This window comes from Dipteris shenzhenensis, chromosome 24 (genome assembly GCF_047967505.1).
Source record: "Dipteris shenzhenensis isolate YYH24624 ecotype China chromosome 24, Dip_SZ_1.0, whole genome shotgun sequence".
NCBI lineage: Eukaryota > Viridiplantae > Streptophyta > Polypodiopsida > Gleicheniales > Dipteridaceae > Dipteris > Dipteris shenzhenensis.
Window position 1 is genome coordinate 38,124,955 of NC_141619.1, and position 69,493 is coordinate 38,194,447.

Below are 69,493 nucleotides of genomic sequence, written 5' to 3' on the forward strand. Positions count from 1 at the left end.
TGGGATGTCCGGATTTAGTCTTGGTGTGATGACATCTTGGATCCTTCAATTTGATGGAGCTTACAAACCTTTGACCAAGGCTGCTAGCATGGGTGTGAAGCTCACTTCACTGCATGGTGAGGAGTATTGTTATAGCAAGTCTGCACCTGCATGTACTTGCAACCAAGCTGAGTACTCGGCACTCATTTTTGGGCTACAAAAGGCACAAGAGCATCACATCAAGCAACTTGAGGTGCAAGGAGATTCTCAACTAGTGTGTGAACAAGTTAGTGGAAGGAAGAAGGTGCAGAGCAAAGGCTTGGTTCCACGACATCAACAACCATTGGAACTACGCCAACAATTTGAAGAGGTAAAAATTCAGCATATCCCTCGAGCTCAAAATTTAGTTGCTGATTTCTTGGCACGCGAAGCTTGTACTTCAATCACACATGATGTGAGTGAAAGCACCACCCCAACAAAGCTGCAAGCCACGAAGGAGGGTATTGACATTTGTCATGGCATTCTTATTTGCCTTGATGAACAACCTTATGCAGTGCCGTGTCTCTAACCCTTGCTTGTAAAGATGAATGTGATATCATGAGGGTTGGTCCTTTTAAGATTATCTATGAGCTATTCTATGCTGAAGATTCTTCCCGTGGATCGAGTGGTCGTGCTCCTGGACCGTTTAATTGCCACACAGGAGGACAATGCCGGATTTCGAGCTGGAATGACTTAGCATGTGCTAGGCTACCTTGTAGCAGGAGCAAGTTATGAATTCCACCTCAAGCTTAAATGGGAGAATCCAGAAACTATGGTGCTAGCACATGAGATTGCTCAAAGGTTTGATAAAGTTCAGTCTGACCCCACTTCAAAGAAGACGATTGTCCCTCTGCAACCCCCTCAATTCTTGCAACAACAACCTGGGGGGTCTAACTTAGGGGCATACCCCCACCCCTCATCAGGGATGTATCCACCGCCTCCACCTCAAATGTATGGTCCTCCCTTAGATGCTTACCCTCAACAAGGAGTATATCCTCAACCTCCGCCTCGAAGAGTTTCCCAGCCTCGCCCACGAGCCCCCCTCCTTTCTAATCCCTCGGCCTTTCCAGCTAAATAGGCCCCTCCTGCTAAGGAACCCAGAGTCAATGACCTAGCCAAGGCCCTGAATGATCTTCGGCTTGAGATGGTGGGCATCAGAAATCAAGCCAACCACCCTCCAAGAGACCGTGCTAATGTTGTATGCTACGAGTGCCACCAGAAGGGTCATTATCGCACGGAACACCCCAATATTCCAAGGGTGAATCTCCTAACTGAATATGGCACTGAGGATTCTGATGTAGAGATCCTTGACCTCGGGAAAAGAAGTCATACCACCTCGGACCCCTCTCCAAACCATGGACCGGGCCGCCCCAGGAAGAAGGTGTCCTTCTCAGAGCCCTCAGATGCTGAGATGGCAAGCCCACCAGCAGAGAAGACTAAAAGATCTCACCGGAGTAAGTGGTCGACCTCGGATTTTCCCATCGGCTCAGGGCAAGAGGACTATTTGGTCGTTCAGGACCTTGCTCATCGGCCTTTGAGCATCACGCTTCCTCAACTAATAGCATTAAGGCCTAAGGTGAGACGTGAGCTACAACAAGGGATCTCAATAAGGAAGAGCAAGAAAAAGGGAAAGGTACAAGAGGTCTCTTCTATCTCTGAAGAAATTGATCGGCACCCACATATAGTAGATGTCATCATAGATAATTGTCGTGTCAAAAATGTGTGTGTTGATGGGGGAGCTGCATGTAATATCATGGTGCCCCGAATCATGAAGAAATTGAATTTGAAATGTACAAGGCGTTCCTCCACTCGAATCAAGGTAGCAGATGGTCGATGACTCGCCACCCTGGGAGTCATTAAGGATTTGCCCATCACTGTCAATGGGTTGACCACCACTGTCAATTTCTATGTAGTGGACATTGAAGATACAGGTAGGAGTTACCCAGCCATACTCGGGAGACCATGGTTGAGAAAGAGTGATGCAATCAGCTATTGGAAGACATGACACATGTCTTTTGGTGCTTCTAAGGAGAAGATCTCGGTGCAACCCGGTGCCACGGAACCAAAAGAAGAAGAGGAGCAAGACAGTGATACTCTCTCATCCTCGGTGTCTGAATCAATGGAAGAATCAAATGGGGGGGAGGAATTCTCAGAGGAGGAAGTTTACATGATGGGGGTGTCTCCAACCCCGCCACCTGCAGAAAAGGTAACAGCTAGTCCTCAACAGCTTGAATCTATGCTTTCCCCAGACCTCACTCCAAGTGAGAAAGACGAATTCCTAGAAATGTTCAAAGATTTTCGTGACCTTTTCGCAACTAGCTACTGCCACCTTCACCATGTGACTGCCATAGAACACAAGATAGAGCTGAAGCCTAATGCAAAGCTTGTGGCTCAGAAGTATCAGAGATTAGGGCCCCTACAAGCCAGTGCTTTGCGCTCAGAGTTGCAAAAACTTGTAGAAGCTGGGTTTATTGTTTCGGTTCACAATACTGAATGGGTTTCACCAGTGGTAGTCACCCCAAAGAAAAACAACAAGTGGCGGGTTTGCATTGACTATAAGAAACTCAATGCAGCCACCAAGAGGGACCATCATCCTCTTCCCTTTCAAGACCTCATTCTTGAGAAGGTAAGTGGTCATGAGATGTATACTTTCTATGATGGTTACTTCGGGTTTTATCAAATCAGAATTGCTGAAGAAGATGTGCTTAAAACCACATTTGCCACACCTTGGGGGACATTTGCATTCAAAGTAATGCCATTTGGCCTCACCAATGCTCCTGCTACCTTTCAAAGATTTATGCAGATGGTGTTTTCTCCTTATTTGGGGGATTTCTTAGAGGTGTTTTTAGATGATTTTTGTATATTCTCGTCATGTAAGGAGCACATCATGAAGGTTAGATTGGCCTTCCAAAGGGTCAATGATGCGAATGGCAGTCTCAACCCTAAGAAATGCACCATTGGAGCCACTCAAGGGAGGTTACTGGGACATATTGTCTCATCTGAGGGTGTCAAGCCTGACCCCGAGAAGGTAGAAGCCATCCTCAAGCTCTCCCCACCAACAACCAAATGTCAGGTACGCTCATTTGTCAATCTAGCAAGATACTATCACCGCTTCATTGATCAATATGCTACTTTGACATGACCCATGACTATGCTATTAAAAGATGGGGTTGATTTCTCTTGGGATGAGGATTGTAATCATGGGTTTGCACAAATCAAGAATGCTCTGGCTTCAGAACCCATTCTATGCAATCCAGATTGGTCAAAGACTTTCTATATCAATCTTGGGTTTGGTGAGCACACTCTAGTAGGTATTCTTCTCCAGCAAGGGGAGGATTGGTTCATGTATCCCATTCGATTTGCTTCTCAACAATTGCTCAACACTGAGCGATGCTATTCAGAGGCTGACAAGCATGCCTTGTCTTTGGTGTTCTGCATTGAGAAATTTAACCATTATGTGGCTAGAAAGTCCTTCTTTATACTCACTAGCACTGGTCTTGCAAAGCAGGTTCTTCAATCACCAAATCCCATGGGCCAGTTAGCCAAATGGTTGGCAGTTCTACAAGAATATGATTTTTCTTTCAAAATTGTAAAAGGGGGTTGTTCCAACTTGAAGAATGCTTTGATTGATTTAGAGGAGTGCCTCGATGTAACCCTTGTAGTGGCCATAGAAGTTGGGGATCCATGGTATGGTGGTATCTATAGGTTTCTGACTGCTTTCTCCTTTCCTCCAGAAAGTACTAGCTATGAGAGAAAGAAGATCCGCACAGATAGTAGGCCATACACCCTTTTTGATGGGGTGTTGTACCGTCAAGGCATGGATGGGGTACTAAGATGGGCCATTGATGCAGATGAAGTGCCTATGAAGCATTATCATGATGGATTTTGTGGAGGCCACTATGCCAGTGACTATACAGCTAAGAAGATTTTACATGTTGGGTACTATTGGCTGACTTTGTTCAAGGATGTCACTTGTGAACCATGCCAATTCTTTGGTAGGAAGGATTTGCATCCTGGGCAACATCACCCAATGATGTCCATGCATCCGTTTCAGAAGTGGGTAATAGATTTTGTCAGCCCCTTGCCCATGATTGCCTGCAAAAAGAAGTATCTTTTGGTAGCCACTCAGTATGTCACTAAGTGGGCTGAAGCTATCGCCCTCCCTATTGCAAATGGTAAGTCAGTTTCAAATTTCATATTTGAACGTATCTGCACAAGGTTTGGGACACCCATGGAAATAGTATCTAACCATGGGAGTCCATTCTTAAATGAAACAGTGGAATTGCTCATGGATCACATGGGTATTGATCATCGCACTTCTAGCATCTATTATCCAGCATCCATGGGTCAAACGGAGCAGACCAATGGCCTCCTTTGTAAAACCATGGGAAAAATGGCCACAGGGAACAGGAACCAGTGGGATCAGAAGGTCACTGAAGCCGTGTGGGCTTACAACATCACTCATAAAACATCTACAGGTCACACTCCATTTGAGTTGGTATATGGTACTGAGGCAGTGTTACCACTAGAGATAGAGATTCCGGCCTTGAGATTGGCACAAGAACAGAGGATGACAGCAGAACATGTAGAGGCCAGATTGGTATAACTTGAGAAGTTAGATGAAACCCGAAGCCTTGCACTACACCAAACAGAGATCCAAAAGAATCGACAAAAGGCTCACTTGGATGCTAAGATTCGCAAGGGATGGGAAAGACACTTTGCTAAGGGGGATGTTGTGCTATGCTTTGATAACAGATTGGACCACCAAATGGATAAGAAGTTTCTGCCACTGTGGACTGGTCCATACAAAGTCATCAAGGAACGTAGCAATGGGTCTGTACAAGTTCAGGAGCTGCATGAGCCATATGGCAAGAAGGTGATCAACAAGCGTTATCTCAAGCTCTTCTTTGTGCGTGATGGTCCCATGCATGGAAATGTTGCGCATTCCCTGCCTGGGGGGGGAATTGTTATAAATAAATTTGACCAAAGTAAAAAGGCATAAATATGAGTGTGTGCTTGTATGTGTGGCAATAGTGCATAGGGCCCAGGGTTGAGGTGGCAGGGTATGACCATGTGCCACCCTTCCACGTAAGAGGACCCATAAGGTGTGTTGTACATAATCCATGGTAGTAATATTATAAAATGTAAGGTGGCATGGTTCCTCCATGTGCCACCCCTCCACCTAGGTGGCCCCATGCTTGCATTTAGTGAGATATGGCCCAAAGTCCATGGGAGAAGTAATATAAAATAGGTGGAGATGGATATTATATTGGGTTATTCCCTCCATATAGGATAGGCCCATGTGGGGGAGGTATAGAAGGTCCAAGAGTGCAAGTTAAATAATGGGGAAAGTAGGATGAGGTGGCAAGATTCCCTATGCCAACCCTCCACTTGTCCTCCTAGAGGTTTGAACGTATTATAAAATTGGGAAGAGACCAAGGGAGTATCATAGACTTGAGATATGGGGCTTGATTTATGTGGAAAAATGAGGCAAAGGGTTGTCACACACAATTGAGAGTGCGTAACCGCCTAGCCCACGTGGGAGACCTTTTCACACACACCATGCATGTGGGAGGATGCATTTATTGGGAGAGACCCCCTCTCTTGGCTATAAAAGGAGGGGGCTATTCCTTGATGAGACACACTCATTCTTGTAAAGCCACCTAGCTAGTACTTTGATATTTCCCTCTCATTCTTTCTTTCAAATAAAGCATGGTCCTCTTCCCTTGATGTCTCCATCTTTACATTCCTCCTCCCATCATGTACATGCTTCTCTTCCCCCTCTCCCTATCCCCTTGTGCCATAGTCTACCTCTTCATTCCCTCCCCTTCTAATCCCTTTTCCCCTCCCATGAGAACGTTTCACCCTCTTGTTCTCCTTTCCTCTATGGCCCTTGAGCATCGCCATGCTTAGTGTCTAGCCTCTTGTCCTGATTTCTTTTCTAGGTAATAGTGCAAAACACCCTAATCTTCTATGCATCCATATATATATGTGTTTGAGTATTGCACATAACTGAAGTTAAGGTACAGTGGCCTTTGACCCCCACACCTCTAAGCAACCGGATGTACCTAAAAGACATCCAAGCGATAGGATGTAGTTGAAAGACTTCAATGTATGAGATGTATTTGCTAAATTATTAATGAAACCACTCTTTAATTACTACCAGAGTTGTCAAATGCTTGCTACCATTCAAACACGAGTTTCCTTTATACAAACAAGCTGTTTTAGGATCTTGCTTTATACAAAAAAACTATTTTAGCGAGTACAGTATAAGTGGTATCACAATTGAGGACCGCAACCAGTAAGTTAGTACAAGATAAGTGGTCACTAGCGTGGTGGTTGGTTGCATATGATATATGGGCCCTTAATGGGTCCCCTTTAGGGGAAAGGGCCATAACGACATGCCATTGGACATATAGGGCATGTCAATATGGCCCTTGCCCTTAAAGGGGATCCCTCAAGGCCCATATCAACAATTACATTTATACAAGATGTTTTAGGTTTGCGGTGGTTTCCTTCAAAATTATCACAATATGAATGTGGTCACGAGCCTAGTTTTACAAGTTAGGTGGCATAAATTTTATATATATATATATACCTTTGTAAGATTAGAATGCATCCAATCATTTAGGATTACACAAATTGTGAATGATGCCACCAAACATATATGGCATGTCGATATGGAACTTGCCCTAAACGAGACCCCTCAAGGGCCACATTGACTTTGACCCTATGCAAAACATAGAAGTTATAACACATGATGCAAAATATATGTGATGTTTAAAACAAGTTTGTACATATTAACAAGCTTGTATAAATTATTGTAGGCATTGTGACCCACATAAACCACCATGATGGTCGAGCCCACCAACCAGATCCATGCAAAATATTTTATTTTATTTTGATGAAAAAAGGGAATATATTATTTATTTATTTATTTATTTTTTTTAAAAAGGGATTATATTATAAGCAGTTCAGAAGATATACAATCATGATCAAAAGAGAATAGTTTTAACAGACATTCTGCTCATCCCAATATATGGACAGCTGCTGGGTAATAAATCACATGATCAGTCTGAGTCAGTCTCATAGTAGATGGATCCCTTGAAATGGCATTCTTGGTTAAAGGACTTGAGGTGCTCTTGTTCATGGTCCTTAATCTCCACGAAAAAATGCTCGAGGTCACTGTTGTAGATCTGGGATGCCTGCTAACCATTCAGAAAACATATATTCTGTGTTAGTAATATTCGAGTTGAGCTAAAACTCATTTTTGGAAACCCAAACAATCCACAAGGCATGAGCCCGCACGAGTGCCCAGTGTGTGTGCTTGACTTTTATGCATCCCCAAGAAGTATTGCTTTCCAATTGACTAGATCTCCTAGCTGTAACTACACTCTTTTCCACACTTTTCTAGCCAAAGGACATGCCACAAATAAGTGAAAAACATCCTCTTAAGATCCCGGGCAGCATCGACATTTGCCATCACTTTTTCCAATCTTCAGCCCCATTACATTGGTCCATAATGCCTTATGCATGACGAGCTAGAGCAGGGTTGACATCTTCTCTAGGATGTCTTTTGACCAAATATACAAGAATCTCAGCTTCCGACAATGAGCAGAGTCGGAGGTGTTCCAACAGGCATTTAGAATGGGAATCATGTCTGCAATATCATCAAAGGGGGTAGGCACAGGAAGAAGGTGGGGGGAGACGATTCAGCTAAACTCTAAGGTGTAATTAAGAACAATGCCCATGGACCAGAGCAGAAGGGAGCATAGAAGATGCCAAATGAGTTCCCATGTTTAAAAAATGGAGGGAGAATGGAGCTCGACCAGAGAAGAGAGGGGGCAAGCCTGTAACAAGCTGAGAGGGAAGAAAAATTCTCCCAGAAGGGGCCACCGCCTCTTGAATGACTTGTAGGTTCATTTGGGGGAGGTGCATATGGGAGAAGGGTCAAGCATGGGTTGAGGGGGGGGGGGGGGGGATGGTTTGAGTGGTCCCCGGTGTAAGAGGAGTAGCCAATAGGGGCTGCTTGCAGGTGTGCCCACCCTCCACCTCAACATGGCATTGCCCCACAAGAAGGAGCACTCCCATTGGTACACTTCAAATACCTCACATGGAGCTCACATCCTCTTAATGTGGTGCCTTTACCTAGCCATCTGTTCGTGCTTCTTTCCACCATGTTAAAATCTCCTATCAAAACAACCTGATCACATAGATCTAATAAGGACTGCCAAGTGGTGCTTCTCATGACAACTTGTTGGGGCAAACTTACACTAGCAAGAACTTGATTCCTTTGAGAAGGCATTTGAACAAGATCCATCTGTTGTCTGTGTCAACCACCACAACATCAAGGATGCTCTAGGAATAGTTTGACAAAATTCCAATAGCACACCCTCCTCTACCTTCTTCATGGGAGGTGGCATACCAAGTCCTCCTCTTATCAATACATCTGAGTCGTGCATCTAGAGTGTCTCCTGTAGTTTTTACCTCTTGTGGAGATAGAAAGGTAGGAGAAATAGAATTTTCTCTCAGCCAAGTGGCCAAGATACATGCCCTGTTGCGGTCAATGAGACCACAAATGTTCAGGGACAGGAACGAAATGGGTTTACTTACCATGCCTTTTCTGCCCCTTTTTGGCTCTGGGGTTTGGGCTAGTTGCATGCCTAGTAGGACATTTGCCTGTCAACAACCTTGTCTTACTGTGTGCCATGACCGTAGGTTTTCCTTTAACCACTACATCTTTATCTGCTTGAGGAGGAAGAGGAAGATCTTCCTCCAATTCATCAAGGTCCTGTATTAACATATCATCACTCTTGTTGACTTCATCCTCAAAATCCTTGGCCCATTCCTCTCCCGGTTCAAGCTTGGGAATGAGTTAGAGGTTGGTTTCAGGAATTGTCTCTGGTAATGCCTTGAAAGCATTTTTCATTGGGATGTCAGGAGTAAGCTTGGGTTTGGGCAGTGGGATGCTGTACTTTTTTGGTTTGGCGGGGCTGTTTGGACGCACGGGAGCTTTCGGTTGTTTGGGAATCCATTTTTCCTTAGGAACCTAAGGAGTTTCAATGTTCCCCTTGGGCTTAGTTTGCTTCAAGGGACAATTCTTAACTGTGTGGTCAGACAGTCCACACAAAAAACATGAGTTTGGCAAGTTCTTGTACATAACTTTTTGCTCTCTGATCATTCCACCCCTGCGATTGAGGATTACAATGGTTTCAAGCAACTCTCTAGCTAGATCTAGCTGCACGCACACCTGAGGATTCCCCCAAGGGTTAATGAGCTGCTCTCTTTTGACACTGACTACCTCTCCTAGGCTGTTACAAATTGAGGTGGCTTGATTACACAGTGAGAAAGGCAAGGCAGGAAGCTCTACCCAAACTGGGAGAATAGTGGAACGGGGGTTATCCGCGCTGAAGGATGGTGACCACTTATCTAGATATAGAGGCTGATTGTGCACTGTCCAAAGTCCATGTAGAAGGACTCTCAAAGAATACTCATCTTTTTCAGAGAGAAAAATGAAGTATCCTCATCTTAGGAAGCGGACATTAGTGACTAAGTTACCTCTCCTACTCTAGTTGGTTCAAAACCGATTCTCAAGAAAAGCAAGAGGGGGACACGGAACATGCACATACCCAATGAGTGCATGTGATTCAAGTCATTCGATAGATTCTTCAAGTAAATCTTCATCAACCTGAGCAAAAATAGCTTTACATGTTTCAGTAGTTGTCCTCTCTCCTAGAAGGCCTGAGCTCGCCTCTTGAAAGTCTCGTGGAGCTTCAGGTGCTCGGTTTCTAGTCTCTGTGCTATCGAAGATGGGGGCATCAGATTTGTCTCTGTGGGAGTTCTTGGAGGATGACGGACCATTCTCTTGGGATGGCTTCACAGCTTTGGTATGGGTCCCATGCTTTGCTTCTTGTACTCCCTCTTGTCTGAGAGCTGCCAAAAGGTTTTTTCATTCTCTGAAGGGTGTTGAGAAGAAGCCCCCTCCGCTTTGCTAGAGAGCCCCCACGTACGAGGATCTGGGTGTTGTAGCTTGTCCAGAGTGGCCAGAAGTCGGTGCTCTGGAGTTGAAAGAACCTCGACTTGTTGACTTGCTAGACCTGGTTCCTCCCCGGCTTGAGACGGTAAAGGTGTTACCTCGTTCAATGGTTCTTCCTTGGGAACCAAAAGGAGAAGCCCAAATTTCTCTAGTTCCATCTCCAACATTCTGCTAAGGTGGAGCGGGAAAGTTGTCGACTAGTGGAGGGAAGGAATCGAGATCAGTGAAGTTAGGACCGCTGTATTCCTTTCCAAAAGAAGGTTAAAGAGATGCAGCCACTGTCACATCATGCATGAGGAATGAGGGATTCTCTATGAGTGTCGCATGCGGTGAAGTGAGCGCTGAGTGAGACAAAAAGGTTGAGAGAAGGGATCCGTACTCGGGTCTAAGAGGAAGGAGAGGGAGCCTAGATTGTGAAGGACATAGGTCACCATCGTCATCTCCATCACCGTCCTCCATCTTAATTCATTCCGTCCTATGAATTTAATTGGGATTTACTATTTGGGATTTACATTTAATAAGCACAATGGTTGTAAAACAAGCACGGTGGGGATTTGTGATTTACATATACATGCGTAGTGTTTGTAAAACAAGCGTTGTGGGTTTGGGATTTATCGAATTTTTCTAGGATAAGTGGAATACATTTTCCTTAGAGTGCGTTTTCTTATACTATCTTAGTTGTCCACTACTCCAAGGCACCCCATGATGTGCTCATGCGTGTCTAAATCCATTTTGAAGATACTATTTCCCTTCTTTCATCTAGACACAGCTTTCAACTAGAACTTAATAGCTCTTATTAGATAAGAGTACACAAATGTTTGCAATATAATAATAGTTTGTAATTGTGGCCCCTCTTGGATATTTTTTTGTACCAGATAGCTCCAACTACTACATTCCACTTCTCGTATCTTCTTCCCCAATTATCTTGAAATGCTTCCTCAACCTTGTGCTTGGGCTTGCTACACTACAACACAAAGTATGGGTCAACTTCCTCACTCTCCCCAGTGCCAGCGACAACTGCAAAGTTATCTCCTTTTCCAAAGAGTCAGTGAGGCTACCAAAAGACTCCCTAAACTGTGATGAGTCCTCGTTTGTCTCTCCATTGTTTATCACTTCATATTCACGTAGAAGGAAAACTTAAACTGTCTCCCATCTCTTCACAGTCGTAATGTCCTCACAATTGTCATGATCCACTATGATGCACGCATTGCGAAAACATGAAAGTTTTCTTTTTTTGAGCATGTTATTGTTTGAAAATACCCATATGTTATGAAAACTATGAGTTTCTTTAATGGCCACACAATCTTATCTATTTCTCCTTTACACTTAATTCACTTCACTTCATGGAACCCTTTGCACACGACATTATTCCTAAGGCTTTGTTTATTGTATGTTGATTGTGCCCTTGTGGAGAGGTTGGTTGTGAGCCATGTTACAACATCATGGGCATCCTTGAGAGGATTTGTTTATTATATGTTGATTGTGCCCTTGTGGAAAGGTTGATTGTGAGCCATGTTACAGCATCATGGGCATCATTGACATTTTCTTAAGGACATGTTAGTTGGTGTTTGAATAGATCTCACTTAATAACAACACCACATCCATCATTTCCTCCCTTGCCATGGCTAGACCCCAAAAAATTCCACGTCATCTTTAGACATGTCAGGGATTTAAACCTTGAGACAAAGTAGAATCCACAGTTTGATTTAAATTGAGAGGAAACACCATTTAACCACACCAAATGTTGTTTTATATTTTCTTGTACGTGGGGATCGTCATTTTTTTCCCATTATCAAGGCAATAGAAAAGCATGTTGCACAAATAAGGTGTCGTGTTTCCTACCATTTGAGATGTAGAAATGCTATGTGCATTGCACTAACCTGGACTCTAAGTCAGCAAGAAGATTGGCATCGGTCATACAAGGAATAAGCAAATAACTATGCATATTATGTACTAGAATTGATATCTACTTGTTGTACCAATGAGCACTTTGTATCTCATTTTGTTCTCCAAATGAGTAATTTTCAGTCAAATCTATCACAGAGACAATAGTATCATGGGAAAATCAGCAACGTACTTTTTGAACTACTTATCTACAATAAAATCGGCTCCTGCGAGCTTCCCCTCCCCCTCCGTACCTCTACCTCCCCCTAGCCCCTCCTTGCCTCGCCCTCTCCTGCCCCTACCCCTCCGCCCTCACTTCCCCTCACCCGCCGCTGCCACCGCGCCCTCCCTCGCCACACCCGCCCCTCCTCCGCCTCACCCCTGCCCTCCGTCCTCACCCCCCCTCGCACCTCCGTCTCGCCCCCCCTCACCGCAGCCCCCCCGCTTCCGCTCCTGCCGCCCCACCTCACCTGTTTCCCGCCTCCACGCCTCCACCCCGCGCCACCTCTATTCCCGCCACACCCAAGCTCCACCCTCCCGCTTCTACCCCCCTCCCTTTTTGGGTGGTAGCCTCTTCCTCATCGGAAGCCTCGCAGTTTGTCTTGGCGGTATGGCGGCTCCCTGCCCGGAACTGGAGGCCCAGACGGTCCCTCCCTCTCCAGATGCCTACCGCGTCATCCTGACAGAGCAACAATCATCTCGGGTTCAGGAGGTTGCCAATGACTTTGCCCTTACCTCTGTCTATGGCAGAGTCATAGGTGGCCCTTATGGGAAGGGGCATCTTCTGGCTTAAACTCTCCAATGCGAAAGCTACGAGCAACCTGATTGCTGGCTCCCCCACGTCAGTGGATGGAAAGATTATCATGATAGTCCCGTGGTACCGTGGATTCAGCGCAACAGATTTTGATGCTCGGTTCCATATACCTCGCCATCCAGTGACGCTAGTTTTTCCTGGTCTTGCTGCTGAGCTGCAGCCGATTGTTAGGGACCTGGGCTCCCACTTCGGCTGGGTTATGCACGATACTTTCGCCGATGCGGTGACTACGGCAGGAGCCCCCCGAGTCCGTGTGGCCGTGGCGGATCCTGCGACTCTCCCGGCAATGATCGAGATCGTGACAGGTGCCGGCAGCATCACCCAGAGCATGGTAGTCACCGGACAGCAGGACAATGTCTGAGGTGTCATGGCTTTGGGCACCTGGCGGCTGTTTGCCCACACTTCGCCAGCTCTTCTCGGCCTCCCCCGCCCCCCCCCTCTTCGCCCCCTCGCCCCCCCTCCGGGCAGCCACGCCAGGAGGAGCAGAGGCAGCCGGAGCTCGGACCAGAGATAGCTGGCGGCTGGACTGAGGTTAGAAGGAAAAGAGGAAAGAACAAGAAGATTTCTGATAAAGGCAAGGAGGCAGAGGTTACCCAGCCTGCAGTTGCACCTCAGAGACCCGACAGGCAGCCGCCCCAGGGACATGGGAGAGCATCTTCTTCGACGGTAGCCCGCCCTCCACAGCCTCAGGTCCCCCTCTCTTCCTCTCCCCAGCCTCTTCCCATTCAGCCCCAGCCCATCCCCCAACTGCACCCCATATCTCCTGACCCGCAGCTTCAGCCCCCTCGTCCTCCTCAGTCTTCTCCCTCTCCTTCTCAGCCCCAGCTCCAGATGCAACCCCATCCCTCCCCCCCCCCCCGCCTCTTTCAGCTCCCCCGCAGAGCTAGCTGCACCGACGGTTCCTCAGCCGAGGGCAGCCCCCGCTCCCCCCCCTTCTTCTCCTCCGCTAGCCGTCCCTGAGGAGTCTGAGCTGCCTATTCCCCAGCCTCCTCCCCCTCCCCCTCCGCTGGCAGGACACCCTGAGTCTACACCACCACCGGAGCAGGCTTCTCCGTCCGCTAGCCCCTCAGTGGCAGACTCTGACGGGCCTCAGCTTCAGGAGAGAGAGCTCCCCCATGACTTTTACAAATCTGGCCCCTAGGACTACTTGGATGTGGCCGAGACCTCGGGACCTTCCCTGCTTGCCTCGACATCAGTATCTTCCTGCTCCGCAAAGGGGCGGATGGGAAGATAGCCGCCTTGGCCCCTAGGGATGGCCCTAGCTTTGCTTTCATGTTCCTTAGCGACGGCACCGAGACCTGGACAGATGACTCGGTCTGGGAGGCTCTCAAGGAGCAGACGCATGCTCAGGTTTGGATAGGCCCGTCCGGTGGGCAACTTCTCGAGACTCAGTGGTCCGAGGGTGACGTGCGCCTGCGGTGGCGCTGCGCCGCCAAACGCTTCAGACTTATTGTGATCCTCAGGCCCCCCCTGTCTTGGCCCCTCCCCCAAGATGTCAGAGCCTGGACTCCTCAGAAACTCCGTGCCTTCTACGGGATGTCCACCTCAGAGATCTCGAGCTGGCTCGAGAAAGCTTTCGTTCATGGTACCAAAGGCCTCTCGCCTTTGCTGAAGGTGTTGAAGGACGGGCAGGACAACCCCGCTTCCCCCTCCAAACCTTCCCATAAGCGCCAGCGCCTCCACTCCGAAATGTCAGCTTCTTCTTCGACTTCGACCACGAGCAGATAGTTGTTCGCAGCCTCCCAGTCCTCTCCATGAGCCTACACCTCGTATCCTGGAATGTGAACGGGTTTCACTCTTCTGGCACCCGTGGTCCTAGGAAGCTCATTTTGAGACAGGAACTTCAGCCAGCAGTGATTGGTCGTTTGGATGTACTTCTGCTCCAGGAGCACAAGCTTTCGGCGGCTCACTCCCGTAGATGCGGGAAGATTCTCCCTGGTCGCTCTCACACTTATTGGGAGCCCTCGATCGGCGCACTGGGGAGGAGTGGTGGTGTTTGTACTTCCGTGGGAGATCAGCTAGCCCAGGGAGTTTTTGGTCATGGCACGTTGATACCAGGTCGTGCCCTTTGGGTAGGCCTGGAATTGGAGGGCTCCAGAGTTGGAATCCTCAACATTTATGCTCCCACAGATCTCCGTTGTAGAGCCACCTTCTGGAGGACACTTACAGGGATTCTCCCAGACATGGATTCCTGGATTGTTGGAGGTGACTTCAACAATCTGGAGACCTTGGAGGACCAGCAGCGCAGAGGACCGGAGTTTACAGGTATGTCTCAGGCAGAGCAGTCCGCTTGGGACTCTTTTATCTTTGCGATAGGAGGAAGGGACTGTTGGCGAGACCCATCCTTCCGGCATTGGCACGGGAGCTTGGACTTCTCGTGGGGCTTCCGCAGGGAAGGAGGCAGACTCCTCGAGAGGCTCGACAGATTTTATGTTAGTGATTGGGCCATCAGCAGAGGCGGTCAGGCCGGTATAGTTCCTAGGACGACACTTTTCGACCATGCGCCTGTGCTCTTATCATTAGATTCGGCAGCTCAGACCCTTCCCCCCCGCTCATGCCGGATTCCCGACTCCATTTTCTCGAGGGAGGACGTGTGCAGCAGTATTTGCAGTCTTTGGGACAGAGACTGGGGCGAGTGTGCGGATCTGGTTGATTCGGTGGCACAGGCTTTGCAGGAGTCCAGCCAGATCTGCCAGCTCGCAGCCCTACAGGTTCGACAGGAGTGGTGGGGTAGAGAGAGAGCTCTTCGGAGGGACCTCGCCTCCATTCAGCGACTCCAGCAGGCATCCCCGGGCTCGGAGGAGCTTCGGATCCAGGCCCTTCGAGCGAGAGCCCTTCTTGAGGAGACACTCCAGCGTCGCTCAGAGTTCTCCTATCACGCCTCTCTCTCCTTCTGGGCTCGGAAGGGTGACCGGATGTGCAGGGAGTTCTTCAGGACGCATGGCCAGAGAGCTGCAAGTGATCAGCTTCGGAGTCTCAGGACAGTGGAGGGACACATCGTTATGGATCCGGGAGAGGTCTTGGGGTTGGCCACCGACTTCTACAGGACCCTTTTCGAGCAGGAGCCGCTTGCTCCCCTCGTACTCGTCATGCCCGTGAGGAGGTGTGGAGGCACACTCCTTCCTTGGTCCAGCCTAGCATGCAGGCGATGTTGGCACCGTTTACCACGGATGAGATGCTGGAGGCCTTGATGGCCATCGATGGACAGAAGTGCCCAGGTGAGGATGGGCTATCCGGGGCATTCTTCACCTCCTTCTGGGACCAGATCCATCAGCCCCTCCTAGCAGCTCTTCAGAGGATTTTCAGCAGCGGTTATATGCCAGAGAGCCTCTCCTCGGGACTGATTTGCCTCATCCCGAAGGGAGGAGATAGACAGGAGATCCGTCAGTGGCGCCCGATCACTCTCCTTACCACTGCCTACAAAATCCTCGCCAAGATGATCAGCGCCAAAGTTCGGCCTCTACTTCCAGACCTCATACATGACACTCAGACAGGCTTTGTCCAGGATCGCAGTATCCTGGATAATGTCTTCACCTTCTCAGAGGCGCAGAGTGGGCTCAGCACAGCGGATCACACCTTGCCATCCTACTTCTCGACTTTGAGAAGGCCTACGATCGAGTGGACTGGTCCTTTCTGGAGGGGACTCTGGAGCGGCTAGGTTTCCCAGCAGGTTGGATTCAGGGTATTTCAGCTTTGTACAAGACAGCTTCTAGCAGAGTCATCATTGGAGGCAGGATGGGTGAGCGTTTTAGCTTGGAGAGATCAGTGCGTCACGGCTGCCCCCTCACTCCTTACCTATTTCTCTTCTTCGCCGAGGCTATGACTTACTACCTTCGGGCGAGGTCTACAGGGATCAGGGGTGTTCGCCTTCCCCTCCAGGAGGACACGGAGCTCTTGGACTCGGAGTACGCGGATGACAAAGCCCTGTATGACCAGGACGATGAGTTGATGCTGCAGAGGGTGAGGATGGCCCTGGAGGTCTTCTGTTCGGCTGCTAGTGCGAAAATCAACTGGAACAAATCAGTTGGTTTTCTCACAGACCCCGGGGCACGTTCTCAGTGGGGGAGGTTTTTGGGTTTCAGGTGGATCCCGCGGGGACAGACAGCTAGATACCTGGGTTTTCAGGTCGGCCTGGACATCACACCAGCTCAGCAGTTTCTCCCGGTGCTAGATTCCATCCGACGGAAGCTGGCTTTCTGGAGCACTGCTAAGCTTTCCCTTGCAGGTCGTGCCTTGGTAGTCAACCAAGTCCTCCTTGCCACGGCTTGGTATGTGGCTTCCTGTTGGTGTTTCTTGAGATCCAGCGTGGCACAACTTAGGAGACTGGTTCGGAACTTCCTTTGGTCCGGGGAGGATGTCCTCAGAGATACCAGAGCCAAGGTTGCTTGGCAGACAGTCATTCTTCCGCAGGCTGAGGGAGGCCTGGGGGTCATTGATCCAGAGCTTCAGAGTCAGGCCTTGTTAGGCAAGTTAGTCATCCGCGGTTTGACCCCGGGGGGGCAGACGTGGAAGATGCTACTTCAACAGGGGGTCGGTTCTTGTGTCCCGCGCCGAGGTGGAGAGTGGCTCGCGTCCCTCAGGTGGATCTTCACTTCCGCCCCGCTCACTCAGCCCCGTTCCCCACTCGTTCATAGCCTCCTCATGGTTTGGAGGCGGCTCTGCCTCAGTCTCATTCAGTCCCCTCCTTGCTGTCAGGAGGAGATCGATCGCCAACCGCTTATCTGGAATGATCAGGTCAGACATGCCGAGGGCCTTCAATTGGGGGAGAGATCACATATCAGGTGGGATGGCTGGATGAGGGGGCCAGCCCGATCCCTTCGAGTTTGGAGAGACATGTACAGACATTTGGAGACGGCTGATCTCGCAGATGCAGCTGGAGGTGCACGTGGAGCCCAGGTGAGACGCACGGAGATCGACGGCGCGATCCCAGCTGATTGGTTGGTTCCACCTGAGCCTCAGATCCTCATGCCTGGTGACGACCGTTGGTTGGGACAGTTCACCCCCCGTGGCATCCCATTGGTGGTCGCAGGACGTATGAAACCGCAGATGACAAGCTTGCCTAACAAGGCCTGACTCTGAAGCTCTGGATCGATGACCCCCAGGCCACCCTCAGCCTGCGGAAGAATGACTGTCTGCCAAGCAACCCTGGCTCTGGTATCTCTAAGACCATCCTCCCCAGACCAAAGGAAGTTCCGAACCAACCTCCTGAGCTGTGCCACGCTGGATCTCGAGAAGCACCAGCAGGAAGCCACATACCAAGCCGTGGCTAGGAGGACCTGGTTAACTACCAGGGCCCGACCTGCAAGAGACAGCTTAGCAGTGCTCCAGAAAGCCAGCTTCCGTCGGATGGAGTCTAGCACCGGGAGAAACTGCTGAGCTGGCGTGATGTCTAGGCCAACCTGAAAGCCAAGGTATCTAGCTGTCTGTCCCCGTGGAATCCATCTGAAACCCAGAAATCGCCCCCACTGAGAACACGCCCCAGGGTCTGTGAGAAAACCAACTGATTTGTTCCAGTTGATTTTCGCACCAGCGGCCGAGCAGAAGACCTCCAGGGCCATCCGCACCCTCTCTAGCATCCTCTCATCGTCCTGGACATAAAGGGTTGTATCATCTGCGTACTCCGAGTCCAAAAGCTCCGTGTCCTCCCGAAGTGGAAGGCGAACACCCCTGATCCCGGTGGACCTCGCCCGAAGGTAGTAAGTCATGGCCTCGGCGAAGAAAAGAAACAGGTAAGGAGCAAGGGGGCAGCCCTGACGCACTGATCTCTCCAAGCTAAGGCGCTCACCCATCCTGCCTCCAATGATGACCCTGCTAGACGTTGTCCTGTACAAAGCTGAGATACCCTGAATCCAACCTGCCGGGAAACCTAGCCGCTCCAGAGTCCCCTCCAAAAAGGACCAGTCCACGCGATCGTAGGCCTTCTCGAAGTCGAGAAGTAGAATGGCAAGGTGTGATCCGCTGTGCTGAGCCCACTCCGCCGCCTCTGAAAAGGTGAAGACATTATCCAGGATACTACGATCCTGGACAAAGCCTGCCTGAGTGTCATGGATGAGGTCTGGGAGTAGAGGCCGAACTCTGGCACTGATCATCTTGGCGAGGATTTTGTAGGCAGTGGTAAGGAGAGTGATCGGACGCCACTGGCGGATCTCCTGTCTATCTCCTCCCTTCGGGATGAGGCAAATCAGTCCCGAGGAAAGGCTCTCTGGCATCTGACCGCTACTGAAAATCCCCTGCAGAGCTGCAAGGAGGGGCTGATGGATCTGGTCCCAGAAGAAGGTGAAGAATGCTTGGGATAGCCCATCCTCACCTGGGCATTTCTGTCCGTCGATAGCCATCAAGGCCTCCAACATCTCATCCAAGGTGAACGGTGCCAACGTCGCCTGCATGCTAGGCTAGACCAGGGATGGAATGTGCCTCCACACCTCCTCACGGGCACGACTAGCACGAGGGGCAAGCGGCTCCTGCTGGAAGAGGGTCCTGTAGAAGTCAGTGGCCAACCCCAGGACCTCCCCCGGATCCGTAACGATGTGACCATCCGCTGTCCTGAGACTCCGAAGCTGATCACCTGCAACTCTCTGGCCATGCGTCCTGAAGAACTCCCTGCACATCCGGTCACCCTTCCGGCCCCAGAAGGAGAGAGAGGCATGATAGGAAAACTCTGAGCGACGCTGGAGTGTCTCCTCCAGGAGGGCTCTGGCTCGAAGGGCCTGGATCCGAAGCTCCTCCGAGCCCGAGGAAGCCTGCTGGAGTCGCTGAATGGAGGCGAGGTCCCTCCGAAGAGCTCTCTCTCTGCCCCACCAATCCTGTCGAACCTGTAGGGCTGCTAGCTGGCAGATCTGGCTGGACTCCTGCAGAGCCTGCGCAACTGAGTCTACCAGATCCACGCACTCCCCCCAGTCTCTGTCCCAAAGACTGCAAATACGGCTGCGCACGTCCACCCTCGAGAAAATGGAGTCGGGGATCCTGCATGACCGGGGGGGAAGGGTCTAGGCTGCCGAATCTAATGATAGGAGCACAGGCGCATGGTCGGAAAGTGTCGTCCCTGGAACTATACCCGCCTGACCGCCTCTGCTGATGGCCCAATCACTGACATAAAATCTATCAAGCCTCTCCAGGAGTCTGCCTCCTTCCCTGCGGAAGCCCCAAGAGAAGTCCAGGCTCCCGTGCCAACGCCGGAAGGACGGGTCTCTCCAACTATCCCTCCCTCCTGTCGCGAAGATGAAAGAGTCCCAAGCTGACTGCTCTGCCTGAGCCATACCTGTGAACTCCGGATCTCTGCCCTGCTGGTCCTCCAAGGTCTCCAGATTGTTGAAGTCACCTCCAACAATCCAGGAATCCATGTCTGGAAGAATCCCTGTAAGTGTCCTCCAGAAGGTGGCTCTGCATCGGAGGTCTGTGGGAGCATAAATGTTGAGGATTCCAATTTTGGATCCCTCCAAATCCAGGCCTACCCAAAGGGCTCGGCCTGGGATCAACGTGCCATGACCGAAAACTCCCTGGGCTAACTGCTCGCACACGGAGGTACAGACACCCCCACTCCTCCCCTGTGCGCCGAGCGAGGGCTCCCAGTAAGTGTAGGAACGTCCAGGGAAAACCTTCCCGCAACTATGGGAATGAGCCGCAGAAAGCTTGTGCTCCTGGAGCAGAAGTACATCCAAACGACCAATAACTGCAGGCTGAAGTTCCTGTCGCAAAATGAGCTTCCTGGGACCACGGGTGCTAGAAGAGTGAAACCCGTTCACATTCCAGGATACGAGGTGTAGGCTCATGGAGAGGGATGGGGGGCTGCAAACAATTGTCTGCTCGCGGTCGAAGTCGATGAAGAATCAGACATGTCGGAATGGAGGCGCTGCCGCTTATGAGAAGGTTTGGAGGGGGAGACGGGGTCGTCCTGCCCGTTCTTCAACACCTTCAGCAAAGGCGAGAGGCCTTTGGTGCCATGAACAAATGCTTTCTCGAGCCAGCTCGAGATCTCTGAAGTGGTCATCCCATAGAAGGTTCGGAGTTTCTGATGGGACCAAGCTCTGACATCCTGGGGGAGAGGCCATGACAGGGGAGGTCTGAGGATCACAATCAGTCGGAAGCGTTTGGCGGCGCAACACCACCGCAGGCGCACATCGCCCTCGGACCACTGAGTCTCGAGAAGCTGCCCACCGGACGGGCCTATCCAAGAGCAAACCTGGGCGTGTGTCTGCTCTCTGAGAGCCTCCCAAACCGAGTCGTTTGTCCAGGTCTCGGTGCCATCGCTGAGGAACGTGAAGGCGAAGCTAGGGCCATCCCTAGGGGCCAAGGCGACAATCTTCCCATCCGCCCCTTTGCGGAGCAGGAAGATACTGATGTCGAGACAAGCCGGGAAGGTCCCAAGGTCGGCCACATCCAAGTAGTCCCAGGGGCCAGATCTGTAAAAGTCTCGAGGAAGCTCTCTCTCTTGAAGCTGAGACCCATCAGAGTCTGCCACTGAGGGGCTAGCGGCCAGGGAAGCCTGCTCCAGTGGTGGTGTAGACTCCGGGTGTCCTGCCAGCGGGGGGGGAGGGGGAGGAGGCTGAGGGGTAGGCGACTCGGACTCCACGGAGGCGACTGGCGAAGAAGGTGGAGGAGACGGAGCGGGGGCTGCCCTCGGCTGGGAAGCCAACGGTGCAGCTGACTCTGTAGGAGAGTCGAGGGGGACGGGGGGAGGGGGGGGATGGGGATGCATCTGGAACTGGGGCTGAGAGGGAGGAGGAGGAGACTGAGGAAGAAGAGGCGGGGGCTGAAGCTGCGGGTCGAGCGAAGGGAGGGGAAACTGGGGAAGGGGCTGGGACTGAGTGGAAAGGGGCGGGGGAGCGGGAGAGAGGGGGATCTGAGGCTGTGAAGGGCGGACTGCCGTTGAAGAAGAAGCTCTCCCAGGTCCCTGGGGTGGCTGCCTGTCAGGTCTCTGGGGTGCTGCTGCAGGAAGGGTAACCTCTGCCTCCTTGCCTTTATCCGAAATCTTCTTGTTCTTTCCTCTTTTCCTTCTAACCTCGGTCCAACCACCCACTAACTCTGGACCGGGCTCCGACTGCCTCGGCTCCTCCTGACGTGGCTGTCCGGGGGGGGGGGGCGGGGGCGGAGGGGACGGGGGCGAGGGGGGTCGAGACGGGCTGGCGAAACGTGGACAAGCAGCCGCCAAGTGCCCAAAGCCGTGGCACCTCAGGCACTGACCTGGCTGTCCGGTGACTATCATGCTCTGGGTGATGCTGCCGGCATCTGTCACAATCTCGATCATTGCAGGGAGAGTCGCAGGATCTGCCACAGCCACACGGACTCGGGGGGCTCCTGCCGTGGTCACCGCGTCGGCGAAAGTGTCGTGCATAACCCAGCCAAAGTGGGAGCCCAAATCCCTGACAATCGGCCGCAGCTTAGCAGCAAGACCTGGAAAAACTAGTGTCACTGGGTGGCGAGGTGTACGGAACCGAACATCAAAATCTGCTGCGTTGAATCCACGGTACCACGGGACTATCATGATAATCTTTCCATCCACCGATGTGGGGGAACCGGCAATCAGGTTGCTCGCAGCTTTCTCATTGGAGAGTTTGAGCCAGAAGATGCCCCTTCCCATAAGGGCCACCTCCTCAATATGGCCATCCTCTAGCAGGAGAGTGGACTGGAGCCAGTCCCTGATGGCTGATCTGGAGGGAGAGTGTCCAATGACTCTACCGTAAACAGAGGTACGGGCAAAGTCAATGGCAACCTCCTGAACACGAGATGATTGTTGCTCTGTCAGGATAACGCGGTAGGCATCTGGAGAGGGAGGGTCCGACTGGGCCTCCGGATCCAGGCAGGGGGCCGCCATACCGCCAAGACTAACTGCAAGCTTCCGATGAGGAACAGGCTGCCACCCAAAAAGGGGGGGCGAAGCGGGAGGGTGGAGCCTGGGTGTGGAGAGGACGGTTGCGGAGGCGGAGGGTGGAGGCAGGGTGGAGGAGTGGAGCGGAAGGGCGGGCGAGGCGAAGTGAGGGGGCGGGGGGGTCGGGGCGGGAGGCGGGGTGAAGGGTGCGGGGTGCGGGGAAGGCGGGGGGCGCGGAGGGGCGGGGGGGACGGGGTTGGTGTGGCGGGGGCGAAGAGGTGAAGCGGGGGGCGGGGGGGAGCGGAATGGAGGCGGGGGGGGCGGGTGAAGCGAGGGGGTCGGGCGGGAGAGGCGGAGCGGCGAGAGGGGGGGGGGGGGTGAGGTGAAGCGAGGGGGGGGTGGGGTGAGACGAGGGAAGGGGGGGGGGAGTGGAGGCGAGGGGCGGCGATGGAGAGGCGAGGTGGAGAGGCGATGGAGAGGCGAGGTGGAGAGGCGAGGGGCGGCGATGGAGAGGCAGCGGGTGAGGGGGAGGGCGGGCGGGAGGCGAGGGCGGAGAGGGAGGGGCGGGGGTGGTCGCGGCGAGGGGGGGAGCTAAGGAGGGGAGGTAGAGCTAGCAGTGGGGGGGGAGGGAAGCTCGCAGGAGCACCATTTTTTGGTTGAATCTCTATGTGACCGCGAGGTAGTCAATAAAGCAAGCGGTCCCATAAAAGCAAGTGAGATCAAAACAAAAGTGAGCGACCAAGACCTTATGTTTAAAGACGCTTGAGACTTCGAATGTAACCAAATGTATCATCTTTAATGTATTCGATAAGTAGTTATGACCATTGAAAGAATTTGAACCTTTGGATTTAATCCAATCATTGTAAGCCATTAGATTCAAATCAGTTACAACCTCCGTTTTCTCATATCTCATGTAATCTCTCTACTCTCTCCATCTCTTAGGTGGTGTCATTCTGGGCTTCACATAGTGCAAGAGTCTTTGATCTCATCTAAGTCGGTGGTAGCAATAGTGGCCTCCCTAGTAAAGCTTGAGTGGAAGAATAGCCCATAGAGCAAATCCTCAAGTTGCCCATCGATGGCACTCCCATCATGTGCAAGCTTTCCTGTAAGGAGCAAGGGTCCAAGCATTGGTCCAAGTTCAAGATTCAGTACCAGTTTTGCCAAGGTCTCCCGAATGGAGAAGTGCACTATCTTCACCTCAAGGACAGTGGCCGAATGGTGTCTACCCAATGTTGGGACGAAGGGAATCAGCCGGAACTTCCCACCACAAAGGAAGATTGGAAACCCTACGGACGCAAAGTTATCTACGAAGGTGAAGAGGTGTTGTTTTTGCTCTGCTTCTGATGGCCATGATATCCAGTGTTGCAATGCTATGTTCAATTGTGCCCAAAAACTTTGATGCTTGGGCACCTTGGTTTTCAATTCAATTCAAAGACTGCTCCCATCGTCTTGTTCTATAGCCCAATTAATTTTTGAACATGATAGGAGCAAAATATTGGCTTTCAGCACTGGGTGCCCCTTCGTATTTCCTTGAACCATGAGGGCATGCTACAACAAGTGCCACCCAAAAAACATTTGCAAATCCATTCCAACATTGATGAGGGCTTGGATGAGCATCCCTGAGGTAGCATGAACTGAAATATAAATTTTATGTATTGAATATCTCCAAACATTGTGAATTCAACTCCTTCTGTGCATAAACTCTTTTGACTTATTTCCCCATGAGCTCATGAATGTGCGATGGCTTTTGAAAATTAATGTTCTATGAGCATCCAATTTGAGTCCTTGTGCCATGCCAAAATCAGCTACAAACCGAGTGCAATTTCTGCATTTTGTAGTCTACAGTTTTCACTTTTTCAAATATTCATAGATTATTTTAAAAGGTAATGCTTTCGAAAGCAAATGTCCCTAGATGTATATAGGTAACCCATTGATTTCACTTTTTACGAGACAAATTTGCTGGTCCACTATATTTATCCCTGCCCACAAGTATCTTTTGCCAACCTTTAAACTACCATAAATATCAAGTTTCGCATCCCTATTTTCACGCAAAAAAACATAAAAGATGTATCTCCATACTAAGCTCTCTCTCTCTCTCTCTCTCTCTCTCTCTCTCTCTCTCTCTATATATATATATATATATCGGCATAGAGATTGTCTTATCAGATCGAGGAGACGAGAGCAGGGGATTATGCCCGGCCCATCCCAAAGTACAATCATAGAGTTCTTCCAAGCTGAGCAAGTTGCTTTCAATGTTAGTAGGAAAGGTTGAGACCCTGAGATCGAGACGCGACACACCAGGCAGAGGACAAATGCACATCTCACTCACTGACATCTCCTCTGTCTTAAGGCTTGGGAGGAAGTCGATCGGGGTTATAGTGGCGCTCGTCAGACGTCGAGTAGTGGCTAGGAGGACACAACAGGTTACTCATCTAGATAGCAGACAACGATCCATTACTGGCTTCCTACCTGCACGGCCTAGTCCATCGTCATGTGTATATTGATGTTCTATATGTCTATTGTATTGTATTGGATCAAACTGTATCTCCACATGAGGATGATGCTTGGATGATTGTTTAGGATTTTTTGGTGGACATGTACTATGATATCACCGACTATGTCTACACAGTTTCCTAGCAAGGGTTAGGATGCTCGCTTAGTAGCTCCACGCTTTTGCTCATCGTATCAGGTTTTTCTTTAGTCTCATAGACGCATCGGTCTTTAGCAGACTTTATTAAACTCTCTCTCTCTCTCTCTCTCTCTATATATATATATAGATATATATATATATATATATATATATATATATATATCTGTGTATGTATGTATGTATGTATGTATGTATATGTATATATAGGTATATTCCCACTGATTTGGGGGATGAAACCGGGGTATACTTGAAGTGAACGTAAGTATATATATATATCCAATATTAAAATATTTCCAAAGTGATTGAAGTGATGTTTTCTCAACTATGTCACTAGATAGTGTCCTGGCCGACGTTGACCAATCAACCAAGGTCAACGGTCAGCAGTCGGCGTTGACCAAGTTGGCCAGGGTGACCTTACAGCTATAAAAGGACAGCCTTTGTCCCTCATTCTTCATCCACTCCTCAGGCCTTCAAGCCTTCAGAGCAACAGAGCCCATGCCTCCCCGCAGCAGACCAACAGGGTAGCCTCGGCCTCTTCAAGGATCTAGTGAGGATTCACCTCCTCTAGGTAGTCTGGTCTTCCAGTTTTGCAGAGAGGATTTCAGCCCCTTCATACAGTTGTATTCAGCCCTTTGGGCAGTCATTATTCAATTGTATCTATTTCCTCTTCGTCCACTACATTCTCTCCCTCTGATTCTCTCACTCACATCCACAGCATCACTTTGTGTATTGAGTGCATCATCTTGCAGTCACAGTTAGTATTGAGCAAGAGAGAGAGTGAGGATAGTCTATCTCCCGCTACATAACCGCAGCAGCTGATCAATAGAATCTTGGTAGTGATGAAATGGTGGCCCATGTTCACAAAAGTTGACAAGTGGCCAGATTGCCCGCATGCACACACAATGGTGAAACTGTATGGGCTGACTGCACATTGGTTGGTGTTTAGGCCATTGGCAGGTGTTGGGAAGAAGGCAAGCATATTCTGTGGATGACAAATGGTGATGTGGAGACTTCATAAGCCCATACAAAAATGTGGCCGCATTTGGACCTTTGGACATAAAGGTGGACATAGAGCCGTCCCCAGATTTTTTGGGAGGTCAGCTTTGCATGGCTATAGGGCGGGCAGGGTCAGTACCCCACACATTCTAAGGGTAGCAGCTACTAGCTCTCCAACATAGATTGCCATAGGTGATGTAAAAGTGGGACAGCTACAAGCACAAAAAGGAAGGTAGAAGGACATGCATAAGCAGATATATAAAAGCATGTCCTGTTCGTCAAACACCATGGGTAGTTGTGAGTTGTTCTGATACTTTGAGAGGATCTGAAACATGCCCTAGCCAGGTCTTGTAATCAGCTGACACATCTTCGAGCCAGATCCCGTAAGTACCACGAGATGCACCCGCAAACAACCCATAAGGGTTCGAGCTAGCAGCTCACCTCCTAGCCATAGGCTCAGTCCATCAAGCCACCCCCAAGCCTAGCCAGCCTCAAGGACGAACATGCGTCCCATACCACATGCCCCTTCCTCTAGCTGCTGCTCCCGGGCCAGCAGGTTTATGTCCACTCCTCAGATCCCTGATACTGAGCCCTTGCCCCAGATAGGCCAAGAACTGGCTATCCTTAACAGTGAGCCCTAAACTTAGCTTGCATGCCCAAAGTAGGTTTACTTTACTTAGGGGCCATGTTCTATCTTATTTAGCTCTAGCCATTCATAGGCTAGCCAAGTCCTTCACACGCTAGCTCAACTACAGGCCTAAACCTCATCCATGCTAGCCCTGGTCTCAACCCTAGGTTATCCCAAATGCCGGGTTCGACCACGCTATAACCCTAGATCCAATCCAAGATCCCAACTTAGTCTGGCCTTGACTTCAAGACAGTTTATCAAGCCTAGGCCCTACTTAGTCACGCAGGTTATGGACATAACCCGATCAATAAAAAAAGAGATAGGGCCATTCCTATTGCTCTTGTCAAAAGAACACAGCACGCGATCAACATCATAGAGAGACAGCACATAATCTGAAGACCCAAAAATATAGATTTCCACATGCCATATTTTGACAGGGTGAAATGGGACAAGCTCAGAGAGAAAGGTAAGGAAAAGATACATAAGAAGCTTTATCTTACCACACTCGTGACTGTCAGCATAAGCATTATTTGCCTGAGGAAGATGGATTTCCCCATGTTGACATACCTTGAAAGCATCACCCAAAACAAAACTATAAACTCTATTGGAGTAATGGAGTGAGGCCTCTATTGGGCATCTCCTCCTCATCAGAGGAATAAATACATGGCCCCAGATCATCAATACCAGAAGACTCACTCGTGTCTGCTGATTTTGTAGAAAATTCAGAACCATCATCTGATGCTTCAGCATCCTCACAATTATCACTCGCATGAAGTCCTCTGGACTCTGTAGCATACTCAGGACTATCATCTGATGCTTGATCATCCCCAAAACTACCATCATCTGCTTCGTCACCCTCGTCTACGGACTTTGTATCATCATCTGATGCTTCAGCATTGTCACAATTACCATCAGCCACATCATGTTCTGCTCTTTGGATATCTCCAGACTCAACATCTGCACTCATCCCTGCATTTAATGCTTTTTCATCCCGTCCTTTCCATACTAGTATCTGTTCTCTCTGAAATGACACTAGGACACAAGGAACCAGATCCTGCACATACATCATCCTCATCACAGATAACGGAAGTATAATCAACCACAAAAGATTGTATTCATCTTTACACTTTTAAGGACAGTAAGAATAATCGAAGTACACTAAAGTAATGCTTTACATCGAGCGGAAAAGTACCCTTAGTTTTGCACCAACTTTCTTGTAGTCACTTATATTCAAGCCCTTGCAATCAATCCGCACGATATCATCATCTTCAAAAGCTTCCCTGACATTTTGCACAAGGTCCGCATAGTATCCATTTTTTGCTGCAGACAAACAATCAGTTATCAAGGTTGAAATGGCTTGCGACTTTGTATTCTAAAAATAAAAAAGCATACAGAAAGACTCCCTCACCTAGTTTGCACAATGGCATAATTTTACGACTTCTTTTTCTTAACACATTTGCTTCTTGCAATGTCAAGCCACCTGGATTGTCTGTAATAAGCCTGGGATAGATAGGTGAGTGAGGCCTCCAAAGCATCCGGGGAATATCTGGCCTATCCCTATAGTTGTAATTTCTTCCCCTAAAAACATAAACAGTACCACCAGCTCTGTGGATAACCTTTCCACCAGTCTTATCCTGCCAACAATAAAGCATGAAAGGAAATTCAAACAAAATGTTGGCACACGTTTCAGCTATAATTGGAAGAAAATGGCTCACAAAATATCATGTACATATGGAATTTATAGAGTCACTTTAGACAAAAACTACATGTCCGTTTCACAATATGATAATCATGATACACAATCACTTTAGAAAAAACAACTACATATCCCTTTCATAATAACCTTGTTTAGTTTAATTAGAGATCACATTCCAACGAGAAATCATGAAGCTATCCTGTATCTGCCACACTTCATTATCCAAGAGATAGTCGAGCAATCTCCAGCCTATCATCTCAAACTTGAGAGCTGGCTCCTCCTTTGTGGATGTAACAAGAATCCCACTTTTGCCTAAAAGCATCAAGTCATCCTCGTGCTACCAAACTGCGATAATGTCCTGACCTCTAATTTGGGGAGACAAACAACAGGAATGACAGTGGCGCTTGCCAGGCTGTGAGCTATTATTGGTGGCCACAAAAGGAGAGAGCAGGACACAACCAGGCTGACCACCAACAGCATCCTATCAATGATTTCATCCCTCATCGACGACACCAGCCGTCACCAGAACCATTGTCCATCGAGATTATCTCCGATATCCTCTATCACCCAGTGGCCTTGGTCCCCCAAATAGCATATAGAGGACCTCACACACAGGTGAACAGATGACTGACTGGCTCCTCAGTAGTGATCTCCCATGGACTCTTGTAGACTCATATGGTTTGCTATGTGCATCCTTCCACAAAGCCATCACGGTGCATCAATACCTAGTCGGTCTGGTTTTTCAGTCTGATAGACCCTTCGGTCTTTCGAAGACTATAATAAGCTTTATTCATCAAGGTGCTTGGTTGAGCCCATAAAGTGACTTGATCGCATTTCATACTGCTTCTTACTTGTTTTCTTTCGCCCGTACCTCAGTTTCCACGACCCTCTTTCCACCCCATTTCATTAAGTCATGCCCTTCCGTCTGTGAACAACCCCTTGTCTCTATCACTGACCACAAGAAGTGTGAAAGTTGTGAAGCATACAGCATCTCTCTCTCTCTCTCTCTCTCTCTCTCTCTCTCTCTATATATATATATATATATATATATGTATTGTATGTATGTATGTATGTATAGAGAGAGAGAGGGGGGGGGGAGGGGGGGAGAGAGACAAAAAGAAAGAAGAAAGTTTATTAAAGTCTTCGGAAGACCGATGGATCTATAAGACTATAAGAAACCTGATACAACAAGCTGAAAGGGTGGAGCTACTGAAACGAGCATCATCACCCATGCTAGATGCTAGATGTCACAGAGTCATAAAAGGCACCAGTACTACATAGTCCTAACATCAACATGAGAGGCAGAAGGGATAGAAGGCGGGGGGCAAAATGGCGAGGAGGAGGGACGGAGGGGGGCGGAGGAGCAACAAGGGGCGGAAGGAGCGGCGAGGGGACTATCTCTGCTCGGAGGGGAGTGGCTTCGGTCCACTATATCTGATGGAGATGCGAAGGCATAGGGAGACACTACTACGAAATATCAAAGAGCAGCAAGAGGCGGCTAGACCATAGGACATAGAGGCTGACTGGGCACATCGATGCGTCAAAGACTCCTATACATATTAGTCAGCTCCAGCAAAGTAGAGGAGGAGGAGCTAGCTGATATGAGAGCAGCTTGGATCACGAAGAGAGCTGACACAGTGCCACCGAGAGAGGGACTCAAAGACCACGCACCAGACAGAGTGCCCAGAGCACACTCTATTGAGGTCCGACCTATCACAACTTTCCTTAGGGGGAACCAATAGAGACGAGGGTTCACTCTAGACCGCGTCTCCCGCCACAGCGCGAGACAGCCTGACAGACGCAGATACGAGATATTTTCACAGCTCACCAGAGAGCAATCATTGTGCCAGGCTTAAGTTTCTGAGTCCTAGCTCCGAGATTGACTTGACTTGACTTGATTCAGCTTATACTTGATTGATTATGATTTTGCTAGCATAGATTAGTACTCAGCAAGGGCCCTAGCGCACCCTTTGCTCCAGCCCACTAAGGCTTGTATGAGTCTACCTTTTTTCGCACTTTGTCCCATAGGCCCGCGAGCCCTCCCGCGGATGTTAATACACATCTCTCTCTCTCTCTCTCTCTCTCTCTCTCTCTCGATAGATGACACCTGATCCCATCTCTTATCTCACATTTTTTTGCAATTCGAGTACTAGTTCTAAGTTTCCTAGTACATCACTTGGCAAGGGTCTTAGCAAGCCCTTTGCCTCAGCCTATAGCGACTTGTATCAATTACTTTCTTGATTATACCTTGTCTCATAGGCCCACGTGGCCTCCCGAAGACTTTAATACATCTTTCTTTCTTTCTCAACAAAAGTCAATTGGAAGATAAACTTAATCTTTAGGGGGCTCACTTTCGACAAAACATAAGATATATAAATAGAATTTCAATCAACTTAGGAAAATATGTCCAACATCGTATATTCCAACCATATCTAACCTCATAAGATCCCAACAAATCAAAAACTCATAAACAAGCATCATTGCAAATACTTTTTAGCAAATGACAATAAGAAATTTTATTATCTTTTTTGAATTCCTTTGAGCTTGCAAGCCTACCTCAATCTGAAAGAGCACATTATCCATATCCACAGTGCAAACTCCTTTGCACTTTACTCTTACCAAACGCTCTCGCTTCCAATGATTATGAAAATCAATAAGCATATTATGAGTCAAACCATCTCGACCTGCAAAAGTTTCCAAGGAGTTCATGACTTAAATCACTCTCACAAAAACATAAATCCTTGTTATCAATGTCTTTGTTCAAGCTTGAATTAAAAAGGATCTCTCTCTCTCTCTCTCTCTCTGGGCAAGACCCAAGGGGAAAAAAGCAATTCTACAAATTGGAATTTAATCCACTGGACAGCGTTGGGATGCAAAAATACCTTGGGTAAGACGCGTCCATTCTTAAAAGGCATCTAATATGCATATTTAAACAAGTTCTCATGATCTAGAGGTAGAGAACAGCTCCAACTAGGTCCTGAATGTGTGTAACTGTAGTAGATCCTCTCGAATAACCTGGTTGACCTCGTGGTATACTAGTGGGATAGATAGAGCATCTAGCCTATACTTGAAGGGAGGCAGTTTGTCTATGTGAAGCCCCAATCTCTCGAACCGCCTACATATTTGGGCATACCAACCTCTCTCATCCCAACCGTCTGCGAGGCCCATGGATGAAGACAGAGCCAACCATGGCAACCTGCATCGCTTCGTTGTACTGGACCCGTATTGTCTGACACGGTGTAGATAGATAATGGTCTGGAATGCCGCATCTAGCTGCAATGGGACACTCCGAACTTGGCCTGAATGATGCGATGTGACACTAATGGCTTGCATCGGATCATCCGCAAGAGCAAGAGGATATGTAGTTCGCTCCACCCAAGCCCACTCTGCGTCTGAGAGATCCGGCCCCCAACAGGGACTGCCGTACATGCCTGCTGGTCGAAAGAGAAGAGCCTTGGTTCGGGGGTCCCATAACAACCCATATGATCTCCTGGTCATTCCCCAATGTCTGCAGGCGTCTGATGAGGCGGGCTCGTGGGACCGTGTCAAAGGCTTTGCAAAAATCCACAAAGCAACAGTACACTCTCTGCTTCTGCAACCTGGCCTCCTCGATGACACCCATGAGTGCAAGTACGTGATCCATGGTTCCATGGTCACACCGAAATCCTGCCTGGCCCTCAGCCCTAAGCTCTTGCATCTCTACGAACCTACTGACCTCCATGTCGAGCACTGATGCATAGATCTTGGACATGACATGCCCAATCATAATGGTCCTGTAGTTTTCTGGGCTCATGGGATCTCCTACCTTGTGAATGGGTGTGATGGTGTTAAGGGTCCAAGTGTGTGGGAAGCCAAGGCAAACTACGTCATTGAAAAGCTTTGCGAGGATCGGGGCTGGGACGTCAACCCCATATGCAATAAACTCAGTGCATAGCCCCTCATGATCTTTTGCTCGGCCGTTATGAAGCTTCAATGTCGCGTCCTTGACACTGCCTCTAGTGAATAAAGTGCAAGTGGTAGGGCAAGGTGAGTGTGACAAGTCCGGGGCTGGCTGGTTGGGAACGTCATACAAGCTACGTGCATAGGTGTGCCAGACTTGAGTGTTAGTGAGGCGTAAGGGTGATTTTTGCTCAAGGAACTCGCGCCAAAAGTCTTTAGAGTTGCTGCTGAACAGAGTGTTCAATAGCTCCTCATTTCATCAAACAAATGCCTGTTTCTTCCGGCGTACTGGACAACGATACTCTCGTATCGTGTCAGGTTCACTTGGAAGGCTATATTTGGCCTCGAGTCGGAGCTGTCGGCGAAAAGCCTTACACTCTTCATCCTACCAACTATTGCAGGGCACAGAACCAAGAGGTGGAGGTCTAGGGAATGTGTGGTGTATGGGAAGGCATACAGGGCAGCCTCGTGGAGTGAGTGGCTAACCAAGGCGGTACGGTCCTCTAAGGGGGGGGGGGGAGAGAGAGAGAGAGAGAGAGAGAGAGAGAGAGAGAGAGTTCTTATTAAAGTCTTCAAAAGGACTGAAGGGAGTATTAGAATGAGGAAAACAAAATACAACAAGAGAGAAGATGTGGAGAAATTAAAGTGGGCATCCTGCATGACAGAGAGAGACCTTATAAAACGGTGCCTTTGGGGCCTCCATTGGCATCATCTAGAGCAGCACTTCAGGGAGTAGAAACGTGCCAAGCAAATAGTAGGAGAGCTTTTGGTAAGATCAGAGGACCACGGTGTGGTGGGACTCTGCATCTCTTTTGTATTGTGTCTCGTTTTGGACGGAAATATACGATAAAGGATTCTATATCTTTCTTGGAGCATTGTCTATTTACTGGTTTGCACACACACTAATGGTTGTAAAGTACACATAAGTAAAGAAGTATTTGATTTTGTAGTGAAACATTTCAGCATGTAATTCCAGGGACACTCTATCAGCATTCCGCTGCGGGATACCCTCTGTAGGGATTCATTTCTAACAAGTGAACAGCCACTTTTAGTCCTAAAAGTACTGTGTGTGGAGACTATGCCTTGTGGAGTACTCCAAAAGCCAAGAAAGACTTGTGTCTTAACGCCAAGCTTTGCCTACAGCCACCTCACCTAGCATGCAGCCTATATGTATTCTTCTCCTTTTGGGCTTACAGGTGGAAAATTAACCATCTATCCCAACAAACAAGTGATGAGTTCATTTAACAGAATCATGAGGTAGCAGGTATGAAGGCCTTTGCAGATTTTATGGGAAAATGACGAAGAGAGAAACTGCATGTTCCACCTCTGAAAGGCTCACAACAGAGCTCTGGCATAGATGAACATTTACCCTGAAAGCCTTTTCATATTTAAAAGGCTCAATTTATTGGATGCCTTGGAACTAGTACCCCACTTCTCACCATGAATGCCGAGGCCCTGTGCCACCCAAGAGTGACTCCTTTGAGGACTAGAAAGTGGATTTGCAGCAGCAAATCTTATCCCCACGGATGGAGAAACGCAGCAGCAGCAACAAATCGCACCAGCCTGAAGAGGCAAAAAGAAATATGAGAAATTACCCAGATGATACGTGAAGATAATGGAGGATGCAAGATTGCAGGACATCCCTGAGGGTGGCAGGAGAGAATACGTCTGGACAGCATGTAGGCTGACACTTGGTCAGCCACATGTAGCATGTAGCCACTTGGCAGCATATAGGATGACACTTGGGCCGCCACATGGGCATAATATCTCAGCAAGAAAGGCTGCCACATGGGCACAAGAGGCTGCAAAAAATAGAGAACTAGATAGGCTGTCTGCAGGGCAGCATGGTGCAGCAAGTAGACGGCCACATGGGCTGGTGCAAGCCTGCACAGACTGCGTATGAATCTTCTGCAGATGTGGCTCAGCATAATGCCGCACGTAGCCACTTGGGCAGCAAGTAGGATGACACTTGGGCAGCCACTTGGGCATAATATCTCAGCAAGAAAAGCTGCCACGTGGGCACAAGAGGCTGCAAAAAATAGAGAACCAGAGAGGCTGTCTGCAGGGCAGCATGGTGTAGCAAGTAGGCGGCCACATGGGCAGTAACACCTGGTGCAAGCCTGCACAGACTGCTTACGAATCTTCTGCAGACATGGCTCAGCATAATGCCATGCGGCAGAGCATAAAACCCAACTTAGGTGGCAAAATTGTGGCCAAGGCTGGGGAAAAGTTAAGGCCCAGCAACTGGACCTGGGAATAGGGCTGATGGTGAAACAAAGACAAAATTGCAACACCATAGAATTTTCCAATTTCAAAAGCAAGAATAGAAATACAAAGAAACATCACAAAGAGAGCAGAGCTCAAAATACAACACTAGGTCCAATCCACCTGCTCTAGATGATGGCTCTAGCTCCCCATCTAAAAAGCAAAAGAGCCAATTAGCATACATTATACTTTATCCACAATTACAAGGATTCTCAGATATAGCTCTACAAACACAGAATGTTTAACACTTTCATGCATTTGTCCATAGTTAATAGAATTTAGCAAATTAGGTGTATCCTATTTGTTGGTTTCTCCAATTAATAAAGAAATACCGAAAAGGGGCGCAAAGGTTTGGGGCCAGTCTGTGTCCTTGTTCTTGAGCAGGAGCACTCTAGCTCCCAATTTGTGCTTGGGATATTTGCTGAATACTTTAAAAGCATTGGCTGGTTAGTTGTCTATTACAGCCCTCTTGTTGGCTTGAAGCCGGTTTCATGTTGCCGGGGCATCACCATCTTTGCTTGTGATTGTCTCTGGTGGAGGATTGCCTACTGTAATTGGATTACAGCAAAGAGAAATTCAGCAATTATGTCTCTTACTGATGATGATTGGGATATGGAGGGGCAGTCCTATCATGATGAGCAAGAAGAGCCATCTATGAATGAGGGAGCCTCTCAAGATCACCAAAATGTTGAGGCATAGCAAGCTGTAAATCCTTTTGGTGTGAGTGCCTCTCAGTCTAAAGGGTCAAAAGAGAATCAGTATGCAGAGGATGCTGATGCTTTGCTTAAGGCACAGTTAATGAGTGCAGTGGGGATACTCACACAGCTCAAGCAGAACCCACGGTTTCTTAAGTTTATGATGCTCCTTTGAGGTCTAAGGAGAGAAAGAGGCATTCTCATGCAGGAGAACCCAGTGGGGTCCAAAAACAGTCATTTGGTGTGATGCCATTGAATGGACAGCCCTCAGCTATGCCAAATGCACAGGGTGCTTCACTGCAACAGTCATTTCATGGACCTTGTATGGATATACATGGCCAAGGGAATAATTTTCAGAATGCAAAGCAGCAAGCTTTTCCCCAACCCTCTCTGCATCCAGGGTATTTTGATGGTGGTTTGGTGTTCCACGCTATGGCTGGTCAAGCTGTAGATAATCCCAATGGGTTCTCAGCCTTGATATGCAAGGAATGCAAGGGGGATTATGCAGCCCAGCCTAACATAATACATGACAATATTGGCATGCAGCTAGGAATGCAAGGTGGAATGTCATGGAATTTCGGAGCTCCCACGGGTATGTTTGGTATGCCTGGCGCTGGTTTGGCAAACCCTCTAATGGGTAGTGGCAATGCAGGACAAGCTTGAGGTAATGCTATGCATCCTACCATTTTTGCAGCCACCTGTTTATGACAATCTGACACCCAAAAGGAGGGTAAGGGATTACAAGGAAGGTGGGGCAGCAGCAAAGTTTGAGTCCTTCAATGGGGCTCAAGATAGGCTGAGGCATTTTGTGCAATAGTTTGATGGAGCCTTCTCACAAGGGAACTTCACTGAGTCCTCTAAAATGTGCAAGGCAGCCACTTTCCTGAAGGGAAATGCTTTACAGTGGAGGACCAATTAGTTGCTATAGAACAAAGCACCGACTAGTTGGGTTCAGTTCAAACAGGTATTTTCAGCTACTTGGCTGACCACTATGTTTGAGGTGGATGCTATAACAGCATGGCACAAGTTGGATGCAGCCAACTATCATAACTTGAAGACTACAATAAAAAGTTTTGGGAAGCCCTATTGCCGGTTAGCTCTTATCGGCTTGTGCCATTGTCAGAGCAAATTGAAATATTGTTGTGGGCTGCACACAGAAATCAGAGACTACTGCACAAAGATAATGGTAACCAACATGTCTCGGCTAATTGAAAATGCTACCATAGATGGTGCATTGTTGCTTGGAAAGACGAGCAAGTATAAGAGCAGTAAGTCTGATAGCTTTAAGAAAGCAAGGAAGCCAGGGAGTGCTTCCAACGCTCCATTCTAATTGGCTAACACGTCATGAAAGAAAAACTTTGATGGAGGCCAATAAGTGCTTTCATTGCAAGGAAGAGGCGCACGTGGCACGGGAATGCCCAAAACGTAAGCTTAAAGGGAAAAACGATGATAGGGATGAGCAGAAAGGCAAGAAGCCTAAGCCTTTTGCAAGATTGATGCCTGATGTGATCAGTGAGCAGCCCAATGGGGATGCTACGGATCTTTGCAGGGCATGGGGCAGTGTGAGAGATCAGATGTCATTGATCTTCTTTGACCCAAAGGCTCGTGCAAACTCTCTCTCTCTCCAGAGTTGGTAGGCAAACTTGGAATCCGTGTAGAGGAGATGGAGCCTATGAGCGGGCAGGCTTGGGCTTGTCCTCGGTTTAGCACCCTGGTCACCCCTATCATTGGAAAGCTCCACTTGCACATTCAGAGCCTTGAGGAAAGTGAGGAATTTTAAATTATGTCTCTTGAGGGCTGTGATGTTTTGCTGTGTATGCCTTGGTGTCACAGAGTTCATGCTTTGGTGGATACATATAATCGGAAGATTACTCTGGAGCATAGAGGGAAGAAACATGTATTGGATGTCAAACTTGAGGGAGAGTCAGTCCTGTTGTATCTACTTCAGCTATGTGTTCAATAATGAAACATCATATGTCTGCATATTTAGTTTTTGCAAAGAATACTAAGTCTAATGATCCACAATTTGTAATCTTTGAGCTGGATAAAGAGCGGAAGATTTTCTTACTCAGGTTGGAGAGTTTTTCTAACTCATTGCCAGGGAAACTTCCACCTGAGAGGCCTAAGGATCATGGGATTGATATAGTCCCAAGGAGTAGTCCACCAAACAGGCCACCTTCTAGGGTGAGTGCAGCTCAGTAAAAAGAGATCATGAGCTGGGTGAGGGACCTTTTAGAGAAAGGTCTGATTCAGCCCAATTCATCTCCTTACTGTTCACCAATGCTATTAGTGCAGAAAAATGATGGTTCATGGAGAATGTGTATTGACTATCGTGCATTGAATAAGATAACCATCAAAAACTGATTCCCCATTCCAAGAATAGATGATATCTTGGATAGATTAGAGAAATGAATTATCTTCAGCTGCATAGATCTTAAGAGTGGGTATCACCAGATACGCATTCGTCCAGAGGATGTGTCCAAGATGGCTTTCAGGACCAGCTTTGGGTTGTATGAGTTCTTGGTTATGCCATTTGGGTTTACGAATGCTGTTGCCACCTACCGGATGATAAACAGAATCTTCCGGGAGCATACATCTTTTGTGGGCACTTTCTTTGATGATGATAGTATACTCAAAAGATGAGGCAAAGCATAAGAAGCATTTGGCAATAGTATTTGCAGAACTCACCAAACACAGGCTGATCATAAACGCAAAGAAGAGTGAATTCTTTATGCCTGAGATTGACTTTCTGGGACACATTGTCTCTATGCATCATCTACCAGAAGATCAAGTTTGGCTGGCAGAAGACACCTGGATTGTTGCAAATTTTGCCAATCCTAGATAGACGATGGGAGAGACTTTCCCTTTCGATCTTCCTAAGACAGCTACAGGGAATGATGGCTTTTGGACTATTACATGCCGGTTCAACAAATAGGCACATTTCATTCCGACCAGAAAGGAAATTACAACGGATCACATGGCAAGATTGTACATGCAGCACATCTTTAAATATCATGGGATGCCTCAATCTATTGTTAATGACAAAGATCCACTAATTACGAGTCTATTTTAGAGAGGGCTCTTTGAGAATATGGGCACTACATTGAAGTTTTCATCTTCTTTTCATCCTCGAACAGATGGGCAGTTTGAAAAGGCTAACCCCTCTATACTTGACTTGCTGAAATGTTATGTGTCTTGACACAGTGAGAGCAATATTGTCCCTTAGTGGAGTTTGCTTACAACAATACTCTACATACTTTCACCGTGAAAGCTCCATTTGAAATAATGGAAGGAGGGAGGAAAGTCCCGCTATCATGCATACTAAGGCTAAGATTTTTGAGGCTGATAAGTATGTTGAGTGCATGGATGTGGCATATCAAAAGGTGAAGCAAGCACTCAAGAAGACTCAAGCAACGCAAAAGGAGGTAGTTGATTGTCACCACTATGAACTACTGTTTAAATAAGGTGATTGAGTTCTTTTGCTTTTGAAAAGGCAAGGCTGAAAAAGAAGAGGGTCAAAGACTAGTTGTTCCCCAAGTTGAGTATGAGATACTACGGGCCTTTTCAAATTTCAGAAAAGATTAGTGATGTTGCTTACAGGTTGAAGCTACCACATCATTGAAGGATTCACAATGCTTTCCATGTGAGTCTCCTTAATCCTTTCCACCGGAATGTGCCAAAGGATATGCCTTTTGAGATGCAACTAGAGGTTGAGGATCTGGATGAGATCCTAGATCCATAGCAAATTTTGGCGCATACGGAAAGGAAAATCAAAGGTAGAGCTTCCCGTCGATACCTGGTGAAATTTACAGCTCTACCTGGAAGCATTTCCGCTTGAGCCAACTTTGGTTGTGGCTCCTTCAAGCTCAACCTTGTAGCAGGAGATAGACTATCCTCACTCTCTATCTTGCCCAATACTAGCTACTAACTACAAGACAATGCACTCAATACACAAAGTGATGCTGTGGATGTGAATGAGAGAATCAAAGGGGGAGAAATATAGTGAACCTCCAGCGAGGATTATATAACTAGAATGTATGAATGCCAAAAGGGCTGAATACAACTGTATGGAGGGGCTGAAACCCTCAACTACAAACTGGAAAGACTAAGCTAACTAGAGGAGGTGAATCCTCACTAGACCCCTTGAGAGGCTGAGGCACCTCGCTGGTCTGCTGCGGGGAAGCTTGGCTCTACTATAAAGGCTTGAAGGCCTGAAGAGTGGATGAGAAGTGAAGGCCAAGGAAGATGCTTTTATAGTCCCCCTTGGGCCTCAAACTGACCGACCAGCATCCTGTTGCTAACCGACTGGGCTACTCCTGTCCAACAATCTGTTGCAGGTGGGCTGACTTGCTAACGTGGGAGCCGAACCTGCCATGTGGCACTACTGACATCAACACTGCCACATGGCAGCCTGCGACTGGCTCCTGCACTACGCGTGCGCTACTGACATCTGCATCTATCGCTGCATCTATTGGTGACCACATGGCAGTCCCATGTGGCAGTTACTGACGTGGCTGCCTGCGTGGACTGCCACTGAGCTAGCTGCCTGCGTGGCATTCCAGCATGGCCACAGGCTGTACATTCTCGGAGCTCCTTGGCCTCCTGAGTCTTGTGGTCCCAGAGTTGCTTGGCAATCCGAGCCTCTCTATCGTGTTCATCTTTTGCTCCCCGAGCTGCCCTTTTGGCTTCTCGAGCTTCCCGATCGCATTCTTCTTTCGCATCTCGAGCCTCACGATCGCATTCTTCTTTTGCCGCCCGAGCTAGCCTCTCACACTCTCTATCAACTTGCTCACAATCTTCCCGTATCTCCTGAAGCTGGGTCATGCGGGTGAAGAGAGCCTCGGACTGTTGTTGTTGCATCTACGATCTTGTCTGGACCGTAAACAATAGGGGCTGTCCCTGACTGAGACTTGAACCTCTTGATTCCTGGTTTAAAAAAATCCCCGCACGCCGCAAGGTGTAAAGACCTACGGGTGAAGACGGGAGCTGGCCTGATGCGCGATGGAGTAACGGAGGGAGTGGTAATGGAGTATGGTACTACCACTAGTCCGAGGTAGGGCCAAACTACAAAACTAGATACCCCTAAAAACCCCTCTATCTTAGAAAGAATCTGAAACTCTGATACCAATGTAGTGGGAGATAGACTATCCTCCCTCTCTCTCCTGCCCAATACTTGCTGCTAACTGCAAGATGAATCATGATGCACTTAATACACAAAGTGATGCTGTGGATGTGAGTGAGAGAATCAAAGGGGGAGAAATATAGTGAACCTCTGAAGAGGAATATATAGCTGAAATGTATTAATGCCCAAACGGCTGAATACAACTATATGGAGGGGCTGAAACCCTCAACTTCAATCTGGAAAGACTAAGCTAACTGGAGGAGGTGAATCCTCACTAGATCCCTAGAGAGGCTGAGGCACCCTGCTGGTCTGCTGTGGGGAAGCCTAGCTCTACTGCTCTGAAGGCTTGAAGGCCTGAGGAGTGGATGAGAAGTGAAGGCAAAGGGCGATGCTTTTATGGGCCCCCTTGGGCCTCAAACTAACTCACGAGCATGCTGTTTGCTGACCGACTGGACTGCTCCTATCCACTGACCTGCTGATTGGTCCGACTTGTTGACGTCGCAGCTGACCCTAGCAAGAGGCACTGCTGACGTCATCGCTGCCACGTGATAGTCTGCAACTGGCTATTGCATTGTTCCTATGCTGCTGACCTCTACATCTGTTGTTGCGTCTACTGGTTGACTATGTGGCAGTACCATGTGGCAGCTGCTGACGCGGCTGCATGTGTGGCAGGCCACGTGGCTACATGTGTGGACTGCTGCTGAGCTAGCTGCTTGCGTGGCAGTCCAGCATGGCCACGGGCTGTGGATGCCTGTGACAAACAGAGTGTAGGTCTAGAGCATTGCTTGATGCTCAAGAGAGGGGTAGTACCTCTCTTGCTTTGATACAGACATGCTAAGATATCTAGAGATCACTTGGTGACATTGTATGTTCACCCAAGGTACAGCTTGCTGACAGTATATCTGCCTTAGGACTTCAATGACTAGTGTACTAGTCACTATGAGATAGTTTTTGCAATGTATATGGATTACTATCCTAGGCTCTAAACAATCACATATGCTATGTCAGTTTGTAATACATGCTTCTATCATGGTATATTCACATGTATTTCACTTATTGCATATCCTTGTAACATACAGAAGCAATCGAGGTTTCAAGAAAGGGGTATGTCACGAGGGCGTGAGGTTGAACTTGCATGTGGGCACGACCTTGGAAAATTGAGTGGACGAGGCCATGGGATGTGGGTGTGCAAAGCTTCCCCTAGGGATTGGTGCCTTGGAATGAATTTGGGGTTTGGTCCAAAGAGGGGGCAAAGGACCCTTAGAAATTCAAGTTGGTCATTGGTTTGGTCTTAAAATTAACCCACTAGAAGGGACAATGGGGGCAAATGAAGAGGAGGATGCCATATGGTGTTTCCCATGTCTTGATAGAATTAGCAAGGTTGCTTGTGGAAGCACCTGAGAAAATCATCACGTAAGGCGGCCAGTCGACGACGAGGAGTGGACACTGAAGAAACCAAGAGATGCAATCACGTCGCAGGGGTGTATGGATTGGTGCACAGGCTGTACGGATCGCTTGGTAGGTGCAGGTAGGGGATTCCGCTGATGTACATACAGGCAATGCAGTACAAGTGTGTATGGAATAACCGTACAACGTATACAGATGGGTCAACTGGACAGTTCAACTATCAACGGATGAATTAGCTGAGTACGCCCTGGTAAGCTACGATACGACTTGCAGGCTGGCTGTACATATGGCAAGCTGGCTGATAAGGTATGCCCTAATTTCGAAATTCGTGCTCAAACCTTGCAAGTGTCTACTAGTTCATCGATTAAGGAAAGTGGTATTAGATTGGGATAGAAGGAAGGAGAGAGAGAGAAAGTGCAGGGTGATTTTGTTGCAAGAAGTGACAGGTTGAGAGAGAGGGAGAGATGTAGTTAGGAGGAAGTAGTGAGGTCCGGGTAGAGGCGTCAGAAGGAAGTCACGAGAGAGCGTAGAGCTGGGGCGAACCAAAGGGGATCCCGCGTGTCAGCTGGCTGCTCAGGGGTTGTGATGGCAGGAAGAAGGGGAGCACAGGAAGGTGCACAACAGGATAGGGCTAGATCGCAATCTAGGCCAGTTACTTTTCGGGGGGGCCTGGAGGCTTAAAAAAGCGCTACCCCTCCGTTTTTGGAGGATGAGCTTTTGGAAAAGCAGGGCTTTACTAAAAGCCTGCTCTCCTACTATTAGTTCGGGCAAATTGCCTTCTCCCATAGCCTGTAGATTGTGTAGAATTCCAGCCCCTCTACACCTTCACGCCCGGGAGCCAGAACAGCTGTACGACCTGCTACAGCACTTCGTACGGACAGCCAGGAGTGGAGTCCCAGATTCAAGAATCTGAGCTGAATTGTCAGCTCAGCTCAGCCAGCTTACCTTCTTCATTGGCCAGCTTTCCCTTCTTCCATCGCCTCCTTCCTAGCCAGCTTTCACTTCGTTTCTACCTCCTAGCTCCGAGGCCACCTGCTTGTTTCTCTTCTCTAGCCTATCTTCTTTTCAGATTGCAGTCATGGCTGATTCTGTAGACCCCGAGCTTGCGATGGGAGACCAGGATATGAACTACCATGCGAAGGATGACCAGGGTCTCTACGATGATCTGATTACAAAGACAACCTTCGGTGAATTCACCACTGCTCTTGATGAAAAGTTTGAGCAAGTTAACACGAATCAAACGGGGTTGACACAGCAACTCCAAGGGATTCAGACTACACTCACACTTTTGACTAGCACTATTCAAGCGCTCATGCATGTGGATGCCATGGCTTCAGCGTTAGGTCCGAACATCACTCCAAATCCTTTTCCCGGAGATCAGAAGTCTCGTACCAAGGAGGTTGTTGACACTTGGTTGCACAAGTGGCAAGTACACTTCCAGTTTCACCCTTACCCAGATGACAAGAAAATACAACTTGCAGCAGGGTTTATGTCAGGAAAGGCTTTATTGTGGTAGAAGGAACTCCGACCCAAGCCTGCGACATGGATAGAATTCGAAGGGGTCTTCAGGAAAGAGTTTCTGAAGGAGGAGGAAGATTACGATATCGTAGGCAAGCTCAAAGCTCTCGATATGTCCAAGCTGAATCTGACTTTTGAGGTTTATCTTCAGAGGTTTCGGGATTTGCAGACCAGAGCTACAAAGATGGATCCGGTGACCTTGTTAGGTTTCTTTGTGGATGGTTTGCCTGACTCGTACAAGTTACAGATCAAGAACAACAAGTGTGCCACTTTGCAAGAGCCCATGAATTACGCACGCATCTATGATGATACCATGGCCAGCGCAAAGGGAACCACAGTTGCCGACATGGGTGGAAAGAACAAGAGGAAGTTCTTCTACCACTGGTACCGGGGAGTCCAAGCCTTTAGACAACGCCTCCAAGAAACATTCGACTTAGGCGAAGAATGGTCGTGCCCATTTCCTTCGTACCTTGAAGCTAAAGAAACAAGGGTGTTGCTTCATATGCGAAGAGCGGAGCCACAGTAGGAATGATTGTCCTAAGCACAAGAACCAGAAGCAAGCGTCGGGACCGAAGCTCCATGCGGGTCCAGGTCCCAAAGCTAAGGGAGCTAATCAAGTTTCAATAATAGGTATTTCTGTAAATGTCATACCTGCCCACTTTCTTGTAATTGCACTTTTAATAATTCGTTATTTGGTTCCCATGATCTTTTCCGAGTTTATGGAGAAGTTAGGGACCAAAGAGTTCACATTCTCTTTTACCCGGGCAGCTCTCACAACTTTGTTAATTACAAACTTGTGCAGAAGATGGGGCTATCCACGATACCTAGCGATCACACCTACGAGGTGCAGCTTCCCGCTAGGAAGCAATTTTGGGATCGCAAGATTGAAGCGCTTTCTATCCGGATTCAAGACTACACAGCTGATCTTACGTGCTATGTCATGCACTTGGAGCATGTGGACTTGTTAATCGGAATAGAGTGGTTTAAAACCCACGATATTTGGATTGGATAGAAGGAACATACTCTTTCTTTTTTGGATAAGGACACCCAATTTTGTATTCAGTGTGATAATATTCCCTCTTCTCAGGGACCTATTGTATCTGCGATGCAGCTTCGGAATATAATAAACACTTCTCATTATGATGTGTATCGGTGTGTTTTGATTCCGCTATCTTCATTTGTTGTTTCTATTACTAACAAAAATGATTTAAGTGTGTTTGAACACCGTGAATTGAGACCGTTGTTGGATGATTTCATAGATGTATTCCCTGCTCACCTGCCGGAAGGTTTACCTCCAGAGCGAGTAGTAGACCATCGCATAGATTTAGTACCCAGGGCTCAACCTATTAGTGTTCCACCTTATAGGATGAGCCAGCTTGAGGAGGATGAGTTAGCTTCACAACTACAAGATTATCTGAATATGGGCTATATCCACCCAAGTAAATCACCATGGGGAGCACATGTCCTCTTAAGAAAGAAGAAAGATAATTCGTGGAGAATGTGTATAGATTATAAACGATTGAATAAAGTGACAATTAAGAATCGATACCCTCTTCCTCGTTCAGATGATTTGATGGACCGTTTGGCCGGAGCGAAGTATTTCACTAAGATTGATTTGCGTACGGGTTATCACCAAATCTGTATCTATGCTAAACACATAAATAGAACCGCATTCCAAACTAGGTACCTTTTGGTTTGACCAATGCTCCTACCAACCTCCAGCAAATGATGAACAATTTGTTCTGAGATTTTTTGGGCAAATTCATTGTCGTGTTCTTAGATGACATCTTGGTATATAGCCGAACGCTAGAGGATCACATTGGACACCTCCGGATTGTCTTACTTATACTAAGACAGCATAAACTTATGCCAAGATGAGTAAATGTGACTTCTTTATGAAGGAGATCATTTCCTTAGGACACAAGATTTCTTCTGAAGGTATTAGCATTGATCTGGATCCAGAAGGTTTTAGAATGGCCTATCCCTCAGACTGTGAAACAACTTCATTCTTTCCTAGGATTCATGGTATTTCTATAGAAGTCTGTGCGTGATTATTCACACATCACGGCACCCTTGACAAACATATTGAAAGGTCGTGGACGCAAGTCTACCCAGCCGATATCTTGGAATGATGCATTGAACAAGGCTTTTGAAACCTTGAAGTTAACTATCAAGGAAGCAACCGTTCTTGCTTTACCCGATCCTACCCGGCCTTATGTTTTAGAGGCCGATGCCAATGATTTTGCGATTGGGGCAGCTTTATTCCAAGAGGGCAGACCTATAGCTTTTGAGAGTAAGAAGCTAGACGACACCAATATTGTTGACCCACACTAGAAAAAGAACTCTATGCAGTTGTGTATGCTCTAAAACTTTGGAGACACTACTTGTATGGTTCAAAGTTTCTTGTATTGACTGATCACCAGTCAATCAAGTATGTGTGTGATGGGTCTGAATTGAGGGGACGAAAGGCTAGATGGGCAGAATTAATGCAAGATTTTGATTTTGAAATACATTATCGCAAGGGTTCGTTGAATAGTGTGGTGGATGCCTTAAGTCGAGTCAAATTTGTAAATGCTATGTCATTTATGGAAATATCCTCAGACCTATTTCAATCCTTAAGAGGGCTTTGCGCAACTAATAATCATTTCAGTTCTTATTGGCAGAAAGTCTAGGATGGGAGCTCCATGGTTGACCAGGACTCAGGGATTGTGCCACCTACGGTACAGGCGGTGTGAGGTCAATGGATGATTAGGAACGGCTTGCTGTTCCAAAATGGAAAGATATGTGTGCCAGATGTTTTGGATCTTCGATCCAAGATTCTCTGGGAGTGTCATGATGCTCCTAGTGCTGGACATCCAGGTATACATCGGACTCTGTCTCTTGTGAAGCATACCTTTTATTGGCCTAAGATGCGCGCATTTATAGAAAACTATGTGGTAGGTTGCCGGGTTTGTCAAGTTACTAAGACAGAACGCCTTAGAAGCGCGGGTTTATTACAGCCATTGCAAATCCCAAGTAATAAGTGGGAAAGTATTTCCATGAATTTTATTATAGGGTTGCCTAGAACGTGCAAGGGTCATGACTCCATTTGGGTCATAGTAGACCATCTGACAAAAATGGCTAGATTCTTACCTACTAGAACAACCATCTCAGCTGTTCAGCAAGGTCACGAGTTTGTGGACCACTTGTTTAAGCTGTATGGTTTGCCCTCTGACATAGTCAGCAACAGGGACTCGAAGTTTACAAGTAACTTCTGGACACTTGTTTTTGAGAAGTTAGAAACTACTCTAAGTATGAGTTCCTCAGATCATGCACAATCTGATGGCAGTACAGAGAAGGTCAACCAATTGGTTGAAGATATGCTTCGGGCATATGTTTCTAAGAGACAATCTTCATGGGAAGATTATCTACCTATGATAGAATTTGCTTATAACAATGCAAAGCATTCGAGTACTGGTTACAGTCCTTTTATGCTTATGTACGGGTTTCAACCTAAGTCACCAGTTATGGTTGGGTTAAAGGGAATCCAAAATGATGCTGCAAAGACATTCTTGCAAGACATGCAAGAAATATTGCAGTTTGTCAAGGAGTCTATTAGAAGTGCCCAAGATCGGGACAGATTTTATGCTAATAGACATCGTTCACCTAGAGAGTTCTCTAAAGGAACAATGGTATATTTGTGTATTCCCAAGGAATCCAAGAGCCTAAGTACTGGTTTGGTTCCAAAGTTATCACCCACATACTGTGGTCCGTTCAAGGTTATTAAAAGAATTGGATCAATTGCATATAGACTAGAATTGCCTCGTGATGTTAAAGTACATCTAGTATTTCATGTCAGCAAATTGAAAGAGTTATTGGGTGTGGATGATCAACTTGTTTCTCCTCAAGAAATAATAGAAGTTACATATTTAACTTTTATTCCACACGAGCCTCAGAGTATTCTTGAATTTCGTGAAAGGCAGATTCGTAATAGAACTATCACGGAATACAAGATCAAGTGGAAGGATCGTGTTGAGGGGGATGCAACATGGGAGACATTACAGAACCTCCAGAGGACATTCCCGGGTTTTTTAGCAAACTCAGGAGTGAGTTCTTAGAGGAGGGGAAGTATGTCATGTGCACGGATTGGTATCTGATGTGTACTCGGTACACAAGACTAGCTCAGGTAGCCTGGGGAGACTTAGAGCTAGGCAGGCTTGATTCTCGGGTTGAGTGGCAAGGGTATGAACCACTTAGAGGTCTTCGCTATTTTTGGCGCTTGGGGCCCGAGTGGGCCCAGAGGTTCAATTCTCAGAGAGCCGATGGGAGCAAGTCTCATTCCCATGTGCTAAGTCTGATCCTGGATTGAGTCGTGGATGCACGCATGCATCATAGCATAGCCCAAGGCCCAGCAACAGATCCCAGGCTTCACAGTGCCACCTAGTGGTATGGGACACCAGGCTGCTTAGGATCTGGTTGGGAGTTCGTGCCAGTAGCTCAGCTCATGGCTCGGAGGGGACATCTCCTGATTCGGGATCACATCTCGTAGATGTCATGGTTGGGTGGTGGGCAGCCTGCTCAGTTTCCTCATGTTTGGTGTGTTCTTGTGTTTGCTTGCAGATCAGAGGTTTCAAGAGTGTTGGGTCGTGTGATTGCCTGTGTAGGAATGTGAAGGATGCTCTCCAAAAGGGTATGCATTAGCTCATGAATGAGCTGGTTCCAGCTTCCAGACTAGTTAAGCGTTCACACGTGCCTCATTGTGATTTCTTTTAGCTGTGAGGTGTTTTGGAGAGCCTTAGTTGGCACGGTGGTTCACAATGGATGCTTGTGGTTCAACTTCTTATTCCCGAGGTTGTGTGCAAACTAGATATGCTCTCACCCATTGCTTGGGATACTGATGCCTACTGAGAGCGGGAAATGCATTGAATGCAAGTGAGATTGAATTCACTCTGTATCTTATTTGCTGGTTTCTCCAATTAATAAAGAAATACCAAAAGGGGCGCCAATCCAAGGTTTGGGGCCAGTCTGTGTCCTCATTCTTGAGTAGGAGCACTATAGCTCCCAATTTGTGCTTGGGATATTTGCTGAATATTCTAATGTGAAAGCATTGGCTGCTTAGTTGTCTATTACCGCCCTCTTGTTGGCCTTGAGGCCAGTTTCAAGAGAACTCAAAAGTGCCCTCTATGGAGCCATGAGAAAGGTAGTGGTTCAGCTGCAGCCATGACAGCCCCAACGTTTATACACGTGGAGATAGTGGACCCAGTAGCTCCATCTTCTTGGAGTAGGGAGGCGGCAGGTCACACCATTGGTGTGACTCGAGACAGGTTGTGCATAGTGGTGCTTCCAAGCACATGACACATTCCTGAGAGCAATTCCAAGACCGTCGGTGGCGTTGGTGATTAATCCACTATACCAATGCAAGGTGAGGGCAAGTTGAACATCATTTCAGAGAGGGGAAGCATATCTCCCAAGTTCTTTATGTTCCCACTCTTGTTTATCACATGTTATAAGTACATGAAGTGTGCAAGACTGGCAAGCGAGTGGAGTTTGAAGAGGAGTCAATAGCTATCCGGCTAGTTTGGGAAGGAGCAGCTACTGGAGGACGAAGGGAAGGAATGCTTTTATAGCTCTCCAAACCCCCTAGAACTGGCTGCTGTACCTGATAGACTCAGTCTATGAATAGGCGTACAGACCCGACCTACTGATGTGGCCACCTGTAGACCTGCTAGCATGGCAACCTGTACCTGTTGACTTTTAACGTGACAAATTGTACCTGCCAACTTGCCACATGATAGAATCTGTGGTTGGTGCCAGGTCATAGATAGATCGGCTACTAACTTCTAGTAGGTTAGGCAACCCGAGCCAAATGTATGCTATACAGAAAAGATGCACTCCAACCAACTGACAACTACACAAATGTCAACAAGCCACGGTGCAGCTAAAATGATATCTATGGGTGACAATGAAGGTATGCTTTTCTCCATCCCACTGACGTGAAACTCAAAGTCCAACACTATCACTATGATAGGAATTGGTGGCTGGGTGCTCCAAAATGCACTGTGAAATTGGAGTACCATTGCCGACTGTACTGTGGGAACATGGAGGACTCATCCAATAAATCTTCTGATCTGCAACCATCAGACAAAATAGTGACCTTCTTGTCTACTACACATAAGAACCTGTCCATAACAAATGAAAATCTCTCGAACCGGTTCTCCAAGAGGGTCTTCCTTCAGTTAAATTTATGCAACCAAAGAGAGAACTGGGTCAATTCCTGAGATTGTAGCAAATCTTGATGGAACGGAAGGATTATCTTGAACAATGCCACTTGTCATGGCAATTCACATGGCACTGGTAGCAGAGACACTTCGTGTCACGCCTCTCTCCTCTATGTTGGAAAAACCCCAAACTTACTGTCTGTGGCTATCTTGCTACTATCTAAGGTGATGTTGATCTTGGAACCTCCTTGCCTGAGGTCTCCTGGTACTTCTTGTTGAGAGGTCCTTCGGGTCTGTGACCCTTATTCATGAGCTTAAAATTTATCCATATACTAAGAAGGCATGAATCAGGCTTGGATGAACTTAATGAGCTCTACAAAAACATCGTGAGCTATTTCTAGCACATCATTGTAGTGCTATGTGCGCCATTAGTGTGCGCATGGAAGCCATGCTGCACTTCTCATTGCATTGCGTCTGCAAGGTAGCACCAAGACCCTTACTAGTTTCATCCAAGAGGTGTCTTCCATAGCCACACGATTGAGGGACAGCATCCTAGAGCTCTTTCCAAGCAACAATCAGTTGGACACTTCGCGTGGACACATTGAGTGTCCTTGCTCTTCCAGCAGGAGGCACCGATCAAAGTGTAGCTATCTTCTGCCTGCATTGGGCCAAAAGTAAAGTAAATACAATCTTTACAGGGGGGAGGCATTCCTACACAACCTTGTGTCATGTGTTATTACCACATTGTCTTTCAGCATAATCCCCTTTCAGTTCACTAGTGTTTCCGCACTTAGCTACAAAAATGCTTCTACTTAGATAATTCATTCATACATCCGAAGATAACTTTAGTAGTCAAACGTATGTTACAATACACGTTAATGATTATTTTTGTCTCTCATGCGTTCATCAATCACATGTCTTAGTTTTGATCACAATTCAGTTAGAGAGGCATGCTTCTGAGCCTCCATGCATATACCTAGATGAATCCAGGAACATTCCCAAACTCATCCTCTAAAAACACAACATAGTGCAGTTTCAATCTCACGATAGTTACTCATAAGATTGAAAACCATAAACTCCATCACGCACAGCAGGGACTAGCTACTTATACCAATGATGTTTGTCCTCTTCATGAGTTTCACCATCCCACTATCAATTTCACCACTTCTGCCAGTGGTTCATGGTTTCAAGTAAAAGATGAACGGAGGCAAACAAGCCTTTCTAGCTATTGACTGAGCGTGCCATGTCATTGAGTACATGGAATACTTCACATCGCATACCCAAAAAGTTATGTCGTATTTATTGCTGGGTAGCGGTCAATGAGGTGGCTTTTTTGGCCATGGTGAGCACATGCAGACACCATAACTTTGTAGCGGGAAGAATCGCACTGCAAATAGCCATGTGCTCGTGTCTTGGCAGGACCAGACCGTCAATATGCATTATGCACGGTAGTAGTTGCAAAGTCAGCATTTGAGAATTTCACAATTTTGCTTCATTGAACCAAATATAAAAACAGTGCCATTGTGACTGGGAGCTATGTCTCTTGACTCTGAATTGCGCCCGGAACTCTTCATTGTCTTGATCCAATGGAAGAAAGCCAATTCTAGACGAAACAAATTTCAGAACCCCATTCAATCTGTTCATGACATGTAAAGAATAAAACACCTGAACGGTAATCAGCTGTAGAAGCCAGAAAAACGCTCACTTTGGAAACGCTCGAATTCTCACTTGAGAAAATGGGTACTCTCAATTTGGAGAAGTAGCACACGACGAACCTATTAAATGAGAAAATTCCAAGCCACGTACCTATGTTGATCTGTTTTTTGCTTTTGATGGCCTCCTCGACAAGTTCTGTGACTTCTTCCTTAGTCAAAGGCTCTCCCAGAATCCGCTCCCTTGTCTTTGCTCTTCTAGGGCGTCCCCCGGGTAAGAATGGCCCGGGAGGTGTTACAGGCTTAATTCCTTTTTTCCTTGGGGGAGGATTGAAGGAGTCAAACGATTCCTTTTTTCCTTGAGAAATCTGTGAAAACTTGTCAACCTCCGCACTCGAAGGAACTGGCACAGCCGCCTGCCCATTCCATGGTCTGTCCAACCGTCCAGGACCAAACGGGGAAAACTTTTCTTGAAACCCGATTGGTTCTACTTTGGGTATCTCGGTGTAGCTATGTCTGAACTCAAAGCGTAAATCCGCAGCACTGGCAGGCCTTCTCGCTGTGAGTTCTTCAAATTGGAGAGGTCCGGGAGGCGGTCTCTTTTTCTTCTTTTTGGGCGTCTGACTGACCTCTTGAATTCGCCTTAAGCGATGGGAGAGCTTCGGAGCCGAAGTAACGGAGTCACTCAAACCACGTTCAGCTGCAGATTCACGATAGCGAGTGGACCTGGACTTGCTGAGAACGCTGACAGGAGTTGATGGGCGACGACCCTTTGGTCTGTCAGCCACCCGGCCAAGGGGCTTGCTGGAATCGGAGGAAGGAGGCGGATGTGATGCAGCTGATGATGAGAAGAGGCATGGGGAAGGAACTAAGGCTGGAGCTGCTGAAGAATTTGGAGAAGCAGGGATGGAGCGAGAAGGGGGAGGTGCATTTGGAGGGAGAAGGTGCTTGGCAGCAGAGAAGAGGAAACGAAGGACACCATGGCTACGGTTGTTCATGGTGGAGCTCAAGCAAAGAGAGCTCCATCAGAGAGCAAAACTCATTGCTGCTGCAAAGTGGGAAACCTTTAAAACCCAAAACCTCCCAACACACAATTACCTCTTGGAGAAGTGGCACTCGCCACATTGCCAAGGAAGCCACTAGGATTCCCATGATGACCAGCCCGCGGCAGTCGGCAGCCAAAATCGGGCCGGATTCCAACCGCGAAGGACCGACTCTTGGCCTTTTTGGGCCGTCAAGGTTTGCGGGCACGTGCCATGTGGATTTCGCGTCGGCAAAATTTGGGGGTCACTTTCTAGGGACTTGATTGGACAGTGGAGATTAGATCTCCACCGTCCCATAACAGACATGTGACTAAGTGTGTTTACCAACTACCAAGAAATTTTTTTTAATTAGCGATGAGTGTAAATGAAATTCTTGGGCGGCCAAGCTTGGGCACCTACTGATCCACCAATCATACTAATCTATAAGATTATATTTATTACTTATCCACCAATTCTTTGGTGGCCAAGCTTGGGCACCTAATCATATTAATTTCTAAGTTTCTTAATACTTTTTATTGGTAGGCAGCAAGAGACATTGTGTGGTCTAGAAAGACCCCCACCCAAGCTTTTGTCATAGGTGATAGCGAAAGTGAGAAAGGGAGAGAGAGAGAGAAAGTTTATTAATGTCCACTGGAGACCTAAAAAGGTCTATGGGACAAAAGAGACCTGCTTATACATCAGTACAGAGAGGGCCATAGGCAACCTCCCTGGGAGTATCATCAAATTCCTCCAAGAAAACAAAACACATAGAACATAAAACATAAAAGGAACTAAGTACTAGGCTATGGAGTGGCCATTACATCAGTTTAAGACTGAGGGTCTTTAGATTTTGTCTTAAATTCTCTAATCACTGCAAGACCATCACGATATACTGCCCATTTTCATGCTTCCCTGGCTGCCCGAACCTTAGCAAGCTCGGTAGCTTTGTTCTTCAGTTGGGTTCTTGTAAGCTCCTTAGCAATCCATATCTTTGTCCCCTTCAGCTTATAGGATTGTTGTAGAATCCTCTTCCTGAGTGTCTTCGAGTTGAAGGTGATGACAACATGTCCATTCCTAGGCGATAAATAAACGGGGGAAGACTCCTCTTCATCATCATTCTTGTCATCAGTTGGGATTGCTGACCAATCAATGGCCGGGACTGCTTCCTTGATTTTGTCGATTGCCTCCTCGAAAGTGTCATCCTCATGTTGCCAATCGGGTATTCCCCCAATTCGAATCTTCATAGCATTCTCTTTCCGAAGGTGATGTTCTTGGATCTCTGTTTGGATGTCAACCTTGGGTTCAGCTGTCACTTTCACCTGGATAAGCTCTCTAACCGTGGAAATCAGCTGTGATGTTGGGGGCTCTGCTTTACATGTTTGTACGGCTGCTGCAATAATCTCTTGCTTCCCTGGGCCTTCCAAAGCTGCAATACGAGCTAGGGCTTGGGTGAGCTGGGACCTCAGGTCTCGCACTTCTTGCTGGAGATGGTAAATCTGCTCTTGCGGCTTGGTCGGTGTCGGGGGAGGTTGAATCTTATACCTAGAGTACGTCCTATCGAAGGGAGCAGGGGTTGTGGCTACCATGGTAGAGTAAAGCTTGGGGGGATGAGGGGAGGATGGGCTGGCCATATCGACTATCCCCCTTTTGGCTGGACTAACCCCTTGGCTGGGTCTGGGGTACAGCCCAGCCAAGAGTGGGGAGAGGAAGTGGGGAAGTGAAGAGTGGCGGGCTGGGCAACGACGAGCTGAGTGACGAGCGGAGCGACGAGCTGAGCGACGGGGGGAGCGACGGGGGGAGCGACGAGGGACCGACGAGGGGAGCGATGGACGACGGACGAGGGGAGCGACGGACGATGGATGAGAGGGAGGGGGCTGAGCGACGGACGAGGGGAGGGGGCTGAGCGACGGGGAGGGGACCGAGCGACGGGCGAGGGGAGGGGGCTGAGCAACGGATGAGGGGAGGGGGCTGAGCGACGGGGAGGGGACCGAGCGACGGGCGAGGGGAGGGGGCTGAGCAACGGATGAGGGGAGGGGGCTGAGCGACAGGGAGGGGGCTAGCGACAGGAAGGGGGCTGAGCAGTGGACGAGGGGAGGGGGTTGAGCGATGGGGAGGGGGCTGAGCGACGGACGAGGGGAGGGGGCTGAGTGACCGGGAGGAGGAGGCTGAGCGACGAGGAGGGGGGGCTGAGTGACGGACGAGGGAAGGAAGCTGAGTGACGGGGAGGCGGCTGAGCGACAGGGGGGGGCTGAGCGACGAACAAGGGAAGGGAGCTGAGTGACGGGGAGGGGGCTGAGCGACGGAGAGAGAGAGAGGAGTGCACATGATATAGCTACCTGTACACTAAGTTGTATTGAACATGAACTTGAAGATATACATGTGAACCCATTAGGGTTACGGTTAGGGTTAGGGTTTGCCCGTATGCCCTATAGGTATGGTGCATCCTCAACACCCCCTCTTAAATTGCACTCTGGGTAAGTAGAGGGTGCATGTACAAGACCTTTCTGTGGATTTCGTTTGGTGCATACTAGCATCCAAAACTGAAAAGAAACCTGAAAGAAATCAGAGTAGTATGTGCGTATGTGAGCACAATGACCACGAAGCGAAAGCATGTACAATGAGTAGAACTTATGATCCTGTACATATCGTGCATTTGCCCAACTTAAGTTGTGGGTCATCCTTTGCCTTTGGTAATAAACCCCAGAAGATAGGTCGAAGGGAAGAGGAAGAAAATATGCAGAAAGTAAAGTCCACCTCAACCAAAGACTGGTCGATTGAAAGATGATTACGTGTATGGCTGCATGCTGAAAATGTCAAGGCTGAACATGTCATAAGTCACCACCATGGATTGTGTAGCAGCTCTGTAGAAGAGGCATCCGAATGTGAGGCTAGTCGATGTAGCGATGGAGATGTGATCTAGTAGGTTGTGACATACAAGAGCATCACCAACCCAAAAGAATTGGCAGCAATGACGGAGGTATGTTGCAGTAGAGTAATCTCTATCAAATGATGCGGGGTTGAAGAAGACCGCATAGTTGGTATGGACAGAGTGATCCAGGAGCTGCATAAAAGCTGAGGCCGAAGGTGCAGGTATGATACGCTGCTCTACTGAAGAAGAGGCCCGTACAAATGATAGGTATGGCAACCTGTCAAACCTATATGCTCAACTGTCATGAGCTAAAGGTCATCTAATGTGTGCATAGCTAAACATCCATCAGCATGGGATGTAGTGTTTGTCATAGGCTCAAGGTGGAGCTGATAGTGTGAAGGCCTAGAAGCCTGAAATAGAACATTGTGTGAGAGTTGCCACTGTGGGGTTTACACTAAACTGTCAAAACCAAGTTATGTGAGAACTGTATATGCCAAGGATCAAGCCTGTAATCGAATGATGACAACTATGTGTCGGGAGTGGCCAAGAGGTTGTACAAGGCTGATGTATGTGTTTGAACCAATGCCAAAGTCAACAATTATGACTATACATGGGTGGCATATGTGCATGCAAATATGCAACAATCCTAAATCCGAGAAGGAGATGACTCTGCCAAGTGTCACACTGAGGTGCTAAAGTCCAAATGCCAAGGGAATTGAGCTGGTGTCAAATGTGTGAGTGTGTATACCGATGATAGAACTAAAGGGACTGATGTTGGTGGTAATTAATCAGGTAATGCGGCAATGGCTTACTTAGCTTGGTGGAGTTGGATCTCCTCTATGGCAGTGCTAGTCTACTGCTATACTACACATCGATGCACAAAATATAGCAAATGAATTTTATCTTAATTCATTTTATGTGCTGAGTACATTGTAGTGGATTAGGAGGTAGTTTGGATGAGGAGGATTTGATGATGCTGACCTGTGGAAAAGTCAGATGGAAGATCTAAGGTGCTCAATGCGTAGAGTGCAAGCTGGCGATTATTTTGGCATTTGGAAGTGCTACGAAATTCCACCTGGATCAAAAGTTATGGCTCTCAAAAGGATGGGCTAAACTTTGATCATAAGAGAGGGCAAAATGATGAGGTGGCCCCTCTAGAGTTCACAAAATGAAGATGGAAGAGGATAAATTATACAAGTATGTCTCGGGTCTTAGACCCAACATCCGACATGAGTTGGAGTTAACATCCATTGGAACTCCTAAGCCCGACTAAATTAAAGGATGCCATTAGATTGGCTGAGGCAGTGGAAAGGAAAGTCAATCCTAGAAGGAGAGAAGTAACATATGAGGTGTCAACTTCACAAAGTAGACCCTTTGTTCGATCAAGTAACTCTAAACGAAATGGACGACGCTTTCCTAAGCGTGGGAGTATGAACAATTAATAGCAAACCAAGAGGGAAACCTACTGTAAGTGAACATGTGAAACCTTCATTCATGTCTCCTCAAGAAAGGGATAGATTGTTTAAGAAAATGTTTTGGATGCAAAAAGGTGACAAATCATAGGTTCCATGATTGTCTAGAGTTAAAGAAGAAGATGGGTAAGACCAATATAACTAGGGCTCACTCTAAGCAAGAGGGTGAACCTTCTTGTAAATAATAAAAAGAGCAATAATGCTAGTTTGCATTACACCTTTGGTCGACACGACTTATTTAAGTTACATGGATATGTTGGGGGTCACTATATCATTGTCCTCATGAATGATGGTAGTAACTACCATATTATCTCAGATAGGTTGGCTAATATAGTCAAAGCTAAGAAATGGCCTTTGAGGGATATGAGTATTAGTGGTGCGTTTAGAGGGAATGAAGAGCAATGTACTAAAGTCAAGAACTTGCCCTTCAAGATCCAAAAGTATGAAGACCGTAGAGACTTTCTTGTTGCTCCTGTGCAGGAAGTCAACATGATCTTGGGCAAGTCTTGGAGGTTTGATTTCCAACCATCTATGGATGTAAGGAAACATACTTGTACCTTTGAGCACCAAGGTATGAGGATCACCTTAAAAGGTGAGCGAGATATTTCCCATATTCCACTCATATCTCATACTAGAGCTAAAAGAGAGTTATGTAAGGGAGTGAGTTGTAGTGTGATAAGATCATACTATTGAGTTGATTCTAGGATCCTCTCCTCCATGTAGAGCTCCCTATCAAATGAATAAGGTAGAGCTAGAGGAGGTGGAAACGCAAGTTGCAGACTTGCTAGAGAAAGGTCTAATCAGGCCAAGTAGTTCACCTTTTGGGGCTCGAGTCCTTTTGGTAAAAAAGAAGGATGGAACCTTTAGGATGTGTATTGATTATAGAGCCCTTAACAAGTTGACAATTAAGAATAGGTTTCCTATATCTAGAGTTGACAACTTGTTAGACTCCTTGAAAGGTGCCACGGTATTTAGCAATTAAAGTCGGGATATCATCAAGTTAGTATCAGGGAAGAAGACGTGCATAAGACTACCTTTAGGACACAAACAGGGCATTATGAATTTGTAGTTATGTCCTTTGGGTTGACTAATGCACCTGCTACCTTTTGTAGGCTAATGAGAAGAGTTCTTCGACCATACATAGGCAAGTTTGTAGTTGTATTCTTTGATGATATGTTAATTTTTAGCCAAAATGAAGAACAACACAAGCAACATCTTGCACAAGTGATGGAACTACTTCGAGAGAACCAACTCTTCCTGAATATAAAAAAGAGTGAGTTCTTTAAGAAGGAAATAGAATACTTAGGCCATGTCATCAATGAACATGGGATTTAGGTTGATCCAACCAAGGTGAAAGCTATAAAGGAATGGCATGTCCCTACAAATGTACATGAACTAAGATCTTTTCTTGGTTTATGTAGTTATTATAGGAGATTCATCTTGAATTTCTCTAAGATTGCATCACTACTTATTGATCTACTTAAGAAGCAATCAATGTATCACTGGGGACATTCGAGTGCCTTTGAGAATTTGAAGGTTGCTTTAATGACTAGCCCTGTGTTAGTTTTGCCAAATTTTTATAATTTTCTTTGTCATATGTACGGATGCTGGTGGTACATCCATTGGAGCCGTACTAATGCAAGAGGGACATCCCATAGCCTTGATCATTTGGAATTGGGAATTTACACATGGTAGATGGGTGGAGATGGGCAATTTGGTTGGGACCAGAGAGAAGTTGTATGCAGGGCTCAATGGTTGTTCAGGGGATCCTATTTTGGGTTCTTTGATTGAGGAGGTTGAGGAAGCTTTAAAGGAGTGGGAATGTGAGAGGGTTGAGGAGGCCAAACTAAAGAGTAGGATGCTTTGGATGGATCAAGGTGAATGTCTATCACATTTTTCCTTTTAGGCGATCAAGAGGAAAAAACATGCAAGAGAGGAGGTGGATTGGGTGCAAAAGAAGGATGGGGTAAGGTAACTAGGTTTGTTTTGGAGGGAATTGGAGGAAATAGTGGGGGAGGAAATAAATGGGGTAAGGTAACTAGGTTTTGGCATATAGTAGATTTGTTTAAGGGGGAGTTGGAGGAAATAGAGGGGGAGGTAGTGGTGGCTAATGCTATGTGGGAAGGTAAGTTGTGGGAAGTACTAGTAAGTGTGGATTGAAAGGTATTGGGGGTGCAACATGTAGGGTTGGCCAAACCATTTACTAAGCAAGAGCTTTGGCAGGCCGTCAATTATGGAGAAGGATAAATCTCATGACTCTGATGCTTTGACAAAAGATTCTATGTTGCTTTTATGGGATTGTTGGAAGCAAGCTTTGGTGGAAATAGTGAATGATGCAGTTCCAAATGGTTGTCTTTCTGAATATGTGAATGTAAGGTTATTTGAGCTTTTTCCAAAGTGGAAAAATACACTGAAGGTGGGGGAGGGGATTGGCATCCCACAACAATGCTCAACACCCATAAGGTCATGGCTAAAGATTTTGCATTGAGGATTCGAGAGTGTATGACGATTGTGGGGATAGGGAATAGAATGGGTCTGTGAAGGGCAATGATATGTTTGAAAATATTCGAAATGTTTCTATTGCATTGCATTATGCATGCTCTTTGGGCCAAAAATTTGTGGTGTTTGGTGGTTGAAGTGTACGATAAAGTTTAGTGGGACCTTATCTGTAAGGTATTGTGATAACCTGGAAGTTTGTTGGCATGGTGAACATGCTTAATGCCTCTATGGTGCTCTGCTTGAATGCGGGGTGTAGTGGGAAATTTTTTACTTAGAAGGTCTATCAAGTGAGCTCTTTGTAAAGTCTTGCTTGATTGGGATGCTGAAAAAACGCCTATAAGGGTAAGATTGAGGGCCTAAAGTGGCATTTTGGTGGCTAGTTCTACTATTAGATGTTTACTAATGATATTATAGCTTTTTTTGTGGCCCCTAGGGACAAATGGAAGATACGGTTAAGTTGTTGTAGTTATCTTGTGAGGCATCTCAAAGACTAGATCTGTGTGCAATTGGAAAAAAGCATATGCTCTTTGGATGAGTGTGGATGGGAGAGAGGCTTGGGCCAAGAGCATGCCTATGCAATGGACTAATGGAGGGGAAATTGTGAGGTATTTGGGTGCTCCATTAGGATTGGTTTTGTCATTAAGGCAAAGGTTTAATTGGTTTTGGGATAAGGGTTTATGCATGCTATGATGTATGTACTATTGGCAAGAATCTAATACTACATTTTTAGTACGCTTTTGAAAGGAAACTAAAGTTAATCATGCACAGATTCTCAAGGAACATATTTGCATAATCTTTCATATCCAACTGTTCCCATCATATGGGTTCTCAACTTTAATGAGACTTTGATATGCCTTTGAACTTTGATTTGCTTCTGAACTTTGATACACTTTTGAACTTCAATAAGGCAGTTCAAGCTTTCATTTTTTGTTAGAGAGTGCACATTGGTTCAAGGAAACTGCATTTCTAATGAAACAGTATGTCGGCCAAATAGTAGTCAACCTTTCATCTTTGCCAGACAAAGAATAAGTGCACGTGGGCTAGAGATCAGTGCACATCAGCTAGAGAGCACATTCGGTTTAAGCTTTCATCTCTACCAGAGAGAGCATGTCGAAAAGAGGTACCTCTCTCTCTCTCTCTCTTCTTCTTCTTCTTCTTCTTCTTCATCGTCATCCTTTGCCTTGTCATATGAATTTTGCAGTGTCATTTGACTGAATTGTATCCATGTTTCATACGAATTGCTACCACATATGACTGAATTGTAACTCTATTTGAAAATAGAAGCAAACATGTCTCCAAAAAGAAACATGAGATCACCAAGAAATCCTAAAATAAAAAAGTCCAAAAAAAGGATTGAGATCTTCTCTCCAACAAAGAAAGCTGCTACAACAAAGGAAAAGGGGAAGGGGAAGGCCCTTCAAACCCTTTCCATTCCAACCGGGGTGAAGCCAGGTTTGAAGTTGTTCCTCAAAGCTAAGCTAGAATTGCCCCACTCGATGGAAGAGTGGATATAGGAGACCTAGGGCACCCAAGACAAGGAAAGAAATCAAGGATACCACATTGGTAGTCTCAAGAAAGAATGAAGGCTTTATGGATGTATACAAAAGGATATAATAGTCGACTATAGTCATGAATAGTAAGGTGGTTGGCCCGAGCATATGTTGCAACTACTCATGGCATTGAGCTGGATTGGGATGATTTTTCCCACCGCCAAGAAATGAATCTGAGAAGTGGTAGTCATGACAGCATGTGTATCAAATAAGAACATGCTGTAGGAACCCATTTGGAAGCCACTAAAAAGGAACACCATGTTAAGATAGACCTTAGTGGTACATTATGTGAGACCTTGACTATGGAAGAACAAAATGCAATATCTAATCAGAAGGGGGAGGTGGGGAGGAGAAAATGAAATTGATTTCGGAATTAGAGATGCTTGTTGCTAGTGAGTTTGAAGCCTCTAAATAGGTTGATTCAATTAAGCATCCCACAGACTGGGTGCGCAACAAACTTATGCCACTAGCTGCACTAGTGGGATAAGGGAACATGAGCTATTAGTGGATTTGGAAAATTTGGATGCGAAGATGGAATCTGCCACAAAAAGTTTAGAATCGTCGAGAATACATCATGCTCGGATCACAGAGCAACTGGAGGTAGAAACTGGGTTCAACATTCACATACAATACTTGATGGAGGAGACATACTGTTGGTTGTGATCCCTACACCAATATAGCATCCATGGATGTATGAGGGATGTATTTGAGTATACATTGAAAAGTAAGATAAACTTTTCATTAACACAATCTATGTTTTACCTTAGGCCTAGGTCCTTACATGCAGTATGTACTAACCCTTTCCTTACATATGCAAGTGTGTATTGTGTGGCCTAGGATATTGTACAGACTCTATTAATGCGGTGTTTGCACCGCGCTTGCACACATACCACATGGTGTGTGTAGTACATTTTTTTGAGCATACCCAATGTATCTTCCACCCTACTAGAAATCTATTTTAGATGAGTAGGTGGCTACCATGGGATTCATAAAAATTGGTAAGTCTACATTTTTTAGTAATCTTTACAATGTGGCATGGTTATCTTGGCATGGTTATCTCTTACTGGCCCTCAGGTGTTTTTTGAGGGACATGCCACACCCGCACCTATTTGGTTATGAACCTTTAGCTTGCCAATTCCCTTCCCTGAGTCCCTGCCTCCTACCACTTAGATATCTCTCTCTTGCCATCCCTTCCCTCTAGACAGTAGCAGCCGCATAACTAGTAGAGAGATCTCTCTGATTGGATGAGTGGGTAGATGGTCAACCTAAATGAGGTGGACACATAGGCTATCAAATCCCCGCATGAAGAATCGAATGTGTTTAAAATACTGGTCAATACGTTGGGCCAGTACTTAACCGTGGGGAGTTTCCTCTTGCTATAAAAAGCAAAAGTATTTCATTTCATGTGCTCTATTCACATATCCTACTAGATCGCCGATTTGCCCCTCTCCTCTATCTCTATCTCTATCTTCTTTTTCTCTTTCTCTTCTCTTCTCCTCTCCTCACCTCTCCTTTTAATAAGGAGTGGAAATTGAACCCAAGGCCTCCCCATTTACAAAAGAAAAACTTATTAATGGGCCAGCAAATAGGAAGTGATGAAAATGTAATGATTTTGCTTATATATTGAAATCTCGTGAACTGTGTTATAGTTTTGTAGAAGCTCAGAAAATCTGCCGCGACCAGGAGACGCGATCTATCCATGGCAAGAAGATGTGTGACACGTGCACGAATGCGCCAGTCATGACAAAGGGATGTGCGGGTGCACCCAGAAGACGTGCGAATGCATGCACATGACCCTAAAGGAAGCACAGATGTTACAGTTTTGCAAATGCGACCGATACAACCAGAAGATTCGCCAACTAGAAGATGCGTCGGAACTACAAGCAGACTAGAGGCACAGAAGCAGGGATGCGCAAATGTGCAAAAACTATGACCAGAAGCAGATTGGAGGCGCAGAAGTTGAGAACCGCAGATGGAAGGTGTTCCAGAATCACACCCAGTCGTAGGAGAAATAAATTTTACACCAGTATCCGTGGAGATTTCGATCCCAGTAGCCACACCATTTCTGTTACCTAGAAAAGAAATCAGGACAAGAGGCTAGACACTAAGCATGGCGACACTCAAGGGCCAGAGAGGAAAGGAGAATGTGAGGGCGAAATGTTGTCATGGGCGGGGAAAAGGGATTAGAAGGGGAGGGAATGAAGAGGGAGACTATGGCACAAGGGGAAAGGGAGAGGGGAAAGAGAAGCATGTACATGATGGGAGGAGGAATGTAAAGATGGAGACATCAAGGGAAGAGGGCCATGCTTTATTTGAAAGGAAGGGAAGGGGAAATCAAAGTACTAGCTAGGTGGCTTTACAAGAATGAGCGTGTTCCATCAAGGAATAGCCCCCTCCTTTTATAGCCAAGAGAGGGGGTCTCTCCCAATAAATGCATCCTCCCACATGCATGGTGTGTGTGGAAGAGTGTCCCATGTGGGCTAGGCAGTTATGCACTCTCAATTGTGTGCGACAACCCTTTGCCTCATTTTTCCACATACATCAACCCCCATATCCCAAGTCTAAGATACTCCCTTGGTCTCTTCCCAATTTTATAATATGTTCAAACATCTAGGAGGACAATTGGAGGGTTAGCACAAGGAATCTTGCCACCTCATCCTACTTTCCTATTATTTAACTTGCATTCTTGGACTTTCTACACCCCCCCCACATGGGCCTATCCTACATGGAGAGAATAATCCAATATAATATCCATCTCTAACTATTTTATATTACTTCTCCCAATGTAGGCGTGGGACTGCCTAGGTGGAGGGGTGGTGCATGGAGGACCCATGCCACCTTATCATTTTATATTATTACTACCATGGATTATGTACAACACACCTTATGGGTCCTCTTACATGGAAGGGTGGCACATGGTCATGCCCTACCACCTCAACCCTGGGCCCTATGCATACCATATTTTATTATACTATTGCCACACATACAAACACACACACATATTTATGCCTTTTTCCTTAGACAAATTTATCCATAACAGTACTTGGGCTTCTATGCACCATCATGCTTAGGTGAAGTAGTAGGAGACACATCCAAGGTCGCAAAAGTTGTTCTATGACTAGTGCAAGATACATCCAGTGTAGCAAAGGAAGTGCCCTTGGAACTATGAGAAGAAGAAATTGAGATAGACGTAGTGTCGAACGAACCTCCCATGCAGAACTTTGGCAAGCTTCAAAGGGGACACCCAAAAAGTGCCATGCAACAATGAAAGGTGGAAATTACATGCCTGACCACAAAAGTCAGGGTTAGGTTTAGGGTTTTGAGCATAGGGAAATTTTTAAAAATAGAAAATTTTCTCTATAAACATGAGATTCCCACATTTGTTTCTCATTGTTTCCAGAATATGCCCAAGAGTTCAAAGAAATCACCAAGTATGTGCAATTTTCTTATGGCTAAGTGTTTTTTATTTTTAACTCGGTCATGAAATTGAATTTTAAGGTGTGCTTCAATATAATTTACTGTATTTTGTAAATGGGGGTGTTGTGCTTGAATATGGTTTAAACTACTTTATGTTTGCTTTTTGGAAAATACATTGGTTTGATTACTAGTCTATCCTATTTACTAAAAATAGCAAGAAACAATTCTAAAAATAAATTGCTCTGTATTCTACCCTCTAAGCTTTCAAAATCTCTATGTTGAACCCTCTAACCTCTCCATCTCTCCCTCTACCATCTACCCCTCTAAGCTCTCCATCTCTCCCTCTACCAGCTACCCCTCTAAGCTCTCCATCTCTCCCTCTAGCATCTACACCTCTAACCTGTCCATCTCTCCCCCTACCCTCAACAAAGCTGATACCTGCAGGTATGCTTTTCAATTCTCATGCTTCTTATGCATCCAATTTTTTTTTGGGACTGAAGGGACCTGACTTTTTTCCCGATCAATAATATCATCGATGGGATTTAAAATTAATATTTTATTACATAATATAGTCATGCCTTATCTCATTTCTATAGAGCCTTTGTGAAAAACCTTGATATTTTGTTTGCAAGTTATTCGAAGCGGTGAATTTCAAGTTATTCATAATACTCTGATCTAAAATGAAAAAAATAAAGTAGGCACTTCTACTTTAACATATAATTTACTTTATAGATATGAAAAGGTCACTTATTGATAGGAGAGAATGTGCTTCTCACATTACCATAGAAAACAAGAAACGACGATTACAACTGAGTTTCTCTTCATGGCTATTCATCGATAAATTTCTAAAAGATGGAACCAGATTCCTTCTCAATATATTTTGAAGATGCAATATTGTGTGTTTTGTGGTAGAATAGAATTTAACATTGAAGTTAAAATAAGCAATATCACTACTAGTATCAAGTATCCCACCATATGACTTATCCACCTGCAAGATTTCATGTCATTTGTGGTACTCGTGGTTCATGAAAGACATTTATGATCAAGCACATTACTTATAATTATGTAAAACAATGAAAATCCATCGTTCTAGCAACAACAATAGGAGCAATTGCAATGAAACTAAGTCGATTGGCAACTACTGTCCATCATCAGTTTGCTCTATCAAAGAGACGCGATATGTTTCGTGCTTCCTTACCACTATCAGACGAATGATACGTAGAATTGCAAAATGCAAAAATCATAAAAATTGATGAGATCTAAATGATGACATGCCAAACATTAAACACAATAATCAAACACTGTGTGAAAATTGCAAGCAAACAATCTTGCAACCTTTTGAAAATAAAAAGATGCTCTTGTTTGGAGATATGTCCCAATTGCCTCCAGTATGTAAATGCAAGGTACAAGAGAATGAATTTTGTAGAAAATGCTATATTGGTAACTCGGTTTTTTGGACAACTGCTACTTTTAATTCCTTCACACATCAATACATCACCTAGAAGATCCAACATACATAGAATTCTTAAACATAATCGGGATAAGACAACCAATGATAGAAGAGATTTAGTATTACCTAGGTAATCAAATCATAAGTGATAGTGAAGCACACAATTTCATTAACAAGGATACAACTATACTGCATGCACCCATCAAAATGACACACGATACTATAATGAGCTCATTCTACATAAGAAATTCAATGAGCATCAAATAAAAAGTGTAAATGTGACATCCAATGCAGATCAAATCTTAGAATTACAAGAATGGATGATGGATCTAGATTTCCACTCTATACAACAAATTGCAATAGGAGCAAAAATCATGATCACAGAAAATATTGATCTCACTATCGGAGCTACAAATGGTGCTTTTGCAAGTGTCATATCACTAGAAATAGATAATAAAACAAACAACATTTTAAAAATTCATGCCAAGATCTTATCAACAAATGAAAAAATCACACTAAGACGATCAAAACAGAAACGTAAGGTATTGAACTCCATATGGTAGCACAAAATAACTTTTCCAATCACACTAGCATAAGCAATAACAGGACACGAGTCACAAGGATACACACTCATGGGAAAGGCTCTTGTAGTCATTCAAAAATCATTTGCATCGGGCCTAGGCTTTCGTGAGTTACCACTCGAAACAACTTGCGAATCTTAAATAAAATCAATCCATCTGACTTCGTCCCAATGCTTCCATAAATTAAAATAATTAACTAATAAAAAAAATCCTTTTATTAAATATTCATCCATATAAGATAAAAGGAAACTTGTGATATGGAGACTACTATGTAGGATCTATCAAACACTTATTTGAAGAACAACCAACAATAACAAAAATGGCAACATCAGATGAGGTACGTTTCCTATATTACGCATTGTAGTTCTTCACATTAGTTTATATTCTAATTTATACTGGATTACTATTTTGAAGATCTTCAATCAATTTAAAATAAGGCCCGATTGGCTCAACATTGTAGTATTTCTTCACATTAGTTTATATTCTAATTTATACTAGATTACTTTTTTGCAGATCTTCAATCAATTTAAAAATAAGGCCCGATTGATCAAGACAAATCAACAAAAAGAACAAAGGGACAAACTTATTTCTTGTATATAGCTTAGATGCTTCTCTCAAACATTGCTGGAAAGGAACCACATGAATACATTCATGGATGGAGCACACTACAAGACCTTAGGAATTTCATGGACAACAATCAACATGAAGTAGAACAATGAAAAACAGAGCATGGGGACAAAAAGATGAGTTTTTACAAAATGCATATACTTTTCATGTTTCATAAAAAGATAAAAAACATATACATAATATCAATACAAGCATCATGTAGGCTTAACAAAGTACATAATTTGGAAGATCACAAACAAGGACAATATCATTACTCCAATGATGTTGAGAATAGAAGCATAAGCTATTCTAGATCAGCACTTAGAAGGAATTTCAGCTTATTGCCTTGAAGTTCTCCACTTTGGGTACAATGTCAGCTTTGCCGAACCCCTCAAAATAGATCGTAAGACTAGAAATGTGATACTAGCAGAGTTCAACAACATGTTTCAAATAAATGAGCCAAGAAAAGGAAAAGAGTCGCCGATTACGATAGAAGGCATAATTGCCATTATTGATTCGAATTTTGCAAAAGAAGCATATGGCGAACATTTTGAAATTTTCCCGACTCCGACAAAGAACAATATATTTCAGCCACCTACAGGTACATTCTTCACTCCAAAGCTTACAGTACATATAAACTTCAATTTCTTGCACACATGAAAAAACTCATTGTACTTGATTGTGCTATTTCAAATAGGAAATCGCAAAGAACACAAAGAAAAAGGCACAAAGGGCCCATATTACGTATATTCTATTCAATGTATTGCTACAAAAAAACGATATATTGGACAAACTAGTAATCTTGAAAATCGGCTAGCACAACACCGACTCATCCTCCTTTAAAAATAGTACAAACTGTTCCACTCAAACTTCAACATGATCTATATATATATTTATTTATATTTATATAGACTCTGTGTATGTAGGTATGTATGTATGTATACATATACATATACATATATGTGTGTGTGTGTGTGTGTGTAATCTCTCTCTCTCTCTCTCTCTCTCTCTCTCTCTCTCTAAATTTTATCTCTACATATACATATACATATATATATATGAATATGTACATATTAGATATTTTATATATATATATATATGAATATATGTATATTCACATATATATGAATATAGTTTCTCTCTCTCTCTCTCTCTCTCTCTCTCTCTCTTATAGAAATCAAAATTTTATATCTCTACATAGATATGTATGAATATTTTCATATAAATATAAATATATATATAATCAGATATAAAGATAAATAATATTAAAAATAAATATAATTATATATAGTATTTATATTATATATATAATATTATATCTTTATATGTATAATATTTATAGATATACTATATTATATCTATCTATATATTTATTGATTTACTTATATTTTATATAAATTTGAGATGTCACATATAAATATAAATATAAATATATGTATGTATGTATGTAGTATGTATGCATGCATGCATGTATGTATGTATGTATAATCATATATAAAGATAATTAAATATTTATAGATATTAATATATTATATTATATCTGTATATGTATTAGATATATATAATATATACTCTCTCTCTCTCTCTCTCTAATCTGCCATGTCGGTGAGCCTGCCTACCCACCACATCATCAATTGTGTGCCCTGCCCCCACGTGAGGCCCGCGCCTGCTATTCTCCACGTGCTGCTGACGTGACCTCTATGCTCCCCGTAGCCTTCGCCTCCCTCGTGGGCCACCAGCTCAGCATTGTCCTCTGCGTCAGAGTTTGCTTGACTGCTTTGGATGCTCGGTGCCATGTGGCTATCCTATGCTAAGCAACAGACTGCATGACTGACAGTCTTGAGATAGATTGCGAAGGTAGACTGGCAGACTGCACGAAGAAAGATTGCGACAGACAGCGCGACAGACCGCAACACGACTCGCAATTTTTTCACGATGACGTGGACACATGGTGCAAGATGGCACGTGGGCGACGGGCGACACGATGGGGACACATGGCGTGACACGATGCACCTTCCAATAGTTGCCAGCTCTGCATCAGTCAGACACGGTCTACTACCTCTCCTCCATGTGGCATCATATCACAATCCTCCTACCGAAGCTCCCCAAAGCATCCCTTGCCCACCACGTGGTGCAACCTTTGAATGCCACATGGATCCTCTCCTTAAAGAATAGTAAGATATTTGCATAGAAGTCCATTTTTAATACATGTAAAGGATTTCCTATTTCAAACTATAGTTAAGTCATACTCTTGCATTTCAAGTATGAACTATTGTTAATTCATGCTTTTAAAGAAGTCATGTTTTTGGTGACATATAACTCCATTTTTAACAATTCCAATAATAACTACTTTTTAGTACACTAGAAACACTTTCAAGTATTGTTACTCTTATAATACTATTGTAGTGTCCTTCACGTATTTCTACTATTTTTGTGCTCTTCTCGATTTCATAATTAATACTTCTCAAGTTGCAAGTCATCTTTCTCACTTAACGTCACCCTCAAACATAAACTCATCGTTTAACTACATCATTATTTGATCTTACAATCTATCAATCCATGACAAAAATATAAAGGTACGTGTTCAAATACATAACGTTCTTTTAAATGCAAATTGCCATACATCTATTCAATACAATAATCTCCACTATCATTTTAAATCTTTTACATTCAAACTTAATTTCAAATCAGTTCTATATTTTTAA

At 46.0% G+C, this 69,493-nt stretch overlaps 1 protein-coding gene across 1 annotated transcript; it reads right to left on the reverse strand.

The window, feature by feature from the left end:
* Window positions 1–27,238: 27,238 nt before the first annotated feature.
* On the reverse strand, window positions 27,239–52,418 carry LOC147886575 (CRS2-associated factor 1, mitochondrial-like). The gene is made up of 5 exons (XM_087395907.1): window positions 51,477–52,418; window positions 31,084–31,211; window positions 28,240–28,465; window positions 28,024–28,151; window positions 27,239–27,885 (listed from the first exon to the last, which is right to left on the reverse strand). The coding sequence occupies exons 1-5, from the start codon at window positions 52,318–52,320 to the stop codon at window positions 27,433–27,435; spliced, it is 1,779 nt and encodes a 592-aa protein (XP_087252033.1). The 5' UTR covers window positions 52,321–52,418; the 3' UTR covers window positions 27,239–27,432.
* Between the last annotated feature and the right edge of the window lie 17,075 nt (window positions 52,419–69,493).

What these genes read in the sequence shown, in the direction of transcription:
- LOC147886575 (XM_087395907.1), bottom strand. Translation starts at nt 52,320, where the DNA reads ATGAACAACCGTAGCCATGGTGTCCTTCGTTTCCTCTTCTCTGCTGCC. An exon ending in ATGTGCTCTTTCAGATTGAG is followed by an intron (nt 28,466 to 31,083) that starts GTAGGCTTGCAA and finishes TATTGTTGGCAG; the next exon opens with GATAAGACTGGTGGAAAGGT. An exon ending in AAGTTGGTGCAAAACTAAGG is followed by an intron (nt 27,886 to 28,023) that starts GTACTTTTCCGC and finishes ATGTATGTGCAG; the next exon opens with GATCTGGTTCCTTGTGTCCT.